At 41.4% G+C, this 71,507-nt stretch overlaps 5 protein-coding genes across 7 annotated transcripts in view; 2 read left to right on the top strand and 3 right to left on the bottom strand.

The window, feature by feature from the left end:
• The window catches only part of gprc6a (G protein-coupled receptor, class C, group 6, member A), a 12,155-nt gene extending 7,248 nt beyond the window's left edge, over positions 1-4,907 (bottom strand). Inside the window, exons 1-3 of the mRNA XM_052066550.1 lie at positions 4,613-4,907; positions 2,026-2,320; positions 657-1,460 (exon numbers count right to left, since the gene is read on the bottom strand). Coding sequence (XP_051922510.1) covers positions 657-1,460; positions 2,026-2,320; positions 4,613-4,812 — 1,299 coding nt within the window. The 5' untranslated portion in view covers positions 4,813-4,907. The remainder of the gene's footprint in view (positions 1-656; positions 1,461-2,025; positions 2,321-4,612) is intronic.
• Positions 4,908-7,153: 2,246 nt separating this feature from the next.
• On the top strand, positions 7,154-9,934 carry cnih4 (cornichon family AMPA receptor auxiliary protein 4). Its single transcript, XM_052066604.1, has 5 exons — positions 7,154-7,235; positions 7,614-7,682; positions 8,062-8,174; positions 8,770-8,910; positions 9,004-9,934. Exons 1-5 carry the CDS (start codon positions 7,167-7,169, stop codon positions 9,029-9,031), a joined length of 420 nt encoding a protein of 139 aa, XP_051922564.1. The 5' UTR covers positions 7,154-7,166; the 3' UTR covers positions 9,032-9,934.
• A 5,356-nt stretch (positions 9,935-15,290) lies between these two features.
• On the bottom strand, positions 15,291-32,964 carry wdr26a (WD repeat domain 26a). 2 transcript variants are annotated; one of them, XM_052066562.1, is made up of 14 exons: positions 32,275-32,964; positions 30,167-30,266; positions 30,004-30,060; positions 28,658-28,794; positions 25,072-25,169; positions 24,092-24,272; positions 22,750-22,888; positions 22,494-22,634; positions 22,173-22,292; positions 20,733-20,878; positions 19,107-19,185; positions 18,879-19,008; positions 18,540-18,734; positions 15,291-17,259 (listed from the first exon to the last, which is right to left on the bottom strand). In XM_052066562.1, exons 1-14 carry the CDS (start codon positions 32,568-32,570, stop codon positions 17,237-17,239), a joined length of 1,842 nt encoding a protein of 613 aa, XP_051922522.1. In that variant the 5' UTR covers positions 32,571-32,964; the 3' UTR covers positions 15,291-17,236. The 2 variants fall into 2 exon arrangements, with proteins under 2 accessions (XP_051922522.1, XP_051922523.1); XM_052066563.1 differs by having other exon boundaries at positions 24,092-24,248; positions 32,275-32,961.
• A 1,599-nt stretch (positions 32,965-34,563) lies between these two features.
• On the bottom strand, positions 34,564-62,773 carry adcy3a (adenylate cyclase 3a). 2 transcript variants are annotated; one of them, XM_052066548.1, is made up of 22 exons: positions 62,533-62,773; positions 60,682-61,875; positions 57,032-57,181; positions 55,346-55,476; positions 53,829-53,940; positions 53,295-53,422; positions 52,841-52,999; positions 50,924-51,089; positions 50,318-50,437; positions 49,408-49,550; positions 47,689-47,850; positions 47,371-47,458; positions 45,391-45,507; positions 44,976-45,259; positions 44,742-44,823; positions 42,879-43,037; positions 42,587-42,733; positions 41,414-41,527; positions 41,190-41,316; positions 39,887-40,011; positions 36,203-38,403; positions 34,564-36,159 (listed from the first exon to the last, which is right to left on the bottom strand). In XM_052066548.1, exons 2-21 carry the CDS (start codon positions 61,354-61,356, stop codon positions 38,224-38,226), a joined length of 3,369 nt encoding a protein of 1,122 aa, XP_051922508.1. In that variant the 5' UTR covers positions 61,357-61,875; positions 62,533-62,773; the 3' UTR covers positions 34,564-36,159; positions 36,203-38,223. The 2 variants fall into 2 exon arrangements, with proteins under 2 accessions (XP_051922508.1, XP_051922509.1); XM_052066549.1 differs by having other exon boundaries at positions 41,190-41,313.
• Positions 62,774-68,879: 6,106 nt separating this feature from the next.
• The window catches only part of preb (prolactin regulatory element binding), a 5,872-nt gene continuing 3,244 nt past the window's right edge, over positions 68,880-71,507 (top strand). Inside the window, exons 1-4 of the mRNA XM_052066587.1 lie at positions 68,880-69,047; positions 70,532-70,719; positions 70,799-70,997; positions 71,194-71,438. Of these exons, the coding sequence (XP_051922547.1) occupies positions 70,585-70,719; positions 70,799-70,997; positions 71,194-71,438 (579 nt within the window). The 5' untranslated portion in view covers positions 68,880-69,047; positions 70,532-70,584. The remainder of the gene's footprint in view (positions 69,048-70,531; positions 70,720-70,798; positions 70,998-71,193; positions 71,439-71,507) is intronic.

The raw sequence follows: 71,507 nt of genomic DNA, 5'->3' as shown, positions 1-71,507 counted from the left end.
TGGCTGTATTTCATGTTGGCTTTTCCTTGTGGCAATACAATTTTGTCCAGTCATCCATTTTCTACTTATGCTGTTTAAATTCATGGGGGGGTGGGTCACTTTCAGGCACATTTTAAGAAAGCGTATGGTGAATGAAGTTTCCCTTCATATTTGTGTGTGTGTGTTTAACCATCAAAATGAAATGGCATACACCAGTTAAAATGGTTTTTGTTTTTTGTTTTCAATGTGGATGTGAGCCACATACACTGCTGGTGTTATCAGTGAACTAATCAAATTCCTTGTGCGTCACAGATTTAGATGTGGTTAACCGGGAAATAGAGTACCATCATACCGAGAGGTTTGCCTAAGTCTAATGCCAACAATAAATAACCCACTTCATCTCTTCCTCTAAGTGCACATCTCAAAAACATTTCAAGTATTTGAATCTCTTTCAATGTTTTAGCTTTCACGTTGTATTTCTTTCACTTTACAATTGATTTCCTGTTTCCTTTGGGCTTACCCCAAGCCACCTCTTCTGGAAATTGATTCATTGTTTACTCAATGACAATGTTGTTACCTAGCAGCTGTTCTCCACCACCATTTTAGCATTAGATTCAAAGGTGTGTATGCGGTTGTTCTTCAATATTACTTCGGTAAGTGGGTAATATTGACTGTACCTCCCAGGGTTGCAGGTTGCCGGGAGTTTTGCAATCTCTGCTCCTGCAGAGAGAAGCTATAGCTTGAGCTACGGCGGCCAAAGCCAATTCGACACTCGAGACCGTGGCCGGGTTCATGTTTTCTCTGATGGTCTTCACCGCTTGAGATGGCAGCACAGCGTTTCCGGAAGGGTCGCTGGTATTCGTCAGCCTGGTGAATTCTTGCAGCAAGGTGTCGCTCGATGTGTTGTTGGAGCCGGTCGCCTCCAGCCTGTCCAGGTACTCGTTGAAGGATGAAGCTTTGTTGGTTTTGAAGTTGAAGCCCACGACCTGTCCTATATCCGCGAGGCTGAGGTCTCCTTGCACGTAGCTCGCCATGGACCAGCTGTCACTGGCCAACCACACTCTCCTCATGGACTCCATGCTTTGCCCTTTTCTCAGAACCTCATTCCTCATTTCCTGGTAAATGTCTTTCATGTGAGACGACTTTGAAAAGGACACAATGACCTGCGCCTTCGGATTTTGATAGATGGTTTGGACGGCCATTCTGAAAGCGTAGTTTAAGTCCTCAGCCGTACCGGTGTTCGGAAGGATGCATTTGAATGCCAGACAGATTCCGCTTTTCGCGGCTTGATCGGCAAAGTGCTCAAGTGCCGAGCGACCGTAATCACCATCCGTGATGACCATTCCCACCCAGTTCCAACCGTGGTGCTTGATGATTTGGATCATGGCGGCTATCTGGTGCTGATCATTAGGAACCGTCCTCATGAAGCTGGGGAAGCGGAGCTTGTCACTCAGAATCACGGCTGTTGATGAATAACTGATCTACAGGCATAAAGGGCATTGTTTGTTATCATCGGGAAAGGGAACGGGTTGAACATGAAAAGAAGATGAGGAGAATTAGTTATGACAAAGACTGCTGTAACAGAGCCTCGATTTAACCACCACTCTTTTTTTTTTTTTGTATTGGGCAATGCATAACTATGGTTGCATAAAGGTCAATTGTGGAATACAAAGATCGGCCGGAATAAAAATATTAGAGGAATGTTTTCAAATCTACAGTATATGTTGATTATTATTGTTGTAGTATTTGGTGATTTTTTTTTTAAATGCACTTTATCACACCGAGGGGTCGTCAGAAGCATTTGCATTTCTTTTCCAATACGGCAAATTCAATACAATTAAATGGTCTTTGTTATGGTCTTGTAAAAGAGCAGCGCTGATGCTGTTCAACGGATTAAACAAAATTCGTTTTGTAGAGAAGCTGTGCATGGACAAAGATAGAGGCCACTAGGTTTTTGTGAAAATCAAGATAAATTGAAATCATGGAACTGTCCGCCTCGAGATAGAAATAAATCTAAATCAAACTGAGTAAAAACTCCAAACTTACTTGAGGAATCATGTCAAGGGCTAGATGCCTGGCAACAACAATCGACATTTCAGAAAAGGACGAGCCCAAAATGGCCACAACTGGTTGATCACATGGAGAGCTCGCGTGTCCTGTTCCACACTTGGTCTGCTCAATGAAGTCAGCTGTGGCTCTCAGACCCATGCTGACATCTCTGCAGGAGTCATGGACCCGGTAGCCCAGGGTGATGTCCAGATCCATCAGGAAAGGAGATTTATTCATCAAATCAATTGCATTCATCATAGCCAGCAATAGTACAATGTCCCCCACTGATAACCTGCGTTAAAAAAAAAAAAATAATAATAATTAATACAACACTATGCACTCTTGCACATTCACCCAAATGCATTTTTCTCCACTGGGCCCTGTACATTTGCACATTAACAAAATGGTATTACGATGGTGCAAAAAGACGTGGAAAGATTAATTGTGAGGCCCATTGATAAGCATTTCAAACATTCACAATGTGTCACGACTGACTAAACTATCCAAAGCGCAATTTTCAGGGTCCTTTTTTTCAGATGATCTAGTTGTGAATTGTGTATATCCATTCATCCATTTTCTGATCCGCTTATCCTCACAAGGGTCGCGGGCATGCTGGAGCCTATTCTAGTTGTCTTCGGGCAGTAGCCAATCGCAGGGCACACACAGATGAACAAACATCTGCACTCAGTCTCATACCTAAGGACTACTTTGAGGGATCAATTATTGTACCTTGCATGTTTTTGGGATGTGGGAGGAAACCGGAGTACCCGGAGAAAACCCACGCAGGCTCGGGGAGAACATGCAAACTCCACACAGGAAGGCCGGCGCCAGAATTGAACCCTGCACCTCTGCACTGTAAGGTCAACACGCTAACCACTGGCCCCACTGGGCCGCCCGAATTGTGTAGATACAGATTTTAAATAGTAGTCAACAATTGTATGAAGCCTGGAGACCTTACAGACCTCAGTGATTTCTGTGTTTTCTCCCTGGTGATGTTTTCCCGGACCTTCACTACAACCACCTTCACTTCCTTCTTGTTTGTGGGTCTTGCTGCCTTTACTCACGGTAGGTAAAAAAAGATGCTCTGTTGGATTGGGATCAGACCACTGACTTGGCCTTCAAAGAATACCGTTTTTTTTCCTTCAAAATGTCTTCATTTATTTCCAAGATTGACTGTTTGTCAGCATGAATGTTTGACACCTGATGTGGTATACGGTACTCTTTCTTCCCTTCACCATATTTTTCTATTCGCATCTGCATGTCACTTACGAGAGACCAAGTGGAAACAGGAAGACACAAGCCACAAACAAACATATAATTTGAGGTTGTTGCAGTTAGAGGCTTGGCACCCTCTGATGATGATGACGATACTCGGAAGGTGGTGATTGATTCTCAGTTATTGACAGCAAATTATTTTCATCTATTATAATTAATTATACATAATATTCAAAACAAATATATATTTAGAAAGATGTCAGTGGTTTTCGTACTATTGAGTCTGAAAAAGCTAATGTAAAAATTACATAATAAATGCTATTTTGGGGGAAATCTATTGACTGTCCATCAGGACTGACACTCTGTACTGTATGCTTATGTCAAATCTGTTGTGTGGGGTAGATCGTGGCCGCTCATCAAAAATGTGTCAACCTCATGTCATTCGTGTTAGCAATGAAAACATTCGAGTCCAGTGACGTTTTTTGTTTCATGTCCAATTCTTGCTTTCCTCATCTTTCACTGAGCATCTATTCCTGGAGTCTGGCTTCAAAACGTTTGCGCTCACAAGAAGGCCGACACATTCAAACTTGCCATCAACAAATAATTTGTTGACTCAGAAAACATATTGTTGTTGAGGGTCTAAATGCATTTATCTATTGGATAGACACAGTTTATATCTATGCACGGACAATCACAACATTACGACCACGTAAACATGATAATGAGACCCATTATCATGGGAATAAATAATGTGATTTTAAAAAAGAACAGATGACATGAGAAAGCTGCACCAAGTGTCTCGCCTTTAGAAATCTTTTTTTTTAAAAAGTTCGTTTTTGATTGACAGTCACTGAGGTATTATGTTAACAAAAGGTTCATACTTGTAGTTTTAGGAAACAGCGGTGTACAACTGTGCTGTATCATATTGAACGATGTACCATATTTTGGTTAACTCAATTAGTTGAGCAAATCGGGATCATTAGTAGCAGTTAAGTGAACATTATAATCTACTGATGAACTATTGCACTATATCTGAGTTATTTTAAACATCGCATTACAGTAGTAGTAATAGCTGTAGGTCAGAGGACACATCAGTGATGGAATAAGTGTGTCTTGGTTTCCCTTTTATTTAGTATCGACCACAAAAAATGGCATCTGAGCCCATGCGGACATCAACTTTACATATAAATGCAGTATGTAAGTAACTTGAAACCTACTTGGAAAACAAATTCAACAAAACAACTAAAAAGGATATCAGAATGAATCAGAATTAACATTCAGAGATCAGAGACACTAGAGCATATGTCATAAGTCACATGGTGTGGAAAAACATTGTTACGCATTAGATTTACACGGAGGTCCAACTTACCGTACACACTTGTGAGACTGGGGAGCAAAGGAACTGTTATATCTGTCAACACCTCGATGGAGGGGGAACATTCCTCCAATGATAAAATGTCCTCTGGCTGTAACTTCTGGTGCTTTAGTATAATATTCCAAGGCCACATTACTCAAAATAATACAACAAACGTTGACGTACAAATAAAGTACAGCTGAAATCTGTGCCATAATTGTGGCCTCTATTTCCCTCCCTTCTCTCACCGGCTCATCTGCACCTCTTTACCTCAGGCAAAGTGATGCATTTCTATTTAAGCATCATTGCTGGGGCCAAGAAAACCACTCCTCTGGCTTTGTCATTCTCAAATCTCTGATCTCATTACCTCTCCGTTGGCCCTGCCCACTCTTATGTGACAGCCAAGTGACTCAATGTTGCAGGAACATATTTCTTGTTGTGCATAAAACATATCTTCTCCAGGTGATTAGAGGGCACAGTGGTTTAGTCTATGGATGGAAGTAGCACAACACGTTAAACATGCTTTAAAAACTCAATAAAATGCAGGATTTCATTTATGATATTGTTTCAGAAACATGGTGAAGTACATGTGAAACTCAAATGCAGTGCATTTTTCCATGACAAAAAAAAAAAAGAAATTGGGGAGATCGAAGCCACACACCATGTACACGGAAAGCGCTAACCGATTACCATATTGTGTGCTCGATTAGTGCAGGCACACTGCTACTGAATGTGTAAGAACTATGCATCGTGTTTACAGTGACTCACTCTTCTTCGGCGTAGATTCCGTGCGGGGAGGGAATGGCCCCAAGCCTGAACGGCTGCTATGTGTCTTGCTAGCTAATTAAGAGACGTTAACGCTGGGGGTTGAGTGTCCTTCGTGCCCAACACATTCTCAGATATGAAAGCACGGCACTATTAAACCAGTGACCGGCATTGTGTATAATTGCTATCATAAAAACCGCTACACTCTCATTCAAGAAAGAAGCACAAAATGGCGGCATGAAATTTGCGCTTGGAACATCCCACAGGTGAACAGGCAAACTGGGAACAGGTGGGTGCCATGATTGGATGTAAAATTTGAATTGCTCAGTCATTCACAAGCAAAGATGGGATGAGATTCAGCTCTTTGTGAACAGTTGTGTGAGAAAATAGTTGAACAGTTTAGGATATATGAATTTCGGAATTAGGTTCAGAGAAGCTGGACAAATCATGACATACAAGCGGCAAGGCCAAAAACCAACATTGAGTGCCCGTGACCTTCGAACCCTCATGCAGCACTGCTTCAAAAACTGACATCAGTGTGTAAAGGATGTAACTACATGGGCTCAGGAACACTTCAGATGACCAATGTCAGTAAATACAGTTCGGCGCTACGTCCGTAAGTTCAACTTAAAACTCTGCTCTGCAAAGCAACAGCCAGAAACAATCCCTGCTTCTCTGGTCCCAAGATCATATAAGATGGACTAATGCAAAGTGGAAAGTCCCTCCCACGCCCTCCAGCCCGCCCTGACAGCACTTGGTAGCTCCTTCAGCCAGAGACTGTTACACCCGCGCTGCAAGAAGGAGAGATACCGACGCTCGTTCCTACCGACTGCTGTCAGGCTGATGAATAAAAAATAACAATCATAATAATAATAGTAATTAAATGATGTGAAGGAAAATTGTAAATAGTACTGCGATTTATCCATTTTGTGTTCATATTGCATTTAATTGAAAGATGTTTGTTGTTTTTTTCTCTTTCTTCTTTCTACATACATTCTTGCTGCTGGAGGCTGTAAATTTCCCCAGTGTGGGACGAATAAAGGATATCTTATCTTAAAGAGTTATGTGGTCTGACGAGGGCAAATTTCAAATTGATTTTGGGAATTGTGGACATTGTGTCTTCCAAAGAAGAAAAGAACCATCCAAACCGTTTTGTAGTTCAAAAGCCAGGATCTATGATGGTATGGGGCTGTTAATGCTGAAAGGTACATGCAGGTCTTGGAGAAGCATATGCTGCTGCCAAGCAATGTCTTTTTCATGCCCCCTCCCCGGTTGGGCTGAACCATCCTGCTATTGGGGAGACTCTGACTTTTTGGGATAGTTAAATTGAATAGCTCAATGAATAATACATCCATCCATTTTGAACACCGCTTATCCTTAAAAGGGTCACATGGAGTTGCTGGTGCCTATCGCAGCTGACTTCGTGCGGACGGCAGACTCCACCCTGAACCAGTCGCAGGGCACATATAGAGAAAAACGACCATCCACACCCATATCCACACCGTCAACGAGTGGGAAACAATCCCACTCTGCCCGCACACAAGTCCAACGAGTGTACCACTACACTATCAGCGACTGACTGAATATGCACTTAATTTTATGAACATATATTTTTTTCTGAAATATCTAAAATATTTTTGCATGGATGCTACTGTATAATATATTTTTCTCACGTACCCCCTGGAGTGACTTCACGTACCCCATTGAAGAACTAATGCTCCAGTCGATTGTAGAGTTCTGGAAAGATGCCACCCCCAGCCGCAAGGTGGCAGTATATTGTCCTGCCCCAATCATAACACAAAAGATGGACGCCGCCGTGTTTATTTTGTCACTGATCGACTGTTGTGCACTGATTTTCCTCGCTGTCTATTTTGTATCCTTTGCTGTGTATTTTTTCTTGTTTGTACGGAGAGCCTGTTTGTAGAAGGTTGTACTAAGTTTGAAACGTTTGTGACTTTTGTCTTTTAAATCGTCAAATTGGTGAAAAACCGAACTACCATGTTAACACATTAGCCATGTTGCTATCATTTCCGAGGCAGTGTTCCTCGCAAACGCAACAGAAACATAATGGCAGTCATTAGTCAGTTGGACAGTAATTTGTTTCCATTGGACGGGCTACGCTCAAGCCAAAGTACATTTACGCTGATTTTATGATAATTTAACGTAGTTGTCGGGTACTAGTAATAGGAGTGTCTTACTCGTCTGTACTTGTTGTTTATATTGTTTTGCACTACCTTGACTTAAAGGTCAGATTATTACCTTGTCGGATTTAGAATGTGACTACATCAACGCCAGAGCATGTTGCTCCAAACTCAATAAAGTAAGTCTGCATTGTTTCGTTTGGGACAAACTTCGTGTACTAGTACCATTATGTGCAGTCCATGTTTTACAAATCAACAAGGATCAATTTGTGTACAGTACCTCAAGCGGCATTAATTTTTAACGTCTTTGATTTCTGTCAAGTTTCATACACTGTACATAGTGGGTGTGTTATAATTAAACAAAACAGTGACTATGAACACGCACCGATTTGCCTCATACTTAGCATACTCAGAATTTTAGCATGTGCAGTGTCAATGAGCACAATTCAGTAGTGACTGCTTGATTGTTTTTAATGGTCATGGTTTTGTTTACTTTGACTTAATATGGGCCAGCATCCTTATGTTATCCTCACTGTGTTTGGGATGTTGTGTTTTCAGTGGGTAATACCAGAGATGGTTGGCCAGTGTCTGTCCACTGTGCTGATGCTGGTCTCTACACACTGGTTCATCTTCTTCCTCAACCTTCCCGTAGCAGCCTGGGACATTTATAGGTAAACAAGTTTCTTATTTTTTCATGATTGGAGCTGCTAGATTTGGAACAAAAATCATTGATCATGATTTAGGCCATTTTATATCACGATAACGCTATGCCATGGTATATCTTCAGCAATTGTATTAAAAAAACAAAACAAAAAACATATTAAGACTGCTTACCTTTTCTCATTTTATTTTGAAGTGACATCAAGCAGATCTGTATCAAATGAGAAATGCATCCAGTAGAGATGCTTTACAAAATTATCAAATGCAAACAGAAGCACAGTCGGCAAAATATTTTATTTTTAACTGATTGTGCGGACTGCAAAACTCAGGACTGTATCGTGCCAACAAATCACATTATTATATCAATTCTATTCTTGTTTTCTTTTTTGTTTGCTGGTTACCCTTGAGATGTATGTAATAGGAAACAAGTACCTTGTTCTGCAAAGCAATACTCTCCTAAATAAAAACCCAAATTATTAAATAAGTCTTACACGCTGACCATAGACTGACGTGTTTAAATAATCTATGTTTATATCATCTTTCTTTATATAACTTGATATAACTCAGTCGCCACATGGTGAAATTAAAAAACTGTTTTCGGTGCAGATACGTGAAGGTCCCGATGGGCAACATGGGCGTCTTTGACCCCACTGAGATCCACAACCGGGGGCAGCTCAAATCACACATGAAGGAGGCCATGATCAAACTGGGATACCACCTGCTTTGCTTCTTCATTTATTTGTACAGGTAGAGGACCACACAACACAATGGCATGTTGAAAATGAGTCCCCATGTTGCCTTACATTATTAACTCATATGGTCGGCCTCTGTTTTTAATAGCATGATTCTGGCTCTGATCAACGACTGAGGCCGCATGCTTGCAGCGGGACCTCCGCCGTCCTTCCTCACGCTCCTGGATTTAACCTTTCCCTCCTCCCATCATGTGCTGGATGCCTCAAATCGTTCCAAACTGCTCTCCTGACAAGTTGAATCGTGTGCCAAAGGCATACTCTTTCGAAAAAAATGCGTAGCATCTGATACAAAGGTATCAGAGCCCCCCCCCCGCCTCCCATAAAAAAAGTTCAAATTACTTCAGATCAATTGTAATGAAATTGTGCAAGGGAAAGCAACAAACTGTGTGAATAAAATAACTTGACAAGATCCTTAACTGTACCTATCCTGATGCAGGTGTACAGTGGATTCTTCAAATATTTTGACTTTGTTCTGTTAGAAAGTCATATTAAAGCTAGGGGTGTTCTTTTGCACTGAATCTGTAATGAGCACCCTACAGTCACTGTTTTACAAAAAAGAAAAAGGTGAGTGCAGATAAGTTAAGTGTGCACAAGTTGAACATTGTCTATTCACTCACACTTTGAAATCCCCGGCTCATATTTGAACATGATGCTCATCAGACATCCAGTCTGGTTTCATTGTGTTAAATAAACACACGTTGTTCTGCCTGAACAATGACTTTGTGTTCACGCTAAATCAAACATTCCTCCATTTAAAGGTTTCCGCCATCTTGTGCGTTTTTTGGTTCTCATTAGGATGCTGCATTTGTGCAGTCACCTCTATTTTGAAAGACTGCAGTATGTTTTGAAATGACTCCAATGAGAGGCACGTGTTCACTTCTGTCCTCAGTATATTAACTGACAAGACTGCTGGTGAGCTTAATGCCTACTTCTCACTTGTCTGAAGCAGTGTTATTTTTTTCTTGATCATTTGAGTTTCATAAATAAAACAGAGTACAGACAATGTGTCTTCTTATGTACATCCTGTTAAATTGTCATTAGTTTCCTCTGTGAATAAATGAGATGACCTTTTAGAAGCACAAAATTATATATATATATATATATATATATATATATATATATATATAACGACCATGTATAGTAAGGCATTTTTGGCCGAAAAAAAAAATGACCATGTATAGCACATTTCCTCTTATGTCATCAGCCATCTAAGTCACAACAGGATTTTTGCGTTTTTGCCCCAACAAACCGACCATGTATCGTAAGGCATTTTTAGCCGAAAAAAACGACCATGTGTAGTAAGGCGTTTTTCAACGAAAAAACGACCATGAATAGTAAGGCGTTTTAACAAAAAAAAAAACCGACCATGTATAGTAAAGAGTTATATATATATATATATATATATATATATATATATATATATATATATATATAATGAGGCGGCCCGGTAGTCCAGTGGTTAGCACGTCGGCTTCACAGTGCAGAGGTACCGGGTTCTATTCCAGCTCCGGCCTCCCTGTGTGGAGTTTGCATGTTCTCCCTGGGCCTGCGTGGGTTTTCTCCGGGTGCTCCGGTTTCCTCCCACATTCCGAAAATATGCATGGCAGGCTGATTGAACACTCTAAATTGTCCCTAGGTGTGAGTGTGAGCGTGGATGGTTGTTCGTCTATGTGTGCCCTGCGATTGGCTGGCAACCGATTCAGGGTGTCCCCCGCCTACTGCCCGGAGACAGCTGGGATGGGCTCCAGCACCCCCCGCGACCCTAGTGAGGATCAAGCGGTACGGATATATATAATGTTCACGGTACCGAAAAATAATTATAAAAGTCACCGCACTTGAATTGACTGTGTGATCCACCCGATTTCACTGCACCTGTATGTGTGTTTGTGATGTGGTGTGGTGTCTGAGTGTTTCTTCTAATTTACTTTCGTTTTGTTTTGTGTTCAGTGTTGGGGGCGGGGGGGGGGGGGGGGGGTATTGCGAAGGGGACGACACAACAGATGACCATGTATAGTAGGGTGTTTTTAGCCGAAAAAAACGACCATGTATAGTAAGGCGTTTTTGGCCGAAAAAAAAAATGACCATGTATAGCACATTTCCTCTTATGTCATCAGCCATCTAAGTCACAACAGGATTTTTGCGTTTTTGCCCCAAAAAACCGACCATGTATCGTAAGGCATTTTTAGCCGAAAAAAACGACCATGTGTAGTAAGGCGTTTTTCAACGAAAAAACGACCATGAATAGTAAGGCGTTTTAACAAAAAAAAAACCGACCATGTATAGTAAAGAGTTTTTAGCCCCCAAAAAACGACCATGTAAAGTAAGGCATTTTTAGCCCCCCAAAAACGACCAGGCATTTTTGGCAGAAAAAAAAACGACCGTGTTTTGCAAGGCATTTTTATCATGGTCATTTTTTGGGGGCTAAAAATGCCTTGCAATACATGGTCGTTTTTTTGGGTTAAAAATGCCTTTCTATACATGGTCGTTTTTTGGGGTTAAAAATGCCTTTCTATACATGGTCATTTTTTGGGGCTAAAAACGCCTTACTATACATGGTCATTTTTTCGGCTAAAAACGCCTTACTATACATGGTCGGGTTATTTTTCGGCTAAAAACGCTTTACTATACATGGTCATTTTTTTTCGGCTAAAAACACCTTACTATACATTGTCGGGTTTTTTCGGCTAAGAACACCGTGCTATACATTGTCATTTTTTTTCGGCTAAAATCGCCTTACTATACATGGTCGGGTTTTTTTCAGCCAAAAATGCCTTACTATACATGGTCGTTTTTTGGGGGCTAAAAACGCCTTACTATACATGGTCGTTTTTTTTTCGGCCTATAATGCCTCGCGATACATGGTCGTTTTTGACGCCAAAAATTCCTTACTATACATGGTCGTTTTTTGGGGCAAAAAATGCCTGAATATACATGGTCTTTTTTTTCAGCTAAAAACGGCTAACTATACATGGTCATTTTTTTTCGGCCAAAAACGCCTTAGTATACATGGTAGTTTTGGCGGGGGCTAAAAATACCATACTATACATGGTCGTTTTTTTGGGGGCTAAAAACGCCTTACTATATATACATGGTCGTTTTTTTCGGCCAAAAACGCCTTACTATACATGGTAGTTTTTTTCGGCTAAAAACGTCGTTGTATACATGGTCGTTTATTTTTTTTGGGGCTAAAAACGCCTTACTATACATGGTCGGTTTTTGGGGGGCTAAAAATGCCTTACTATACATGGTCGGTTTTTGGGGGGCTAAAAATGCCTTACTATACATGGTCGTTTTTTGGGGGCTAAAAACGCCTTACTATACATGGTCGTTTTTTTTTCGGCCAAAAATGCCTTACTATACATGGTCTTTTTTTTTTTGGTGCTAAAAATGCCTTACTATACATGGTCGTTTTTTTTCGGCCTATAATGCCTCGCGATACATGGTCGTTTTTGACGCCAAAAATTCCTTACTATACATGGTCGTTTTTTGGGGCAAAAAATGCCTGACTATACATGGTCTTTTTTTTCAGCTAAAAACGGCTAACTATACATGGTCATTTTTTTTCGGCCAAAAACGCCTTAGTATACATGGTAGTTTTGGCGGGGGCTAAAAATACCATACTATACATGGTCGTTTTTTTGGGGGCTAAAAACGCCTTACTATATATACATGGTCGTTTTTTTCGGCCAAAAACGCCTTACTATACATGGTAGTTTTTTTCGGCTAAAAACGTCGTTGTGTACATGGTCGATTATTTTTTTGGGGGCTAAAAACGCCTTACTATACATGGTCGGTTTTTGGGGGGCTAAAAATGCCTTACTATACATGGTCGTTTTTTTTCGTCTAAAAACGCCGTACTACACATGGTCTTTTTTTCCGGCTAAAAACGCCTTACTCTACATGGTCGTTTGTTTTTGGTTAAAACGCCTTACGCATTCATGGTCGTTTTTTTCGGCGAAAAAAGCCTTAGTATATATGGTAGTTTTGGCGGGGGCTAAAAATACCATACTATACATGGTCGTTTTTTTGGGGGCTAAAAACGCCTTACTATATATACATGGTCGTTTTTTTCGGCCAAAAACGCCTTACTATACATGGTAGTTTTTTTCGGCTAAAAACGTCGTTGTATACATGGTCGTTTATTTTTTTGGGGGCTAAAAACGCCTTACTATACATGGTCGGTTTTTGGGGGGCTAAAAATGCCTTACTATACATGGTCGTTTTTTGGGGGCTAAAAACGCCTTACTATACATGGTCGTTTTTTTTTCGGCCAAAAATGCCTTACTATACATGGTCGTTTTTTTTTTGGTGCTAAAAATGCCTTACTATACATGGTCGTTTTTTTTCGGCCTATAATGCCTCGCGATACATGGTCGTTTTTGACGCCAAAAATTCCTTACTATACATGGTCGTTTTTTGGGGCAAAAAATGCCTGACTATACATGGTCTTTTTTTTCAGCTAAAAACGGCTAACTATACATGGTCATTTTTTTTCGGCCAAAAACGCCTTAGTATACATGGTAGTTTTGGCGGGGGCTAAAAATACCATACTATACATGGTCGTTTTTTTGGGGGCTAAAAACGCCTTACTATACAGTATATACATGGTCGTTTTTTTCGGCCAAAAACGCCTTACTATACATGGTAGTTTTTTTCGGCTAAAAACGTCGTTGTATACATGGTCGTTTATTTTTTTTGGGGCTAAAAACGCCTTACTATACATGGTCGGTTTTTGGGGGGCTAAAAATGCCTTACTATACATGGTCGTTTTTTTTCGTCTAAAAACGCCGTACTACACATGGTCTTTTTTTCCGGCTAAAAACGCCTTACTCTACATGGTCGTTTGTTTTTGGTTAAAACGCCTTACGCATTCATGGTCGTTTTTTTCGGCGAAAAAAGCCTTACTATACGCTTTTTTTTTTCTGTTTTTTTTTGTGTGGTTAAAACGCCTTAATATTCATGGTCGTTTTTTTCGTCGAAAAATGCCTTACTACACATGGTGGGGTTTTTTTCGTCTAAAAACGCTTCCCTGTACACGGTCGGTTTTTTGGGGGGCTAAAAACACTACTCTACATGGTCTTTTTTTTCGTCTAAAAACGACTCATCGTTCACTTCAAAGAGCCGAAATTCTCAGGCCTGCTCCTGAATTATTTAAATTTGTGTAACATTTGTTTATAATTGTTTTTATATGTTGTTGTTTGTGTTATTATCATACGCAATTGAATAAGTAGACCATTTCGAAATTCGAAATGTGGGACTCTCTCAAAGCATAACGGGACTCATACTTTTCTGATCAGCGAGTCCCTGGGACTCGCTGCCGGTAAACTGTAAAATTATCACTGCAGAGATTACCTCTTTTTCTGCACTCAGTGATTGACTTCTATGCAGTCATTTCTCAACTTGTCTTCCGTGCCATGTCATGCCTGTTGAGTGTTGATTTACTTCACATTAAGAAACTACTGCACTAAAACATTATTTCATAAACGTATATCATATGCTTTTTTGTTTTTCTCAGTATAAATAACACGTACCCTGACTGTTCTACTCTTTGAATAAAAACACTTCATTCAAGCGTTAGGGAGTGCAAGGGGTTATGATGGAGGGGTGTTGCAAATCATGAAGACCTGCCAAGTGGTATGATAGCATTGTTTTAAACATGTCCTCGGCTAGGCCTCAGCTTCAAAATCAGTCCTTGGTCCCTGGCCTTGGAGGCAAGTCCTTGGCCTTGGCCTCGGGTTGCCGGTCCTTGCACACAACACTGGTCCACTGGGTCTTGTACACTGCCTTATACTACAACAGTAGGCCTAATATTTTTTTACAGATTTAGAATTATACGGAGGACAATCAGTATTGTGCTTCGAGATTTAAATTTTGGGTGAGTTGATTTTTGTGAAAATTCTTGCTTTAAATGATGGTTTGCTCAGCGGATCTGTGGTTTTCTTGATTGGTAGTATTTATGCAAGAGATTCCAGGGACATAAAAAAAGTGGTTATTTTGTTGGGTGCTGCGAACGCTTTGGCTTTGGGTTAAGATAGTGGATCTTTTGTACATGCATTGGAAAGCGTATTTTTACAAATGAAATAGAGTATATTAAGGCATGCATTTTGTCCATACTTAAAAACTGATTTTTGTCACATATCTGCTTGGGAAGTGTGTGGTCCAATGTGTGGCCACCCAGGAGCAAGGATGAAAAATTGTGGACATCTCCAGGATTAAAGTTGCCCATTCCTGATTTCCATGGTTGGAGTGCCCATTTGCAGTTTAAAGCACCTTCCTATAGATTTTGTAAGTATCCGACATTTGAGCAGACATCTCAAGCCTCAGCTTACTTTGAAATGATGGGACCGCTTTTAACTTCTAAAACTGGACGAGGAATTTTAAAACCCTGACTCTTTATTTAAAATTTGTATACAGAACAATTACAGAACAGTACAATCACTTTTGAATAACACGCATCTGGCAGAAACTACCTGCAAGCAAAGGAAGTTCCTACTTTTCGTTATTTTACAGCAAGAGAAGCCTGAACCACAGAATCAAAAGAAACCATAGCAGAAGAAGAGACTTGCTCACCACAGCTGTGACTGACCGAAGTGTGTGTGTGTTAAGTGATGATGAGGATGATGTTTACACAGAAACAGGGTTCCCGTAATCGAGGCAAGTCTTCAATGGCTTAACAGTTTTTCCTTTTTACCAAGCCATTTATAAAAGCATTTTAAAAACCTTACGCTACGATGGTGAAATGAAACTGTTGTGAATTGTACATCCCAAATTGTTGATTTTCCAGTGCAATCTGTTGTCAATATAAGACAGTCTTGTATCTCATGGGAAAGGCTCTCGGAAACATTTTTGACATGGTGGGGGACGTCAAATAAAAATGCAGGAACCCTGTGGCATAATTTGTATCCTGTCTTTCTACACAGCCTCATCAAACATGCCATAACACAAATATACAGCACACACAACATCAAAAAACAGATTTTTACTTGAGTCTATGAAAGGAAACACTTTGTACAAGTTGGTGAGAATCTTTTTTTTTTTTTTTTTTACAGCGTGGAAAGTAAGTAAGTAGCTCATTGTAAAACAACCTCAGTAGCGATGTGTACAAATTTAAACTGCCGGTCTCGCAATCTGAAATATACGTTCACGATCAACACATCACGTGCATACCTGAATTCCGACACCCTCTGGGCGACGGGTGCATTAGGTGACATTCCTGACCGCACACAGATAAGACGTAAATCCATCTCACCGCCAGAAATACTAACTAAAAGTACCGGCATTGAAAGTAGCTTACAACAGCTGTATGAAAGAAGATTAACAACGCCAATGTTTTAGGAGATTATTTTTGCGGCTTTATTTTAACTCACGATGTGATATTTGTGAATGTTTTTTTGGGGGATGAATTACAACTTTTCTTGCTTTTTTAGGTAAGACACAAGATGGGAAAAAAAATCTAACTTTCAAGAGACAGACACGGTTGTGTTTTGACATCCTAATATTTAGCTTTGGCTAAAAGAAAGTAAAAAAAAAAGCAGGAGGTCTAATTTAAAATGTTTAACTCAATTTATAATGAGGAAAAAAGAAACAAAGAAAGTTGCAACTAAACAAAACTATACTAAAACAGGCAACAACCAAACGAGAATTTGTGTACTGTATAAAAGCAACTATTAAAGCCATAATAAACGAAGGAATCTACACTGACGATGCCAATGTATCACCTACCACAAGTTAGTTACTCAATGTCTGACGAGATGGAGGACATAATGTAAGTGGACCATCAATCATGACATTTTTTGTGAAATCTTGTGCAACATGCTCATTGAAGATTCTTCTGTCTACGCACGTCAGCAACAAAGTGGAAGGTAAACAAAACCATAAAATCTCTTCTGTACTTTTAAAATTACAATATACCGTAGAAGATCATTCATTACATCCATTGTGTTCCTGCAGGTAAAATCTCAAAATGTTATGGTGAAGAAAGGAAGCAAACAACACACACACTCAGACACGCACATACACGCACGCGCACACACACCCCCTCTACCATGAGCTGTTTTGCCACTTAATAAATTATGTCTCTGATAATAAATAAAGAGAAGGTGGGTGGATCCAGTCAGGCGAAGGTGTGTCAGATGACGGACTTCCAGGTGTGGTCTCAAGAAGTCGATGGGACCTCCCGATACACAGCCACCGCTGCTTCAGCCGCCGGGGTGCAGCTGTTCGCCGATCAAAACTCTTCCTTGCTCCATCCCAGTCAAGTGTCACCAGAGTCATTTAGTGCTCGTCGTGTTCACAGCGACATCGGCAGCGGTCGCACGTCATCAGCTGTCCATGCTGCAACAATCTGACAGGACGACAGCACACGTTCACCTCGACAACTGCTCTCTTTACAACTGACCCAGGCGTGCTTCTAATCACGGCTATTCCGATGGATATAGCTACTGTTGGTTGTGCTGTCATCTCCTCACCATCCATGTAACAAGTATGTGACACGTCTTTCTATTCAATCCCCTGTGGTTGGTGGCAGCAGCGGACCGATATCGTTGAGTTGCAGTACACATGAGAATATCTCTGTTGTTGTGCACATTGCTCTCTCATATCTCCCTCCGTTGCTTAACCCTTATATTCGGCGGTCGCTGTCTAATCATCTGCTGTTTCACCATCTCGATTTGCACCAGCCGAGGCAGACAGGAAGTAGATACGATGTATCTCAGCAAAGTTCCAGCACTGGTGTCACAACATATTTACTTAAAATGCAAACTACATTCAGAGTAAGAGTTTTCCCCTTCAGCGGTCTGACCCTGTCCGCAGCGAAGTCCTTTCATATACATATCCTCGGTGTCAAATTGACAAGCAATGAGCAGAATGAGCGATGATGAGACCAATGATTGCTTGCTCGAGTCATCAGCAGTGAGGAGTCACGCATCTTCGAGCACAACCGGGAAATCAAACGCCAGCGCCGATGATGTGAGATTCTGACATTGTCAATGCCAAAGAAAGAAGTCTTTCTTTCTAGATAATGCCCAAAGTCATGTTACGGATATTTGACATGAGGGGTTGTCATCCATTGAGTAGGCTTTCCACGATCAGGATTTTGGAGCATGACTCCAAAATCAAGTTTAAAAAAAAAAAACAATCACTGATAACCAACCCAATCAGTTGATGGACCAATCTTTGAAATCTATTTAAACATCTTTTAATTACTGTACAGTCAAAGTCGAATTGAGAGTTCCTGCTAGCATGTCCACAAAGAGATCTTGTGGCGTTCAGTGTGTGACGATTGAGAGTTCTGGCAGGGCAAATGGTGGGTGCTTTCTCATGACAACACGCCATAGTCACAAAGCTCTGAGCAGCGGACAGTTCCCGGCCAAGAAGAACATTCCTGTGCTGGACCAACTTCCCGCTCACCCACTAGAAAGAATTGTGGAGCGTGACAGTTGTTTGACATGTTAATTCGCAGGTTAACTCCTGGCCTGTGGGAGGCCACATAAAGACATTACAAATACAAATTACAAATGGCCGGTGTCATTATTTATTCTTGAGATTGTTGTGGCCTGGTGGACCCACCCCCCACCCCCAGACTTGTAAAAGTCTCCTAGTTAAGGCCAGAGTAGACTTTCTTACCGTTGAGTCCGTCTGCATCTTGGACCTCCAGAAAGGGGGCTGGTCCCCAGATTCGGATGGTTCCGTCATCGGAGGCGCTTGCCAGGAGACCAGGCAGGACGGGGTTCCAGCTTACACAGTTGACTGTGCGCGTGTGTCCAGTCAGCTCTGCGATGGGCAATTCGCTGCGCCTGTGCCAGATGTAAACTTTGTGGTCTGTGAAAGGACAGCTCTTGTCAGTTGGCACCAGGCGCTAGTTGGATATTGGTGGACAGTAATGCTGTCAGAAATTCTGGAACATCCTGATGATGAAACACAAAAGACACCAAACAAAGATTTCAATCAAAGCTGATGTCTTGCCTTCACTGCCACTTGCAATGAAGTCCTCATTGTGGCCTCCAAAGCAGGAGTGAATGGTGTAGAAGCCCTGTGTCACTCCTTGGTACTTCCTCACCAGCACCCGATCCTGCAGGTCCCAGAGGTGCACTCCCTGCCAACACAGTCGAAATCACATTACAGAGAAGCGTTGAGCTCAAGTGGGAGCTTGAGCTTCACAACTTTTATGGCGTTAAGTGAACAGCCACTGACCTGGGTAGCAACGTTGAGCAGAGCTAACCTTCCATTCTTGGAGACTGTGAAGGACATTATTGGATGGTCCTCCTGGACTCTGAAAGAAACCATCAACCAAAGTCAGACTTTGGACTCCTTCAAATTACGTCTGTCAAATGAAAAAAAACCTCTCATTCTTCTATTGGCAGATATTATTAATATTATTTTTTGATTGCAAGAAGTTAGCAATTTGATGTGTGTCCCTTCTTGTCCCTCAGTTGCATATATACTGTATATATACACTGTATATAAAATTCCTCGTCTCACCCCCTCTCGGGTGGTGTCCGTCCCTCATTCAGCTTGGGTCCTCTACCAGAGGCCATGATGTTTGAGGGTTCTGCGCAGTATCCTTGCTGTTCCCAGCACTGCACATTTCTGGACTGAGATGTCCGATGCAACCACTCATCTAGTTTGGGGGTCACTGCCCCGAGTGCTGCGACCACCACAGGCACGACTGTCACCTTGACCTTCCAGGCTCTCTCCAGCTCCTCTCTGAGCCCTTGGTATTTCTCGTGTTCCTTCTTTCTGATGTTTCCATCACTTGGGACCGCTACATCCACTACAACGGCTTTCCTCTGCCCTTTATCTATTATCACGATATCCGGTTGGTTCGCCATTACCATCTTGTCAGTCTTGATCTGGAAGTCCCACAGGATCTTCACTCTGTCATTCCCCACCACCTTCGGAGGGGTTTCCAGTCCTTACTCCGCACAGATGTTTCGGTAGACTATGCCAATCACCTGGTTATGGCGTTCCATGTAGGGTTTCCCTGCCAGCATCTTACACCCTGCAGTTATGTGTTGGATCGTCTCAGGTGCCTCTTTGCACAATCTACACCGTGGGTCTTGTCTGGTGTGGTCTATCTGGGCCTCAATGGCTCTGGTGCTCAGGGCCTGCTCCTGAGCAGCCACGATGAGTGCCTCTGTGCTGTCCTTCAGGCCAGCCCTCTCTAGAACTCTGATAGGACTTCTTGAGATCGGCCACTTCAGTTATGGTCCGGTGGTACGTCCCGTGTAGGGGCTTGTCCTCCCATGATGGTCCCTCTTCCAGCACCTCATCTTCTGTTCCCCATTGTCTGAGACATTCTCTGAGTACATCATCCGTTGGAGCCTTCTCCTCGATGTATTCATGGAGCTTGGATGTTTCATCCTGGACAGTGGCTCTCACACTCACTAGGCCTCGTTCTTTTTGACTTGCGTACAGTCTCAGGGTGCTGGATTTGGGATGGAACCCTCCATGCATGGTTAGGAGCTTTCGGGTCTTAACGCCAATGGTCTGAATCTCTTCCTTTGGCCAACTTATTTTTCCTGCAGGGTATCTGATCACTGGCAGGGCATAGATGTTTATTGCCCGTGCCTTATTCTTGCCATTGAGCTGGCTTCTTAGAACTTGCATCACACGCTGGAGGTATTTGGTCGTAGCCGCTTTCCTTGTTGCCAGTTTGAAGTATATATACATACACACATACACACACACGCACACACAAAAACGGACAAAGTGGGAAAACTCCAGAAGAATGCAGCTGTGTGAATTTGTCACAGTCATACCTCAGCGGCTGAAACGAGCTTTATGTGCACTAAGTGCTGCTTTGCGTGACTGACATACATGCTTCTGTCCGTCAGGTCCTCAAAGTTGTAGCCACGAATGCGCTGGTGGGTGTCAGAAGCAAGGACGGTGCGTCCATCTCCCAAACACCACAGGCACTGCACACGAATGCCTTCCCATGAGTCCAGAAGGTTTCCATCCAAGTCCTGTTCAAAAGACACATCATGAAAAATTATCAAGAGAATGGAAATCAAATCCTAACAGGCCACAACAACATGAGACATTCGATACTCAGTATGACTGGAGTAACATGAATAAGATGACATATTTAATTTGACAATAACCTGAAGCAGAAATTCCCTCCATCTGACTTCACTTCTCTCTCATGGAATGATTTTCCTAATTCTACCCGCAAGACCACTCGCTTTCTCAATCACTCTCAAACTATCATTTTCGCTGTTCTTGAGCTAATACAGTACTTGGGCCAGGTTCAGAACCATCGCTTAGTTCTGCAAAAGAGTGCTACAGTCCTAAATCATCTCTTGTAGGTCAGTGCTTCTGCATCTGGTGCATCAATGAGCTTGAAATAAAACTTATGTGTCTGTGAAAAAAAATAAACGTATGTCCATTTTTGTCTTTTTTGGGGGGGGGGGGATAAAGACATGAAATGTAATATTTTGAGTCTTTCCCTAATTTCTGCGGAGCTTTAAAATCCACAGCAAATGCCGCACTAGTGGTTTCCTTCAGTGACTATCAAAATATATTACAGACCGGTGGTTCTTAACCTGGGTTCGGTGAATCGGTCACAGGGCTTCGACAAAGCCTCCACTATACAAATAAAAAGACTTGCGTCTTGAATTGGGATTTACTTTTTTCTGTTTTTAATAAATGCATTTTTAAATGTCTTGAATTTGTAAAAAAACAAAAAAAAACAAATCACTTTTATTTTTCGCGAAAGAATGGTTCGGTAAATGCGCATATGAACTGGTTGGGTTCGGTACCTCGAACAAGGTTAAGAACCACTGCTCTAGACATTTTGATCCCATGACCCAAAAAAGACCCAATAAAGAACATTTTCCCAACCCTTTCGTTGTCACACACATTTGTACACTGAATCGGGTGCTGAATATAGTTTTTTAAGGATATTTGGAGTAGCTACAGTGCCCCCAAGGGAGGTCGTTTGGTAAACCATTCAGGTGTTGCAACAAGCTAGTTACATAGGGGAGATTATGATTTGTCACTGTCAATCATAATAAAATGCATACTGTCAAATTGACAGTATGCATTTTATTTAAAAAACAAAAAACATGACAACTACAAAATAACTCGGAACGTTTTTCCTTCTTTTTTTTTTTTAAATATATGTGTTAGTATGAGCAATCAGGACAGCTTGATTATTAACCTCAGTGATTAACCGTTTACCACTGTTCAGCAGTGAAATTGCATTGTTTGTGTGAGCTGTAAATGCGTATTTGTGAGTGTGCTGTGAAAGATACTCACACATTGGTAGAACTGGCCTCTCTGCCCACCAGTGATGAAGCGTTTGCCATCTGGATTCCACGCCACGCTAGTGAGACTATCTTCATGAGATTGACTCATCTTTGTTCGTAACTCCCCCGTCTAAACAAGCAGAGAGGGAACACGTTGCACTAAATTTCAGTCCCTTCATCGGAGGTTGATATAATGTCACCCACCGACTTTATCTCATAAACGTGAGTGAACATTCACATTTTTGTAAATAACACACACCCAGGTGGACAACATTGTTTGCACAGCTGGTCACATGCTGATGTAGTTGCAAATGGGCTAAGATGAATTTACCTGTACATTCCACAGCCATAACTCAGAGCAATCGTCAGGACCACATGCTATCAGGTAGGCATCATCAGGGCTCCATGCCAAGTAAGAAACTCCATACGCATGACCCTCCAGAGTCTTCATTAACTTCACCTGCCTTGTTTCCTATTAAAACAAAACGAAAAAAAACACACACACACAAAGTTCCAGCTCCAAAGTTCCAACTTATCCCAAATTGACGACATACAGTAGCATGATGACAAGTTAAACAAAATATTACCGTGTCAACATGCCATATAATAACAGTAGTGTCTTTAGAGCCAGTTGCCAGTTTTGTGCCATCATTGGAGAACTTGCAGAACCAGACTTCATTGCAGTGTTCGGTAAGTATTTGCTGGGTGTAGCAGGGAAACTGTTTCCTAAAAACAGCAACATACAATTATTGCACAAAACCATTTTACATTTAATTCATATCAATCATATACAGTATTTCAAAATAAAATGTGTCATTGAAATGGTGATATTTACACTCAAAAGGCTTTGCGACCCTTTGGAAAAAATATCTTGATGACGATACAGCGCATTTTATTTCACAATAACGATATATCACAGTATTTTTTCTGTTATTCTATTTTAAAAAATTACAGCACATTATTAATAGGGAAATGAAACTTCAAATTTGCTTCATGAATCAGTTTTTTTTTACTCTTCTAGATGGAACTGTTGGTTTAAATGTGGGGGATTAAGAAATGACAAGTCATTGTAGTTTCAGCCCAAAGTTGAACTTCTAGGCCACTCCTCCTGGCTAACGTATGGGACACCGGACCATTCCTTGTTTAGCTGTGTACCGAGTGTAATTTTCTCTCCAGACACTTACAGAATTGTCTGTTATTTTGCTTTAATGCAGTTCCAGCGATACCTCTGCGAAGTGAACTCCATCTCCCAAGCACTTAATTAGTTTTTTCACAATCGATAACATTACATTAGCTTAGCAAATAGCATGGCTTCTCTGGTCTTTCCTCTGATAATTTCCATTTTCTGATCCGCTTATCCAATCCCAGCTGTCTTCGGGCAGTCGGTGGGGAACACCCTGAACTGGTTGCCAGCCAATTGCAGGGCACACATAGACAAACAAACATTCACACTCACACCTAGGGACAATTTAGAGTGTTCCATTTACCTGCCAAGCATGTTTTTGGAATGTGGGAGGAAACCAGAGTACCCGGAGGAAACCAACGCAGGCACGAGGAGAACATGCAAACTGGCAGTTTATTTTTCCCCAAAACAGTCGTATTCGTTATTTGCATTCACCCATCTCGTGATTTCTGAATTTTCATTGACTCTTAGATTTAAATGTGCACTTTGGATCAGTAACATAGGATGACTATATATGTTTCACTTCCTCATATTAATGTTCAGTCCGCCACAAATCACGCTTCTCTGCCAATCTTATAATTATGCGGTTCGCTGCAGATGACAAAATGAAAAAAAAAATAAAAAATCACAAACTCACTTCCATCGCCGTCAAATTACATATCAAATCGCCAAGCTCTACCAAAAACTGTCAATAACTTTTAATAACAAGTAGCTCAGAAAGACTTTTTATACACTGTGTGGATTACCGGCTGCAGCCGTGGTCGAGCAGCAAGGAGACAGAGTCCAGTCCACTGTCCAGCTTAGTATTGTGGTAGAGGCAGCGCTCCCGCTGTAGTTCCACTGCTTGTTTTAGCAGAGTCTGCAGCCTGCGAGGAGGCAGCATCACTGACGGAGGCAGGTAGGCTGCACACACGCAGAAAGACCACACTGCATTATAAACAGTATCAGTCTTTGCTAAAACAACTTTTCATAAATTGACAAGATACATTTATTTACTTCTGCCAGTCAACAATCACACATGGAGAGGGGTTAAAGTGAAATGCATGAAACATTGATGGATTTTATTTCCGCAAAGGAAGAAACAATTCGGTCTTGGTTTCTGTCCGGTTGGAAGTGAACAGAGAACAGTTTATTTTTGTCATGACAGTCCAACTACAGTGAAACAACAGACAGATACCACATTGAAGGGAAGCTCATATACTGTTCTAGTAAGTGACACAATGAATAGTCTTGCTACTAAACTGTACAGTGACTGTCACTGTCAATCTTGTGGAAATGGTAAAATACAAATGGGGGGAAAAACAAATCTGCTTGGACATGTTATTTTTAAGGCAAATACAAGAACAAAGAATCAGACATGCAACTACGACTAACTGAAATAATAGGATGCATTCTATGAAAAATTATAACGGTGTTAAAAGTAGATTTCAGCGGTTTTGAACTCCCTTAAGCGATGCACCACACTGAATTACTGTGAAGACGAACAATGTTGACTTAAATGAATTCATAGAAAATCCTTTTCCTCTGAAATGTGTAAGCATGTCATCAATTGTATCAGGCAACATAATCACCCAAACAAAATGTTGATTACACCAGAAACAAAAAGTAAAATGTAGAAAAGGAGCTGCAGTATTTCAGCAAAGGCATGATAAGTACAAGGATCAGTCACTGTAGAATGTGCCATTCACTGTGTGCACTTGGTGTGGATGAGTCAGGTTGTACTCACTCTGGAGTTTGTCCAGCAGCTTTGTTCGGGATACAGTGCCTTTGCCTTCCCAGTCCGCTTTGGCTCGCAGGTCCTCTGCGTGACTGCACATCAGGTACCTTCAAATCACACAATCAACTTCCTTAACAAGTGTCAAAGACAATGAGTTGATATGACTGTTGCGAAAATCGAACCCTCCCCCACCCATTTCAAAATAATTCTCAATGTCGTGCCGTTGGTAAAATCTTTTTTGGTGCCTCCTCCATCAGCAATTTACAAACACCAGGAAATGAAAGATTACTACTATTAACAGTGTAGAAGGTACACCTGTGACTCAATTCAAAATCTAAAATAACATACTGACTTTACACAGATCTGATTAGCTGGATCGCATCGGTCAGTATTTTGCATTTTATGCGCATTTTTTGATCAGACGTCATGTCTTTAATCTGCTTATAGATCAATGATATTATTGAGCAGATCTGCAAACTAAAACATCACAGGTGAAATTTTGCAAATGCTGATTATGACCATGCAATGCACATCACAAGTATCCACTTTTTAAATTGCTTCAATTATATATATATATATATATATATATATATATATATATATATATATATATATATATATATATATATAGGGCGGCCCGGTAGTCCAGTGGTTAGCACATCGGCTTCACAGTGCAGAGGTATCGGGTTCGATTCCTGTGTGGAGTTTGCATGTTCTCCCCCGGGCCTGCGTGGGTTTTCTCCGGGTGCTCCGGTTTCCTCCCACATTCCAAAAACATGCGTGGCAGGCTGATTGAACACTCTAAATTGTCCCTTGGTGTGAGTGTGAGCGCGGATGGTTGTTCGTCTCTGTGGGCCCTGTGATTGGCTGGCAACCGATTCAGGGTGTCCCCCGCCTACTGCCCGATGACAGCTGGGATAGGCTCCAGCACCCCCCGCGACCCTAGTGAGGATCAAGCGGTTCGGAAGATGAATGAATTAATGAATATATATATATGCGCATGCATTTAATGTGAAGACCTTGATTCATAACACTTTCACTGCCTTCAAAGATTTATACGCCAAGACGCGTTCATCGATACCTTATAAGGCTGCCGTACAATGGCAGTGTCCTACTTCCCTTCCTTCTGCCACACAAGTTTGACTCGTTTGGCAACACAAACATGTCTTATATTCAAATCACACTATTTTTTCATCTTCTATTTTATTTCCTTGAGGCATTCCAAAGATTGCTATACATGGGCAAAAATGCTCAAGAATACTTCAACTGATGCTTAGTAAACAGTACCCAAGATCACTTTAATTGTTTCAACTTGCCAAAAGATCACAGACGGAAACTAGCCAACGGCTATAATCTGGCCTATTTAAATGTAAATGCTCATTCATATACACTGTCCCCTTTCAAAAATAAAATAAAAAATTAAATCTTTTAAATGTGCAGTCAACAAACTATTTAAACAGACATTTGGCTCCATATCGCAATCAGATATAATGTTTATTTTTATTTTTTTTAAACTCGCTGATCAGCAATCTGTGACCGGCTTCCAAAATTCTGGTCATCAATAAGCCTAATATGAAGTTACATTATTCTATTGACGAAAAAACGCTGGTGACTCCATGGCCCAGTGGCTCACCCACATCATTAACCATGTGTGGGTGGCAGAACAGCCCCCCACAGACTGGACCCGAGGCATCATCCTGCCATTCTGGAAGCGGAAAGGCGACAAGCAACTCTGCAACAACTACAGAGGCATCTCACTGCTCTCCATACCAGCAAAACTGTTCACCCGGATCCTTCTCACCCGCGCCCTTCCCGCCATTCGAAGCCATCGCTGCCCCCAACAAGCGGCTTCATGCCCAACCGGTCCACCATAGATCACATCTCAGCAGTTAGACTCATTGTTGAGAAGGTTAGAGAGTTTCGGAAGGACCAACATCTTTTTATAGCCTTCATAGATCTCAAAGATGCCTTTGATACAGTCGACCACCTCTCCCTTTGGAACATTCTGAAATACCTTGGAGTGCCACCCAAAATAACCACATTGTTCCAGCGACTCTACAACAACTCAGAGAGCTGTGTTCGTGTGAATGGGAAGGACTCAGAGTGGTTCCCCATTAACAGCGGGGTCAGACAGGGCTGCGTGGCCGCTCCTGATCTATTTAACTGTGTCATTGACCACCTTATGATCCGAGTCCGGGAGCAAGTCTCAGGCGTGTCGCTCGGCAACTTCCACCTGACCGACCTTGAATACGCTGATGACACCACCCTGTTCAGCAACTCCCTCCAACACCTCAGCAGTGCCCTCTCCATATACCAAACAGAAGCAGCAAAGCTGGGCCTCCAAGTAAGCTGGCAGAAAACCAAACTTATGTATATCGGTGACGGACCCAACCCCTCCCCCCTGATCTTTGGCACAGACGAAGTGCAATTTGTCAACTCCATCATCTACCTGGGCTCCACTATTACCAGCAGCGGCGATCTCAAGCCAGAGATTGACCGCAGACGCGCCCTCGCGGCCGCGACAATGCAGTCACTGTGGCGGCCCCTCTGGCGCCACCACTCAGTGTCCCAAAAGACCAAGATACGCATTTATAACGCAGCAGTTCTTCCCATCCTCCTGTATGGTGCAGAATCCTGGCCATTAAACAAGACCCAGGCCAAGAGGATCGACGGCTTTGACAGCAGGTCACTAAGAACCATCTTGAACATCAGCTGGCACCTCCATGTTTCCAACTCAGACCTCCGAAAACATACCCTTCAGCCCCCTGCATCCCGACTGGCCGCTCAGAGGCGCATCCGTTGGCTTGGTCATCTCCTCCGATTACCCCCGGAACACCCAACTCGTGCCATCTTCGCATTTGATCCAGCGACAGCCGGCTGGAAAAGGCCACGCGGCAGACCCCACACCAGATGGCTTGTGTCATCAGAGAAGATCTCAAACACCAGGGCCTTACCCTGGAGGATGCAGCGGACCTGGCCCATGACCGTGGTCATTGGCGGACCCTGGTGAAGCTGATCGGCTCTACGCACTGCGACGACCCAGCCGAATGAGACTGGGCCCCCGCGTCGCAAGAGCATTATTATTATTATTATTATTGACGAAAAATATCAAATAATCATGTAATAAAAATTGCACAATTGATCTAAGATGAGATAATCAATCCTTTGATAGTATATTACCTATTAATGAAAGTGAAGGATTATTTCTCCAGACGTTTGAAGCCAAAATGTCAATCGGTTCTGACCGCTATGTATAGGCCATTGCGTTACATATGAATGTTAGCATTACATATAACAATACAATAACAATAACAACAAGTTGTTATATATTTACAGTAAAATGAACTTGTTTTTTTCCCCCCAGATTTTTTGACAGCCCCTAAAGGTCACGGCGCCCTAAGCATCTGCCTATGTTGCCTAATGGATGAAGCGGTCCTGGTAAGAACCTTTATATTCATTCAAGTAAAGGGAAAAAAAAAACACAATTATACTCTTTCAACCAAAACAGGGGATTGGAAAAAAATAGAAAGGCAACACAAAATATACATTTTTCAAATGTATCGGATTACTGATGTGAAGGATTCGGTATACTGACCCGCTCAAAATGTGAATGCGCTCTGTGTTGTACTTGAGAGGCGTGAGTTCGGCTCTGAGAACCTGCAGAGCCTCCAAGACTTTACCATCCTCGAGATACTCCAAATACTTCTGCTGCAGCAGGAGGAACTTCATGCGCTGCACAGTTCAATGTTCAGACAGCAAAGAAAAAAATGGCAATGTGAATCCCACATGATATGTATTGCACATTATACACTCTAACCAAGCAATTCATGGATGATCAACACTGACAGTAAAACCCTCTAGATAAGTTCGACAATACAAAACATCTGCCACAAGAACGTTGATAAAGCTCAAAGCAGAGACGAAAAAGAGTCACAGTCAAAAACGTTTCCGGCGGGTATGGTGTTAAAATCCCAACTCGAACAGGGTGTTTGGATATCAGAGCATGTTGGAAAGAGAGGGGAATTTAAGAGGGATGTCCCGATCCGATCACGTGATCGGAAATTGGGGCCGATCACGTGATTTTCAGCTGATCCTGTATCAGGTGAAAACACACACACATTTTTCTTTTTTAGTAGTGATGCAGTTGCACACACCCACAGACACGTCTCCTCCGCTGCTCACAGATCTCTTGCAGGCAGAGACAGAGCGATGAGTTTGTCTTCAAAGCTTGTTTAGAGGGAGAAGAAAGCGAAAAGATACTTCTTTTGAGAGTGTTACAAAAAGCAACTGGCACTGATTTGGTGTCATGGTCCATACACATTGATGTATGTATATTTCGATATTTATTTGAGAAAAATCAGGGGCATTTTCTTTTTTTTAAATTCATTGCCGAGGTTTTGGAGATCGGGACTTTGTATCAACAGACACTTAAAACCAAAAACTAATAATCGTGACATCCCAAGAATTTAAGGCTTGGACCTGTTTCCAAATGGAACAGCCTGATTATAATCTGCATTCTGTGAGCCGCCATGGTAATCATAGCAAATCATGATCAATTGAGTAGTAATTGATGTGCTACAAAAAAATATATTGTTAAGGGCCAAGGGCCCAAGATCTCTGACTGTGAAGCGGTCAGAGATCAGAATGGGAACCGCGTGCCTGGAACATGTCAAACCTCAACACTACAAATAAATAGGTGCTACTTTGTGCCTCAAAGTCTGCAAATGAGCAAGTTAACGAGCTAAAGTGCATTAGCCCCGCTAATATAATTGGTGGGTTCATGGTGCGCATACAGACAATTTTGCTAATCTGGAGCCCATCTGATTGACCCGTTATGGAGCTCAAAACACTCCACATACTCAATCTGATGTCAAGTCCTTCATTCACGAATATTCATAACCGTAAAAGAGTTTAGATGTGCTGTCAGTCGGAGGTACTCACCACTATAGCAGTAGGAGAATGCATCAGTGCCTTCAGCTCATTTAGATCACTCTCCGCCTAAATTAGGAAGGTTAAGCAAATTCATTTATTTATTTCAAACGACAAATAAAATCATATAGTATAGTATAGTAATATGGCAGAGCAGTAAATAATTTGGTTCAACCTTGTCCCACTCTCCTTCCATGACATGATTGCGAAACTTTGTGGCAGAGGGATGCTCCAGCCTGCACCCAGATTCTTGCATGAGGAGGTCCACCGTCTGACTGTTAACAATAGACGTCACAGAGGACAAAATCAATTCACATCATTGACCTGTTAGTACACCCACTCTCATGACATGTGACTTTTTGTGATGTGTGTGTGGCTACCGCACGCGCGCACGCACACACACACGCACACGTTTTTATTTAAGTCTCACTGTATGTCCGTATGGAAGAAGGAAGGTCGAATAGTAAATTTGGAATTTTTACTTTTTTTTAATCTTACAATTTGGCAAATACTTCCATCCATCCATTTTCTAATCCACTTATCCTCACAAGAGTCGCGGGTGCGCTGGAGCCTATCCCAGCAGTCTTCCGGCAGTAGGCGGGGTATGCCCTGAACTGGTTGCCAGCCAATGGCAGGGCACACGTAGACAAACAATCGTTCGTGCTCACACTCACACCTAGAGACAATTTAGAGTGCTCCATTAGCCTGCCATGCATGTTTTTGGAATGTGGGAGGAACCTGGAGTACGCGGAGAAAACCTCCGCAGGCACAGGCAGAACATGCAAACTGCACACAGGAAGGCCCTGCACGTCTGCACTGTGACACCGACGTGCTATCCAGCTGCCTACAAATATTTCATCTATTAAAAAAAAGAAAAAAAAGAGCTGATACAAAAATTAATAAAAAACAGACTACAACAAAAGCATTGTCAAAATATAAAAGCTTAAAAAACATCTGCTCTAAAAACGAATTGAATTAAAAAAAGTCAAAATGAAAAACGTTTACAATCCTACTACAGTGGTAGAGAAGGGAGCTAAAATCATTCAATTCATTTACCCAGTTTTCTTAAGCAGTCTGCCTTGGTCAAATTACATGTCAGTGTTTGTTTAAGAGTGGTGCAATCAGATATTGTTTCAGGTTTTGCCACCTGGCAGTACATGACAATACGGTGAAAAGATCTACAGTATCATAAAATCTTACCCAATTCTAATACAAGGGAAGCTCAACTAAGTTCCAAGTTATTTCAGAAAGACAGGGCCATCTAGTCGATTGTCTGTCAAAAAAGGCTCAGAAGAAACAAACATGTGCCATTCATCTTTTCGATGACGTTCTGTATGCTGATGGAGTTTACCGCACGTGGCGGGAGTCCACTGTATAGAAACGTTTATTGTAGCATCTATTTTTATCGTCATCTTCATTACCATATTTGGCATGAGAGTAATCCAAAAGTAATTACAATTATTAAAGTTACATTACTATACGATAGTAATTGTATTGTATTGCTCAATAATGTTTACAGCTAACTGGTAATTGTATGACAATACATTTTAAAAGTAACCCTCCCAACCCTGATGATCTTTATAAATTCAAATAGTGAAGAGAGAACTATTGAAATTGGTTCTCTTTGGCCATCATGTATATGGAATGGTGCAAATAAACATGCATGTTGTAACACACAAAAACAAGACTTATTTTAAGTAACATTGTTGATATTCCAGATTTTTTTTCTTTCGTGTGCCCTCAATGTACGTCCTCTGTATGTAGGTGTATTATGAGGTGAGTGAGATCGATGCTGTAAAACCATATCTGGGTTTCCTGATCTGACCTGCACTATTTCTTCCTATGTTCTCGTTATTTTATTATATTGCTTTGTTGTCTATATGGAAATGATCACGTTTCCTACTAACTAGGGTGATTATACTGCACAATGCGTCTGTGCTCCAGAAGTCAAGGTAGTCAGTCACTCATCATGCAAGCGGTCGTTGTGGTCGGCCAACAGACTTTAGTTTCAACAGCGTGGTCCATGTCCCGACTTCATGTGACACGAAGCTATTCATTGAAAACAAGGTTAAAATACGTATTCCGATGCCTCACTTGTTATATGTTCGGAATTCAACGTTTGACGGCGCTGTTATCCCATAACTGACGTTCGTAGCGCATTGTCGTCATAGAAGACAGAACTGACAGAATTTTTCCCCCAAAATAGTTGCAAAATTTGACATCTGCCACCACCCGCGCGTCCCGTATTGATGCACATTGTAAAGTCCACTCCAGTTCACTTACTTGAGACCCAAATCGTGTAAATGTTGCCCAATGAGCCTGATGACGTCTTCCTCAGACTGAGACAAGCGCTTCTTTTTCTTGACGCCACAGTTGATGTCGCCCGAGCTGTTGTTGATGTTGTTGGACGCGGGCTGGGCTGACACTCCGTTGTTGTTACTCACTGGGTTTCCATTGTTGGTGGCTGACACAAGTCCATTGGAGTGAGCTGCCCCAGCGTCGGACGAGTCGCCGTTCGGGGTACCGTTTCGGCTGGACACTTCAGGGTCTCGGTCCGGCACTGCCCCGTTAGCCTGCATGTTAGCACACTTTGTATGGCGAGTACAAAAAAAAGGACGACAGTCGCAGTGGGACAACGCAGGGGCAATGAAACCACCGGCAAAGCCGCCGACAGGCCCACTGACCCAGATGCAGCCCCCAACTGTCTCGTTCCCTCGCGGCCGAATCTGCTGTTCGATACGCAGCAATTGCTGCGACAAAAAAGACGAACACTTCGACTCGGAGGACCAAAAGACGAAGGCGGCAATTATTCCTACCGCCACATTTTGCGAGATTTCGGAATATTTGGCGCTGTCATATAGCGCTTCGGTCGCGTTGAAGTTACTGGTTATTACGGCTTGTTATTGTTGCTTCCAGACAGCTGCAGCCCTGTTATGGACTTACGCAGTGACGTCAGCGGAAATTCCTTCATGTCTTTTTGTACGTGCGGCGTCACCGCTAGGGGCGCACACGTGCCTTATCCCTCCATGTCCATTATCCGAACCACCACCAATTACAGCATCACCCTGGATGCAAGTGCAACCAGAGGGCAGTTCAAGGAGAGTCAGAACCATAGAAAAAGAGTCGATGTGGGACAGTTAGAACAGATAACTAACTAATCCTTATTTCGGGTTAAGTTTCAAACAATCACTCCTACAGCTATTGGGCCCATTTGTTACCCTGTTTCATGGTTCAGGTACACATTATTCCAGCCTGAAAGGCATTACACGAGGCTGCTGAAAAACTGTAAAATTTATTTCAAAATTGTGCTACTGGTCTATAAAGCCATGGTTTGGGTTCTGAATACATTAAAGAAATGCTGATTTAACATGAACCCAGTAGGGCTCTGAGATCGGCAGACTTGGGTCAATTAGTGGAGCCAAGAGCTCAAAGTAAACATGGCGAAGCAGCACTTAGCTGTAATGCTCAAAGTAAACATGGCGAAGCAGCACTTAGCTGTAATGCTGCATGCAAATATAAAGCCAAGTTAAAACATTCATTCTTTTACTTTTAAATGATTTACCAGTTTTTTATTTTTTACATTTCTGTTAGTGTTCAAATGCCATCCGTGTACACTCTGTAAGATACTTTTGTTTTCTCTGCTTTACTTCTGAATGTCATTTGCTGTTGTGTTTTAAATGCTTTTAGGTGCCGTCTTTGCTTGTGTGAAGCACACTGAATTGCATTTGCATTGTTTATGAAATGTGCTACACAAATAAAGCTGCCTTGCCTTTTGTCCTCGCAGGTAAGAATTCAGCGCACTATGTAGAATGACTATGTTGTACTGCCATGTTTACCATGATTGCCTTCCAACACTGTATAACATTTTAGAGTAATTGAAAAAGCTTTACTTACTAGTAAGGCAACTACATGTTACTAGTGAGGCAAAATTGCACAGAATTTTATATATAAAATAAATCTGCACAATAGCACACTTCTGGTCCTACAAATACTGCTACTGGTCACTTTAAAATGGTTCAATGATTTTCTGCACCAACTGTACAACTGTTATAGTATTGTATTGTACCACTGATCACTTTAGGTCTGCTTGATACTTTGCACATTGTCTCACAGTTGTCACTGGGTGGTACCACTGCACTACGGTTTACTTACATTACAAAATGTCCTTCCATACGTACTTTTTCCATACTTATTTATCATGTCCTTGTTTATGATTATACTAATGCAGCATGTTATATCGGAGACAAATTCCTTGTGTATTCTACATACTTGGCCAATAAAGATGATTCTGATTCTAAAACTCCACGCCACCAGTACTACCAGTGACAAAATGCTACTAGTTTACATGAAGTGCTTTACTAGGACTGTTGTGCTATCATCATGCAGATGTCAACTAGCGCAGTTTTACATAGTAGTGACATGTAGTCCTTACTATAGTGAGGACAAAGAATATAGGCCTACCAGTAGACGGACTTTAAGGAAGAGATCAGGGTGTTGTTCGAATATAATATGTTGCTGATTTCAGAAGAAAATGGTTATAAAAATGGCAGGTTCACATTAAAAAAAAAAGAAAAAAATCAACTCACTTTATTATGACAACTGAAATGAACAAGGTAACATTGACTTATAAGTATTTAAAGTGAAAAGCATTCTCGGCATCAAATGTTCATAACTGATACAGTAGACCTCTACAATATAAATCAAGTGGGAAACAGCGGTGGGCTCATTGTCGTCAAGTCAAGAGTCAATGACAGTAAATTGGGGCATTGAGGGGTACTAGAACCACTTGGAGAAATCTATGCAGTCTTTTGGTGCTATTCGATGGATTTGTAGTGCTTTAGTAACATAATATATGGAATTAACATATTATTTAAAGTGCTATCTTGTTCCCTCAATGCTTTGAAAATACAAACAAGGAAACACTCTCAAATCCATGTTTTGGCTTTAACAACTAATAATTTCATGAGAATTGGCACTTTCACATGAGTGTACAAAAATGTCCCAGGTGTTTGCAATTCATTCATCTCACCCATAAATACTGTTTTGACTCTTATGTACAACAGCATCTTGTTTTTTTAATGGAGCACAATTTTACATTATATTATAAAAATATGACTTAAAGGGGAAGGTATGACTTATCCTTTTCTTAAAAGAGCATGTCAAGGTTTTCAGAGGAAACTATTGCACTTTGATCCCGTTCTACAGCAGAGGTTTCCTAAACACACTGAATCAAAACCGACGTAATGTTTACTAATTCTCCTGTGTGTCCCGACTGCCACCTTGTACATCTAAAATGGCAACTTTATGCAGAAGGATGCTGTCATCTCTGCCAACACCTGAAAACAATGCATGCGCTGCTGACTCGACTGTTCTATTTAAAGGTGCTGAAATGATCACATTTTCCAACAAATTTGACCAGAAATGGACAAACTGACATGAAATGGTTCTGCAACAATTCCATGATGTTAAAAGTGGTCAAGGTAACAGGACTTAGAACTTTTGCTTCATTTAAAGAAGCAATACAACTGGACTGGTGGTTTGAATATCCTACGTAACGGTACTGGTTTTGCATTAAATCATCCCAAAAAGACGATTTCATGCAAAAAATATATATATTTGCAGTACTGTACTTTGCATGAAACCCACTTGTTTACTTGAATGGTTGTCAAATCTTGGGTGGTCCCATTGTAGTGTGAAATTCCTAATCACAAAATAAAACATGGAAATGTAATTGTGACAGAACATCTCAATAAATTAAACATGACAGAAACTACACACATTCTTTTAAAGAGGACGCGGAGAGGAACATTTCAACAAAAATGGCATTGTGTGTACAATTCATGTTTTTTTTTGTATACAATTTTGACCTGAGAAGTAACTAAAGCTGTCAAATTTATGTATGGAATTTTAAAGCAGATTAATGGCACAAACAAATTTAAAGACTCAAGTAAAGTGCAGGTACCTCAAAATTGTACCCTTGTTAGTATAATTCCATGACCTTCCATCACCGGTTAGTTTCCCAGTTGTTGAAACTTTCAAGTAGTGTAGTTATTTTCATCACTGGTCAAAACCAAAAGGAAACGGAGGCTAGCCAACTCTTTAGGATAGATGAGATCCCATTTCCACCAGTTATTTACTTGAGTGCAAGCACAACATCAGCAGTCACCCCTGCCCCATATAATAAAATAAACCGGGGGGGAGAGAGAGAAACACATTCACTTGACTTATTTTGTCCCTCCTCTGAACGAAATTCTTGTCCATTTCCTTGCCCTGGTGTTAAAGGAAAGACATTGTACGGCTGCATGGCTCTTATTTCTTACATCCCCAAAATGACAAGGATGTTCGTCCCATTCAAAAAAAAAAAAGTTCGAGGATCTAAAACCAGATGTGATCAATTGGCAGACTGCAGGCCTTTCTATGTGGAGCCAAATTTTGATGAATACTTTGATTTATTTAACGAGGTCGACTTAGCTTGTCTAATTTAATTCTGCACAGCTTTCTGGTATTTTTTTATGATCATCAAGTGTACTGCATACATAGCAGAAATGTTGTGTGCACGATATCTCCTCCAATGTTACAACTCTGCCAATCAAATGGCTTAGTCAGAGTGGCTTTGTGAGTGCTGCAAGTGGTTTTTCAGTGAGGTAGGAGAGGGGCGAGGATAACTGGAAACAGATAATAGGACACTTCAAAACAAGTTTTGCTAAGATTATTTCAAATGGTTTATGTATTATTGTTGAAAAAATATTTTAAGAAGAACAAATGCAGCAACTCCGATTATACTCACATGCAAAACTTTGTCTAAGTTTCTTTCATATTTACTGTATTTGGTTAATTTTCTAGCCTGTTTTAAGCATTTTCGGGTGTATACATTTGAGAAAAGTTATTGTCCTTTTGTTCAGTGTGAAAAATCACTGAATGCAATTTCCTGAACTGGACCTTTTTAAATCGAGGACCCCTGATATGAACAAAAAGAGGTCAAACAAATAGCCTAAGGCCTCACATATCAGCAATAAGTTGAACTTGCAAAGAAAGAATGAAAAAAAAAAAACCTCAAGTCATTGTAATCATAATTCATAATAATAATGTACCGGTAGTTAGATTTTTGGCTAAAAGTTTGGTTAGACAGCCTAGTCTACATCTGATATTGCTGGGCCGACAGTTTCAGAAGCTCACTGTGTATAATAATATTATCACCAAATCTCTCGAACAATAAACTAAAAAAAAAAAACAACGCCGTCGCAATAAACTGCCATTCTCCTTTAAAAGCACAGTCAATAGACAGGAATAGTGGACTTGAGATAGTGGAATCCTTCATCTAAAATTTGGTGATCACATCTGTGATAGGCACTTCTATCTACCAACAATGAGTAAAACAAACAGTACAGTATCTGCTCTGTGTCTCTGTCCAAAAATATGCACAGTTTTACCTATTATTCATGTTGATGGCCCAGGCCAGCAGTTTAAGTGTGCTTTCGAGATCTCATGAACAGACGGGAGAGGACAGGACAGTACGGACTCAACTAACCTATTGCCCGGCCAAGAGCACGGGGAACCAATACATTGACTGAGGAAATCCAGCAATGCAGATACACACACACACGCACACAAACACCTATGAACGCCCCCGCTCCACAGGACAGCTCGCTTCCGGTCAAATTTTTGGGGATTGCAAATATTGATAGTTGGATGTTGATGTCACAGTGTGATTCAAGTCTGCTGTTTGTTTTTCAAAAACACACTTTTCTCCCATTCTTTTCTGTCTGCAAATTCCATCACCATGACCTTAATTATGTACTCTTTGGAATGAAGTGTCACATGTTTATACGACTGGAACATAATTATGTGTTATGTTACACTTTCACAAAGAACTCCAACCGGGCGGTATCCCCCCTCACAAACGATTCAACGATGGCACTGAATTACAAGTACATTCACTAGTGGCATTAAAAAAGGGAATTGCTTCCCATAGAGGTGAAAACATCGTCAGTAAAGAGCGGCTTGTTGACACAGACGGCTGTTTGTGCATGTCCGCGGTAATTAATTGGAGCTGTCAACCTTGTCTTCAGCAGAGCCTGCAAAAAGATGTGGCTACGCAGAGATGTGGAGGCAGTGTCGAAGGATTATGAGGGCATTTCATGGTTTCAAGGCAAATGACTTTGCATTCAAAAGTTCTTTGCACAACCTCTCTGAATTTAGCATACATGTGCTGTTATTCTTTTATGTTTGGGCTTAGCTGTCCACAACTTGATGTGGAAGAGTGACAGAGGAGCCATTCAGAAAGGAACCTTGTTTGTCCCTTCCCTTGAGAAAATAAGTGAGTAGCTCCCCCTTTCCCTTCACAAAGATAGGCCCCCTCCTCACAAAGCGGAAGCCATACTCTTTGAGAATGTTGTAGCAATCCTCCACCACCTGGGGGAACACACACACAACAGAATACAATTATCCAGATTTAGCTGCAGCGCTACATACTCTTAGCACACGTTAGTTTTCCCAAATATTATTGTTAAAACCACAACCTCCTAAAATTGATTCTATTAATATTTTCCATCATAAAGATAACATGATTTTTTTCCCCTTCTTAAATATCTACCCCTCACTATTGAATACTTTTAGAAGCCCCCAAGCCAGCAATTGCAGCCTCAGCCCTTTCCACAATGATGTTACAAGCCTAGCATGTCTTTTTCTGAGTAGTTTCTTCCATTTGTCTTTGCGGATCTTGTCAATCTTCATCAGATTGGATGAGGAAGTTGAATCTCAGCCAATTTCAGATTCTTCCGGAAATGTTGCATCAAGTCTGATCTCTGGCTGGGGCACTCAAGGACATTCACAGACTCCTCAATATGAGCACATTTGTTCCGTTGAAGGGTGAACTTTTGACCCGCGTCTGAGGTCCACAGCGCTCTGAAGTGTACATTGCTGTATCATTCTCGCTCTCACGTCTGACTTTCAGCTGATGGAAAAACATCCTCAGAGAATGGTGCTGCCACCATCATGCTTAATTGCAGGTATGGTGTTGGCAAAGAGATGAATGCTGTCATTAAACTTGCCTTTAGACATTAAACTTGGCATTCAGGTCAGAGTTTAATGATTGGCTGCATCAGACCAGATGAGGCACATTTTGGCAAACTTCAAGTATGTAATCATGTGCCCCTCCCCTTCTCCTGTGATCGATCAATGCACTTACAAAGAGTCCTAACTGGTTCCAAAGTTCTTCTACTTTGAAAAGATGGAGCCCATCGTGTTTGCTGTGGTGTCATCTATGCCATAGATTTATTATTTTTTTAACCTTTGCCCAGATCTGTGTTTTGAGCAATGTAATCTCTCACAATGACCAGACAATTCCTTCAAAGGAAAAGTGAAGCCCAACATTTTCTTGACAAGAATATGTTTTATGCAGTCAGACTAGACTAAATATGGCCTTTTGATTGATTTGGGGGATATGAGTTCAGTAGTAAAATCCACCTATTTTTGTCCACCTCAGGGGGCGGCCATTATGCCACTTGCTGTCAGCTGAAAACGACATCACAGTTGCTCAGGGCTCAGCTCATGACCAATCCTGGCTCAGCTTCAGAAAACGGGTCAGGGGTGTAAAAAGGATACATTGGAGGACAATTTTTGGTGTCACAGAAAAGTGCTACATTTACAGGGTTCGTTGAAACAACCCAAGTGCAGGGAATCATTTTTCGTTGTTTGCTTTGCTTTGATTCTATTCTTCTCGTCTGCGAGTTGATTTAAATCTGACAGAGTGCTTAGAGTGCTGGTTAGGAAAATATTAGGTTTTCTTCAAATGTAGGTTACTCTGTAGTTGCAAAGCTGTACACCCTAAAGCTAAATTCAGTAACATGTGAGAGAGTATGTGTTCTTGACAATAAGGTACAAACTTTTACGATACCTGAATGTTTCCCATCACCCCCGTGGACTCCATACGACTGGCAACGTTCACTGTGTTTCCCCAGATGTCGTAGTGAGGTTTGCGGGCACCAATCACACCTGCTAAAACTGCTCCTTTATTCAGACCTGATGGAGGCCATGGATGAAAACAAAGAAGCAAAAATATATATATATATACTGTATATTAGGTATTGCATATTACAAGTGACTGAGAATCATACTTTTATCAATGTATATTTTCCTTTCTTCCTTTTCATTTCGTTCCGGGTTTCATTCATCAGTACAGAACTGAAACCAATGTTGATTCGTGTACCATATTTGTATTTGGGTCGCAGCCTTTTTTGTTTTGTTTTGTTTATTGTACATTGCACTATTTAATGAAAGGACTGCAGAGATATGGTAATACATTCAAAGAATATATTTGGGAGTGAGATAACTCAACCGTACATTAACAATGCATGGGAAATTAGACTTCATAAATGGTCATTTAAAGGATACCATTCAAGTCCCGTATCACTCTGGAATTCCTGAAGAACCCCTAAAAGGGTGACGTGCCAGATGGTTTATTTCACGCTTCCTGTGTGGAATTTGCATGTTCTCCCTGTGGGTTTTGTGGGTCTCCCTGCGCGGGTTCTCTCCGGGTAATCCGGTTTCCTCCCACATCCCAAAAACATGCATGGCAGGCTAATGGAACACTGAAAATTGTTCTGAGGTGTGAGTGTGAGCACGGATGCTTGTTTGTCTATGTGCGCCCTGCGATTGGCTGGCAATCAGTTCTGGGTGTACCTACTGCTCGAAGACAGCTGGGAAAGGCTCCAGCACACCCGTGACCTTTGTGAGGATAAAGCGGATGATAAATTTATAAAATCTGCTGGAAGTCCACTGATAGATTTGTGATTACAAATCAGACAATGTTTCTATGCCAAATTAGTACGTTCATGTCATGCCAATGTTTCTCATATAAGTTTTTTTTTTTTTATATACTGTATTATAATATTACAGTGAACCCCCACTACTAGTGAGGGATCGGGACCGGCCTATGAATAGTGCATTGGAGGGAAAAAAGAAAATAAATAACCCAAATAAATAGTCCCCAAAACACAGATGATTCAATATACATTTTCACTGGAAAACACAGGAAAAAATTTGGGGGATCACCCGCTAAAACCATAATATACCACCACAAAATGAAAAATATTGAGAAAAAAAGGTCATTTGCGGATACCAAACGGCGAGTATTCTGGGGTCCACTATATAATCTAATACAAACCACATATGAAAGCAGCTAAACTGTGAAGACGTACCGATTCGTAGCATGAAGTTGTTGAAGGATTGGTAGTTTATGTTCATGAGTGTGACCTTCATGGCCAGCGCAAAGTCCGCCAGGTCGGCCAGGTGCTGCCAGCGCTCTTTGTCGGACTGCTCCTCCTTCTACCGAACAATGTCCGAATTAGTATGAATATATTTTTTTGTGGTAAGTTGATCAGTGACACAGAAAAACACAACAATGTCGAGTGACCATACTGACCTTGGTACAGGCGTACCCATTGTTGACGTCAGGAGTAACACCTGACGCGGCCATGTAGGTGCTTCCGATGGTCTTGATTTTTGTGATGTAGCGAAACTGAGGCTCATCCAGTAACTGTAATGGATTTTTTTGTGCCTTAATAAATTAAACTGGCATTTGGAAACTTCATTTTGTATTTCCTTGGGTAGTCTCTGTGTGATATTAAAAATGGTTTGATGAACCGAAACCTTTGTATGCGATAAATATGCAAAGAACACAGAAATGAGGAAGGGGCAAATGCTATTTCACAGCACTGTACATTAAACACAGATACTTGTACCCAAATCACGATAAGAGTATACTTTGTACCCCAATTTAAATTCATTCTATGACCCGAAGCGAGAACCATTTATTTTCCTTTTTGAAGTCGCATGACCAGTACAGAAAGCATTACCCACAATTTGTGAAGGAACTGGGATTGCGAATTGCGAATTTAAGGGACATTAATGTGTAAAACAAAGAGCTGAGGTGAGAATATGTGAAGGGTTCATTTCCAGTCCATACGCTCCAAATCCTCTAACAATATTACATGGGTGGGCAAACTACGGCCCGCGGGCCGGATCCGGGCCTTTGGTCTTTTTAATCCGGCCCACCAAAGATTGGTGCACAATTAACTTTTGATTGCATTCATTTCCTTTGGAATTGTAATGACAGGTATTTCAACACCAGGTGGCACAGTTACTTCAAGTTGCAGAGCACAGGGAGGGAGGGGAAGACGAAAAAAGAGGGAGAAAGTAATGACCATGGAAGGGAAAGTGATATGTATCCGATTAAACGAAGCGGGTAACAAAGTACGAAACATTCAGGAGACGCCTGGAGTCAGAAAGACTCAAATCTACGAGACATTGAAAAACAAGGAAGCGATCCCAGCTGTCTTTGGGCAGTAGGCGGGGACACCCCGACTCGGTTGCCAGCCAATCGCAGGGCACACAGAGACAAACAAACATTTGCGCTCACATTCACACTCCACACAGGAAGGCCGGAGCCAGAAACGAACCCTGCACCTGTGCGCTGTGAGGCCAATGTGCTAACCAGTCGGCCACCCTGTCGGCTGTCGAAATGTTGTTGTCGTTTATTCCCTACAGTGTCAAACAAGTAATGCACAAGAGGAAAACCTTTGGTAAACCAACTTACACTGTCAAAGTCTGAGATGATCTCGTTGAGGAAGCGTAAGCATTCAATGCCACCATTGTTGATGCTCTCCTCTGTGTAGAAGTCGGAGAAGTTTGGGATGGACGCAAACATGACTCCGATCTCATCATACGACTGACTGTACAACTCCTAGAACACAGCAAGTTAACAGGAGATTGAGAATGTTGGTAATGATCCATATCTGCATGACCCAATAAATCATGTACTGTACAAGCAGAGTGAAGGACCATTTGAGGGGCGGGGGGTGAAGAGCACAGTAATCTGTTGATGTCACCTCATCTCTTTTCTTGGAGCCCAGGAAGTGTCGAGCAACATGTTCAGGAAGCATGTTGGTCACCAAGGCTTCATTCCATCGTCTCATCTCATACACCTTCTCTTTTTGCTCATGAACCTCAAGCTTCCACAGGAATAGTGTGCGAGCAAGCTTCTCCACCTTCAGGGTAACAACAGCTCATCATCACAAGCTTTGTCAACATAGAGACCAAAATTCTCATGATATTAGAAAAACTTGTTATATAATACTGTATGGCAGGGATTCCCCAACCTTCTTTGACCAAAAATCTACTTTTTAATCAACAAACCTCCCGCGACCGACCTGCTAACCGCACGAGCTCGCATCGCTCGTTCATGCATACGCTGTGATGAGCAACGGCCATAATGGCCTCTAACATGAACAAAACAAAAAAATAAAGTAGATTCAAGAGTTTCTGAGTTTGTGAAAAGGAACTCACTGCCTACCTTACTAGAGACCTGACGCAGAGGCAGAAACTATCGTATGTATGTGTATAGTTTTAAAAAGCTTTTCATGGCGCTCCAGATTCCCATTCTTTGCCAGTGCCATCGGTGAATTGTACATGCAATGGGGAATTAAAAAAAATATATTATATATATATACAGTTGATATTGCAACAGCTGTGATCGCAAGCTGCAATTGCAGACTGCTGACCGCGAACAACTTCTGGCACCGTTGGTTAAAGTGGAGCTGCTTTTTTCTTGTATACAGTATACTGTATATATATATATTTTTTTAAATAGTTTTTGTGAGAAAGTGAAATTGATCGGATGCTTAGGGTGCAGTGTACACGAACAAAAAATTATATAATGTTAATCACACCCACACAGATACACAAATGTTTCTTTTTTCCTATTTCGTTTTTCCAGCCCTCGTGGTCAACTTGGGACCAGTCCATGGGCTACCGGTCGATCGCGACGGACGTATTGGACATCATTGTTGTATTGGCATACATTTGCCTAAAAATATTACTGGTACTGCGATTCCTTCGTGGATGAATATAAGATATGACTATTTAAAGGTTCTTACGTGTCAAATTACACAACGGCTGAGAGTACAAAGACATTCGTTAGAAGTAAAGCTTTTATTCGAGAGGAATCCTTAAGATAGTTACTAGTTAGTAGAGATGTAACGATATCCAAACGTCACAATGTGATATCATGACATGAACCTCAGAATGTTGTGTTTTTGGACATTACAGCAGTGACAATGAAATAGGGGGTGGCGTTTTATTGTCAATTGCTCTGATTGTCTCAGCGTCGAAAAAAAATCAGAATCTTTTGAGTTCACAATGCCGTGGTTGGCTGATAACACAACTAATACTTAACATTGAGGCACTTTCGTGCTAATGCACACACACATTGTGAATCAAGTAAATTTGCAGAGGAAGCCAGTGCTCCCCTTCATCTGACGATTAGTGTGGGTCTTAAACATAAGTGGCCAAACCAGGCGTAATTCAAATTAAACTGCACTAATAAAACTAATCCCCAGAAGGTGCTGGAACCGCACAAATGGAGAATAACCTGGCCTATTTAACAGATGTGGTACTTTTAATCTTGTGGCATGACTGCGATGATAATGTGCCAATAACAAGATTCTGATATCGCACTATTGCTGTGATCGTTACATCCACGTACCAGTTTGCATGTCTGCCCTAACACGGTTCTGTAACTGACAACCAGTAGGGTAGTTTATGTATTGTACACATACAAATGAAATTGCACATGAAAAGGAACACAAATGCACACGCAAATACACAGTGAGCTCGTTAGCTCGACGGATATTTGTCAATAGACATTCACAGACAAGACAGACATTTATAGTAAGTAAGCAATATTAACTTACATGTCGGGAGAAATAATAAAAGCTGACCATCATAGTGAAGATCATAATTGTCATGGTCAATTTGGATGGCACTAAGTATGACCTAGGAAGAAGAACAATGATATCCAAATATTAAAAGTTACAAAAATCAATATTACATAAAATGTGTGGGAATGTTTAGGGACAAGTTTGATGAGCAAAGAAATCAAAACATAACCGGTACTAAAAATCTATGCATGAGCTTTTTTTCCTCACCTGTAATCATGAAAGCGGGCTATGTCATAGCGGTCAAAGATGTCCCTCCAGCTGTATATATTAACGACACCAGTAGCCACTGTGATAAGCAGCATCAGTGTGAGTTTGACCATGTGACTAACTTGAACCAGCATGGTGGTGGCCATCAGTGCGAGTACAGCAATGTAGCTGTAATATTTGGGGTTGTTCAGACAACCTTCAGGGCTCGACAAGATGGAGGATAAGGATGGCGGGGATGCCACCGAGGTGCTGACTGACAAAGGACCTTGAGGCAGACAACTCAGCTAGAAGATGGAGAGAAATGAGTAATGAGCTCAGTAACTATCCATCTCAAATCAGTGCCTCCTATTATTAACTTGCAGCTCGACAGCTCTCCACTCAGATATAGCTTTTGCGGATATTGCACAAAGCTTACCATGTCAACAATGTCAGCCATGGTAAGTATGAAGATGGCTGCCATGGCCCAGGTGTTACGAGCCCAGCGAGTGTGGTCAATCCAAGTTGAGAAACCAACAAGCTTCTTTGGAAAAACCTTGCCAAAAGAAAAAAACAATGTCTTTATATGAAATAGAAATGCAGGGATGAATGAAAATGCCAGAAATGAACATTCTCTCATTGAATATTGTTGGCTGAAAATGGCCCAAAAGTGCACTTTGAGTTTTCAGATGAAAGATTTTTGTCATTCAAAAAACGTGGCCGAAACAGGGGTGTTGCGATAACGCAAGCAAAAATTCCCCGCAGCCCCGGCAGTCAGCTATCGGACCAGATCAAGAAGGCTGCATCGCCAATGAAGAGCTCTGCGGTGGCCTGGGTTCAACTTTTTTTTTTTAAAGGTTTTAGGGTAGTGTAATTTATTTCATTGTTTTGGTTTTCTGCCTTGGTCCGCACTATTTATATCCGACAAGGAAGACTGTGGTGACTAACAAGCTAGTATTGTTGCCCAATCTTCTGAATCAATTCTGCCAATAAAATGTTAAACTTAAACTCAGTCCTCTGAATAGAGAAACATTGCTGTCACACACACAAAAAAAGCCTCATTGTCACTACCTTTTCATTATCATTATTACATGTTAGCCCGTGTAAGTAATGTGCTTACTTCACATTATGATCTAGTTAAAACAAGCAAACAAACAAAAAACTCCCCCCAAACAATTAACTGTTGCAATACGAATACATTCTGGTACATTCGCTGAGTTGTGTAATTCCTGCAAGGCACTTATGCTCATGACATTGCAATGTGTTGTAATCTTGATCCTGATAGAGGAACCTGGAAAATTATTAACATCGACTCATCTTTATTCTCAACTCAGCACAGTCATTTATTGACTGTGCTGTGAATTGGGCAGGCGATCAATTCTGCTGGATCAAATGCATTTGAATTTCCATGGTGAAGCAGTCTGAATCTAAAGTAGTGGGCACGCGACCACATTGAAGCATTCATTTAAGTAAATATTTAAACAAGTCATGCCTTTATCAAATATTAACATCTGTCTTCATACAATATACCAAAAGGTAAACAGGCCCATATGGCTTGGCCTTACTGCTAAAAACCTCTGAGAGAGGATCGATCCCAGCTTGGAGCTTTATTTTCCAACAATCAATAGGTACATCCACTCACCCTAATCTGCAATAATAATAATAATAATGATTAAAGACCATGCGTTACCATCTATATATATATTGCGCGTCGTCCTGCATGCGGTCTGTCCTTCCGTCTGTCCCTTTTCAAAACGTACCTACTTCACCGCGCCACTGCGCGCCGCCACTGCGCCGCTCAGGCAGTGGCTCACTACGATCGCGCGGGCAACTTAGCGAAAAAATGTTGTCTACCCACAAGCATTGCAATAAAATTGTTAGTTATTTAGTAGAGCTAAACATCTCTTTATTTTCGCGATAAGCAATGAAGATGAACAAAAAGTTGAACCAAGCAACAACACTTTTGTCGGCCGAAGGCCCACCTTACCAGCCTTCCGCAGGAACTAGCTGAGGAGCCGCCCGGAGGGCGGCGAACCAGCTACTCTTAACATAATTCTGGTTTCTTTTGCTTATGTTTGTGGGACCCTCGACAATTTCTCAAGGGGCAAAGGAAAAACACAGATGATCCTGTGAACACACCATATACTGCGTTTGCCATATTTATTTTATGCAAATTAAATGATTGCATGAAAACGACTAGAGCCTTTTGTCTTTTTGTTGTTTCGCACAGAAGGCAGCGAAGGCAGGGTGTGCAGTATAGCATTAGATTTTATTTTATGAATAGATCAGGGATGAGCAACTTAAATAATGGAGGGGCCCACAAATATTAATCAGTGATATTGGAGGGGCGACACACTACAGGTTATGACAACTTGACAAAATGATCCTCAAATCAAATCATAAAACTCTTTCGACTAACCCTGGGAAAGATGGCGGCCATTGAACAGATTGTCAGGATGAGGAGTAGAACTTCCCCCACTGCAAAAGTTATGTAATTTGCAATCAACCTGTTAAAAAGACAAAAATCTTGTTAGTTAGCGGTCAACAAGCAAGAATAAAGTGGAAGATTCAGACAATTTAAATTTCCAATAAAGTTCAATAATTCAACCCCAAACAACACAACTCAAAAAGTGAGTGCTGTGGTAATCAGTAAATGCATGTTGTTTCTATTCCGCGTTTTTTGCATAATTGATGGGAAATGTTTTTGTATCTGAACCCACTGGCCTCGAGAACTAACCTGGGATCAATGAGGGCCTCCATGGCAGCAGTGAAGAGCAGAACCATGCAGGAGCAGCAGAAAGCAGCTCCACTCTGCTTCTCCTTCTCCACCGAGTAGCGAGTCTCCAAGTCGGGGTCAACAAACCTCAGGGAGAGACGGTTTGTGTGTTTCCCCTTCAAACTGAGGGGGAAAAGAGGACCTCAATACTCACATCAAACATTTCATTCTGAAACATCGTAGCTACAAATGGGAAAATCTCCTTTTCGCAAGCTTTTCTACATCAAAACTTTTAAAAAAAAATACCTCTGAAACTTGAAGTGCTAGAAAAGACGAAAGCCATTTTAAAATCAGTACCAAAAAACATTCAGGGACACAAAAAGCCATCCCCCATTTAAATTTGTTGACCAGTGTAATTAACAGCAGCACATACAATAAAAGACATCTTTATTTATATCACGCTTTCGCACATCATTGACTCATTATTTATGTATAGTGATTTAGATTACATCAGGCAGCAATGTACTAGGCTATTTAACTATGCATTCATTGTCCGAACCGCTGTGTCCTCACTAGGGTCACTGGAGCCTATCCCAGCTGTCTTCGGGCAGTAGGCGGGGGACACCCTGAATCGGTCGCCAGCCGATTGCAGGGCATACAGAGACAAACAACCATCCACGCCCACACTCACACCCAGGGACAATTTAGAGTGGTCAATCAGCCTGCCATGCATATTTTGGGAATATGGGAGGAAACCGGAGTACCCGGAGAAAACCCACGCAAACTCCACACAGGGAGAGCGGAGCTGGAATTGAACCCGGTACCTCTGCACTGTGAAGTCGACGTGCTAACCACTGGACTACCGGGCCGCCCGCTATATAACTACAACTCTTCAAAATGGCTATCAAGTGCAATTACATCATTTCACAGAATTCTCCTCATTATTTTTATTGGTCAGAGTTATTGCGATTTCATTTTATTAAATACCCCACTGACCAGGGATAGTCAACATGAGGCTCTTTCATCCTTCTCTCATGGCTCTTTGTGCCTTTGCTGTGACACAGGAGCAAAAATCACATTAACCCGTAAAGTCATTATTCTAACGGGCTATTACTTCCCAAATACGTATTTGATATTGTTAAGTGAAATAGTCCTCGCTCCACTTTTCAAAGTTTTCATTACATGCAGAAATACAATTTTGATTTCTCTGTAGCAGTTAACTCATCTCATAAATGTAAACCACGATAGTTTTTATACATAAAAAGGGGTGGAGTCCAAATGGCTCTTTTCCTATTTAAGGTTACTATCCCCTGCCATTGACCAGTGAAATCATTGAGATAGTCAGGCAGAGTCACATCGAAAGTGCCCCTGGACATAACAGAGTCCGATGGATGGGAACACAATTTCACAATTCACTCTGCACGAAATATAAAATACATATTGACCGAAAGTCAACTGGAATAGGCTGCAAACCGAATGAGGACAGGTGGTACAGAATTAAATGGACGGATGTTGCAAATAAATGAAAACATCTGCTAGATTGGATTATTCTTTACACCCCTAATGCTGTTCAGTTTTGGCATCTTATTTTTGAAAGCATTAACATATTTTCATTAAGTGCTCTATTGAATTAGGCAACTACCGTAATAAACTTTTTGGTGGGGTCTAAAAGTAAAACTCTTTTTTTTCCATTGTATTTTTGCTTAGGATCCTAAGCTAACAGAAAAAAATTAGACTCACGCTTGGACAGTTTCTCGCTCCAAAAGAGCTTCATTTAGCAGTTTGTTGAGCTCCTGTTCGTTCTCTTGGGCATCAATCACCCTTTCAGCCAGATCTCGCAGCCGTAGCCTTCGGCGAGGATTTGGGAAAGAGGGGTTGACAACCTGCGGGTCACAAAATTGCTGTCATTATCAAGGTCATGTCATTGTTCTTTCTAACACATCGCTGAAGAAGAAAGAAAAAAAAGTTCAAGACAAAATCTGAACAATCTGATCATGCCACCAAAGTTAGCAGAATTCCAGATTACATGTTTTTCGATTAATCCAAATTTGGATTTTTACAACAACACTCTAAATAGGTTTTTATCATCTTTTTTATTTTCTTTTTAATTAAAGTCTTTGTAAAGTATTTGAGAGTTCAGAAAACCCCGTGAATCCATCTTGTCCCGAGACCGCTGATTTGCACTGAGCCGCACCGCTGGCAGTGCGGACAAATTACAGAGCAACTTCTTTGGGGGTGGGATATGCGGCTGTGATGAAAATTTTCTCGGTTGGCAATCGGTTTGATTCAAAAATCAACTTGTGTTATTTTAAGACACCTTTGATCCACTACCACACAACGCCATTAAGCCATCTGTGCCAATTGAGATAACAGAGAACTCAGCTGGTCAAACTAGACATGTCGGTGATTTTTACCCATTGCAGCGATTGGTAAAAACAAAAGTTGGGTAGGCACAAATGGCCATATCACCCAAACTGCGCAAAGTACGACTGAATGTCCCGCCGTTTTCGAGGAGATTGTATTGGAGCAGTCCCACTGTGGAGAACCTCTTTGAGTGATTCACGTATCAATATGGCTCTTGCCACTAATGATGTTTGTTTTGTAAAACGGTGTCATCTGAAGTCGGATCTGAGAGATTATGACTGTTTACCCTGGTGTCCAGTTCTTCAGGTTCTTCTGGTGTGGTGCAGGCTGTGTTCACGCTACCATTACACTCTGTGGTGTTGATCAGCAGAGGGGAGTTTCCATTGGATGAAGTTACAGATAATTTCTAATTGGAAACAGGTAAAAAAAATAGAATGAACACTTAATTGTAGGTGAACAGTTAGTTTTGTGTAAAATAGTAGTCAGCCGATGTAATGAAACATACCTCGGCAATAAAGCACACTTGTCAGTCACATGTTCCAGTACTTTGGCTGACATGACAAATAAATAGATTAAAAAAAAACTTCTAAACTTTGTCTGAGATAAAAAATTAAATACCTGGAAACAAAAACCAAAAGGCCGATATCTCCTTACATACAGTACAGTATTTATTTGATTCCAAACTCAAATGGTTTCAGTCTACAGTGGAAATAAAATGGAATTGGCCTCACTTATTCTTTGGGAGTGGGGTCCCTGGATAGGTACGCGCGTGTGTGTGTGCGTGTGCGTGTGTGTGTGTGTGTGTGTGTGTGTGTGTGTGTGTGTGTGTGTGTGTGTGTGTGTGTGTGTGTGTGTGTGTGTGTGTGTGTGTGTGTGTGCAGTTTCTACTCACAACACTGTTGATGCCGTTTTTTCCCACGGGTCCTTTGGAAACAACTACCAGGTAGGTCTCGAGTCCTCTCTCCCTCAGGTAGTCACAGCGCTCACCTCCATTCCCTGGCTCAACTTCAAACTCCCCATGAAGACACTCCATGGTGGTCTGTGAGATGTGGACACGACTAATCCACACCAAAAGAAGGGGGCCCGGGGGAATCGTTTTTATTTTTGTTTCCGGCAACAGCAAAAGCAACACAGTCACTGTCGTATTCCAACAATAACAAAACAACCAAATTGGTAACAAAAGTCATTTGCGTCAATATTGCGTCAGCATTCTTGCTGCTGGAGGCTGTAAATTTCCCCAGTGTGGGACAAATAAAGGATATCTTATCTTATCTTACGGAGGGGAATAGGTCAGAGGTCAGGCAATTCAGGTGGGGGTGGGTATCTTAAAGGACAGCCATTACAGTTGATTGTTGCACTTATGAACCACTGTGAAAAGGAGAGCACTGCTCCCTAGGTAGAGAACCAGGTAGACATGCACGCACTCCTGAATCATAACCAGCCACCACTCAGGGTTTGCGTGGCTCGCCCTGTGCCGAAGTTATACTTAAGGTTCTGAACTATGATAAGAATCCTACCACACCTCTTTGTAGAGAACTTGAGCACACCTAATGCTGTATGTTTACCAAAATAGCAATTCAAATATGAAGCCTTGCCAGGGCCATAGAATCGTGTTCCAATCGCAAGCGCTTAATTTTCTCCCACTCCATTGGAATGAAATGTGCATTCGTGAGAACTTGATACACAACACCAAAAAATAAGACCACGTCAATAAAAGAGAGGAAAAAATGATGATTCTGACAAAAAAAAATGGAAAGAGTCAGCAATCTAGGGAATGATTTGATGGGGTGTGCACATATAGTAGATCAGGGATGGGCAACTTCAAGTGGACCATTTATATTTTATCTTTTGACCACCACAGGTACAACTTTAATGCTGGGGGGCACAGTATTTCATCAGTGCTACAGCGGGGCCACATAAGACCACACACTTCTTAACCAGATGTATGACAAATGTTAATTTACTGTAATAGGGAGAAAATACACACTCTTAATATACTGCATTTCATTTTTGATCAGACACTTTTCAATACATGTACAAAACATCCACTAAACTAACCCAACAAGAAAAGGCTTGAAGCAAACAACAACAAAAACCCCACTATTTTTTTCCCGATGCATAATTAAAGTAATGGCACAAAACTGTTGAAGAAGAACCCAATATTTAGTACAAGAATTGCTTTTGTAAGTCAACTCACTCATTTTTTACAATAGGAGGGACTGTTTTTTTCCATGCATATCATTTCAAATCCGCAAAAAAATATATATTAGGCCTACTCATGTTGTAGTACAGTATAGGGCAGTATAAGACTTAGTGTAAGTGCAACTAAGACATGTCTGTCATCTAGTATCGAATAGTAATACTACAAATTTAAAACTACAGTGGACCCCTGCACATTCGCAATTCGACACCTGTGGATTTGCATATGTTTTCACATTTTGGATTTATCCCGGTTTTGCTGTGAATTTTCCTCCATTCTCCCATTGTTCATGGAGAACGTTTTTGAATGTTTATCAGCTCATCGGCTGCCCGCCAGCTGCCCATCCCTGCAATAGATGGCTCCAGTAATAGTACAACCTGTTAATATGTTGACAGAATGAAAATCCTGGTCTGGGGAAACAATATTGACTCTTATGTATTTGGCTTGGTGGCTGAGTTCGGAAAGCACATACTGATGCAATTCATTTTCACAAATCTATAGAAAGTTGTATAGGATGGCACAAATCGAGGCGTGTTAGGCCTAGTTAGACGCCTGTTGTCTTCAGAGTGCTATTCAATATTTTAAAAAGCAACCACAGCGTGTTCTTACCCTGGTATCCCTCCAGCCTCCATCTTGTTGGCTACAGTGACATCAGTGGACCACACGTCATATTGCCATCGTTTCTGACCAAGCACTCCCCCCAAGACTGTGCCGCTGTGCACTCCCACACGCATGTCAACATCTGTTTGGGTTTTCTCACGTACATACCTAGTGTTTGTTTACAGATACATGGAATCAAATGAATGCATTGTTAAAAATACTGTCACCGCACCAGCATCCGGGGCAAGAAATAAAACAAATAATCACACACGCACAGGCACTCATGCAGAAAGATCCCTCAACTAATGCACTTTCTTTCACGGCCACACACAACAAAAATCTATGTGAGTCTGTCTGAGTGATCAATTTTCCATTGAGCATGTGACAGACCAGCGCGCTTCACAAGCGAATGCTGTGATTGCCTTCTGGGAATTTGAAATACACAGCTCGACTGTACACTCACGAGATGGCCTCAACCATGGCGAGGCCCATCATGATGGAACAGGCAGCATGGTCCTCCCTGTAGTCTGGCAGCCCGCAAATACAGTAGTAACAGTCTCCGAGGATCTTGATTCTCAGCTGGTGATATTTCTGAAAAGGTGGTTATGGTTTTAGTCAGAGCAAGGATATACTTTATCTTGCATGAGTTTAAACTACTGATGTTTATTTTTAAAGTGCAAATTTGTGTTGGCTAACTATCCAGTTCAACTCTGATTACTTTTACTGATAGCAAACATGTATAATTGGTGCAATTAGAAAGAAATAAAACTCACGGGATTAGCTTTATTCTCATTGAAAAAAAATGCCCACAGCTTTAAGAAACCTAATACAGTGGTAAAAGTAACAGCAGAATATTGTACAAATATGCTAAATCCCATAAACTAAATGTTGTTAGTTATCCGCATCACAAATCTATACTGTACATAAATTATCTCCCGATTGTCAAAAAGAATGTAAATGCACGTGTATAACCGGATTGCTTAATACTAAGACTCACTGCAGCTAGTTTGTCAAACCGAGCAAAGAGTTCATTGAGCAGTTTGACCAGCTCCTGAGCGCTGCATGATGATGACAGCTGGGTAAAGCCCACAATGTCTGCAAACAAAATACTGCACAACAAGACATCGAGACAAAGCAATGCATTAGTACAATAACACATTCATTTGAAGGGTGATGACTACTGTAGACGTCAATGAACCATGCAGTAGTTGTCAAAATCTACAATACAGCTTGAAGGAGGGGAAGTAAAATTCTTGGCACATTTACGTAACCTCAAACATATTTTGTGTTTTTCAAGATGAATTGGCCTGAATATAAGACGGTGTTTTTTGCAGTGAAATAAAACTAAAAAAGTGGGGGTCGTCTTATATTCAGGGTCTGGACATTATACACATTCACGATGCTAGATGACGCCAGATATCATTGAAGCGAATGTTGAACTTGACTCCCCTGGCCAAAGTGAAACCCTGTCACGAAGAATAAAAATAAAAATAGCGGTAGCACGAGTAAGAAAAATAAAAAATAGCGGTAAGAAAGAAAAGAAACTAATGGAAGAGATATCAGAAAATGGAGACACGTAGCGACAATCTGGAGAAAAGTGGGTCGAAGATCGGCCAGGTTAGCAGCTGAGGAGAAGTTAACATGTAATTTAGATTTCATAAACCAGAAGCCATTCATTTACGAATGTGATTGCACTTTAGTTTACATATTTAAATGTTCAGATATTAAGGTTGAATGAGGCAAAAATAATATGCTTTTTCTCTCAAATATATTGTTAGAATCATTTGTTTCAGATGTACTGTAATTATTTTCTGTATAAAAATTAATTTGGTGTTCAAAAAGTTTTTTTCAAACTTGACTCTTCAAAAAGAGGGGGTCGTCTTATAATCAGGGCCGTCTTATATTCGGGTCAACACGGTACAGTGATCCCTCGCTATTTCGCGGTTCGTTTAGCGCGGCTTCGGTGCATCGCAGATTTTTTCAAACATTCATAAATTTTTTTTATGAAGTCCGCAAAAATCTGTGTCTAAGTGTTGTTTACTATGCGTGCTAGTGTGTGGCACTCTGCTCAAGCGCGGAAGGTCCACGAGCAGTGTGTGTGCGTGCACATGGACTAGCAGGTGAGTGTACAGGTATGTGTGTTGCTGAGAGAAAGAGAGAGAGAGAGTGAGAGAGAGAGAGAGAGAAAGACTTATAAGAACAAAAATAGGTCTCTCCATCTTTAATTATCCAAACAACCTTAATTGACGAATAATAAACAGTCTTGCGCCACGCCTGCGGATCCGATCGCTGGCCAGTGTGTGTGTGTGTGTGTGTTTGTGTGTGTTTGTGTGTGTCTGTGTGTGTTAGTGCGCTCTGCTCAAGTGCAAAGGCTCACGTGGGGCAATTTTTAAAAAATATATATGTTAATTGGTCGCTACTTCGCGGATTTTCGTTTATCCCAGGTGGTTTTGGTCCCCATTAACCGCGTTAAACGAGGGATTACTGTATATTGAATATTAGTTGCTACATTACCTGACATTTTCATGTCTGTACATGTACATGGTGTTAAACTGTTGCATCTCTTTCTGACTGGGCTCCTTTTTCATGTCCTGCAGCATCTCGTCAGCTATGTGTTTGGGAAGGATGGACAGCAGCAGGCGTTCCTGGAGAAGAAACAAGCCATGAACTCTCCTTCAGAGGAAGCACAGAGCATCAATTGTGATTGAAATAAACAGTGCTGGCACATCAGATCAACATTTTGATCATGATTTGGGAATGAAAGAATCAACTCGTCAGAGAACAATCTGATTGATAAAGATGTGCATCCTAATTTCTAAAAGAATAGGTTACTCAGATGAAGAAACGACTTAAATATTGAATCTTTGGTTGAAGTTGGTTGCCCCCCCCGCCCCCTCCAACAATGCATACATGTTATAGCAGGCCGGAGGATTTCATGGTAACCATCGTTTCCAGTATTCTAATGTAGTTTGTAGTTTGTTTGTTGCTGACAACAATCCCAAAACTTTTCTAGCACACCTCACGCCGTGCTGTTTGTTGCACCGATGCACAATTGTGCACGCATAAGCACAACTGAAGTACAGGGGGAGTAAGGGAGGCACATAAAGGGTTACGTGGGGGCGCTTTTAATATGAATCCAAATTTCACAGTGTGGCGGATAAGAAACAATTAACTGATCGGGTTGACTTTGTAATTGCACGTACAGTATATCATCTTGGGCGGCTAATTGTCATGGTAACAGACAGTACAACATACTCCACACTTGATTGGTTGGTGGCACTCATCTGCCAGCAGCCTTAGCATCCCATTCTGAAGATGATGTACTGTAATTAAGTCTGATTAAAATTGAGAGAACGAGATCCCTCTAAATGTCTCGAGTCTCAGTCAGGGTCATTTTCAGGCTCAAGTTGTATTTCGAAGCATTCTGACAGACATTGCAAAATTTAATGTGTCATCAACATGACATGGAGGATCTTGGTTAGTGAGCACATTCTTGATTGAAATAAACAATTAACCACAGTCCCGAGTTTGTTTTTTCATTTTTCACTGCAACCAACTACAACAAAATACAAGGAACAATACTGAACATTCACAAGCCTTACAAATCAAGCCAATGATTGTGCTGTTGGTTGAAACCAGTAATTTATTTATTAATGATTACCAGCAAATTAATCTTTGCTGTGTTCGACTGGAAAAAAATGGTCAGATTTTGCGGTATATGCTATATTCATGATGCCATATGAGTACAATAAAAGTGTTAAACAACATGTTTTGATCCATTTATTTTATTGAATAAACCTGGCGTACACAGCTGTTGATGTAACGTTCATTGATAATGCATAGTTTTCAAACATTTACCTTTTAAATATTATTCTTTTGAGTATCAGAATTGTTGATGATGAATATCAGTCAAAATAGAAAAGTGGTTTCCCATGATGAATGTTTACGGAACCCAAAATTTGTTACAGTGGTTTCCCATCGGGTAATCTAACGGAACCGTTAATTTCTGAAATCCTCAGGCCTCAAGCCAAGAGATGGCAGCTGAGATGTCCACGTCTTGTGAGCAACGCATTACTTCCTAGAAGCGTCAGCAACATCAAAAAGGCTACAAATGCCTTTTGAATGTTCACTACTTGAAGTTAAAGTAGTTGACATAAAGCTGTCTTTAAACGCAGACATATTGTATTTTTGACCTCTGACCTGTTGCTGGCTTTGCTCCTCCAGGTTGAGTTTGACCTCGAGCGATTGTCTTGCCTCAAGAAAAGCCTTTCTGTGCTTCCGGTCTGCCATGTAGTATGACATGACGCCCACGGTGATGGCACAAACATAGATCACAATGTTGGCCAGGAGCTGAAAAAAAAACCCCAAAACAACAACAAGGACACAGTTTGCTGAATGGTTTTTGGTAACACGCTTCTGACAAAAGTATATTGACAGGCCGTCGAACCAGCCGCTTGTTTTATTTCCATTATCATGATTGGCCAACGGCATATTCTAAAAATAACACAGCCCTCATTGAACATACAACTTGATGATTGCACTGTACTTGTTGCTTTGAGTTTGCCTTATTCAAGTCAAAGAATTACACCCAAAGAAAAGGCCCAAATTTAGAATAAGCGCTTATCTCAGGTCAAATGTTTCTAACATGAAAATAAAATTCTATTTTTACGATACACAAATACATTTGGCAATAATCGGTGCAAGTCGTTCCATGACTGCCTTCCCAGGGGATCCTTTATAGCTACATGCAAAAAAATTTGAAAAGAATGTATCTGTTGTTTAGCACGAATTAAACCCGAATTGCTCCTTGGAAAAACCATCGCCAGAAGGGTCAGAAAAAAAAAAGAAGTCGTTCAATATACTGACCAAAATCGCTAAATTTGCAACTGTGATTAATTGAGCTGCTCTGTGCCTGCAGCCATGTTGTCAGTGCAAGCAGAACACATCGAGGGGAAGCTCTCGGAACTTCAGAAGTAGATGGGGAAAAAAAATTTAACTCACAAAAATTTAACTGATGAATTGCCCAGCCCCGCATACCGGGCAATCGAGTACCGCAACACCTGTTCACACTGACGTTTAAACGCCACCCGCCCCCCAAAAAATAACACATTCACTCGTGTGAGAAGCAAAGCATTGAAATATTTTGCAGTTGTTCTTAGATATTTGTGAAATGCAACTAAACACAGAACACAGAATCAATGTTTTTTGAGGTGACTTTAAAATATGAGGACAGTAATTAGAGGATGAAAGGTGCCTAGTAATAGAGAAATATTTAGACCTTCAGCAGTTCAGAAAGAGAGCGCAAGAAACAATCCAGGGATATTCGTGTTAATTTTATTTCATTACAAAGACAAAAAAGCAGAGGTTTTTCCTGAAAATGTCAAATTTGACAAGGAGCAGGTAGAAGGATCAATGTGATAATGATTTTGTGACAGGGAATATTCAATTTTCACATACTTCCATTCAAAATTGGGTTTATAATATACAGTATATACTATTACTGTGAATGGATTCAATATTGTGCCATGATTTAAATTTATGTACAATGAACATGTACCGTATTTTACAAAACATAAGGCACACTTAAAATCCTTTAATTTTCTCAAAAATCGACAGTGCGACCTATGTATGGACGAATTTGAGCTTTTCGGTTTGTCATCTTTCATTCAAATTCCTTCCTATTCCATTCGCATTGTCATTCTCATCCAAATCTAATCCCCCCGCAGGCATCGATGTGTTTTCGTCACACAGGAACTACGACTGCTACTGTCTTCGAGGAAGATGGAAATTCCGACTTTTCCGACCTACAACCAGGAAAAGTGCACTGGAACGCCCCTTTGAACTGGGTGGTCCGAGTTACGTCAGATTCGTCCGAACCGGCTTCAATCTGATGTTACTCAACAATGGCGACCTAGACATGGAGATGCTGACCGTGAATGGAATAAAATAATTTTCAAGGTTATAATCATATATGAATCTATCATTATTTATTGTTAATTTAGTTATTCAAAATAACGTGAAATTTTGGTTAAATGAATCAAATGTTTTGAATATAAGATATTCCTTTATTTATATAAATAAAGCATATTTTGAAGAGTGTTTGATAGAGGTCAAAATAGGTTGTGATGAACGAAAACAACAAACAATTTATCGGCATCATACATCTTTGTCGTTTACGAATGCTTTCAGGTCGGAATTGGGACAATCCAACTTTGTTGGATTGCCTTTGTTGAATTCTGCATTATTCACGTTTCTGTGTCAAAGAACATGGGAATTGTAGTCCTATTAGGTGGTAAGCTCTGACGCAAGTTGAGCTTTTCTGGCAGCATATTTCCACTGTCACAATGTGGGACCAGGCTGGCGCAAGGTAAACGACACAGCCGGTGTTTTCACTTGCAATAGCTGCCGAGACTGAGCAAAAAAGGTTGGATAATGGTGAATGCATTGAGTCGTTTGCAGGTGTTAAAGTGACAATCGAGAAAGACTTTTGCAACAATGGGAAAAGCTTCAAAATTCATTCTGTATTTTTTAAAATTCTTTTGCCATGCAGACTGTTAGCATATTATTTTTTTCTGCCAAATATCGGCAACAAGCTGAAAACATGCATGTGAAGAACTCACGTTATAAGTACTCCAACGAGCACAAGTACATATTTAAACATTAATCAGCTTTATGATTTTGCCACGCATTTCACTGCAATGCAATGTGTTTATTTACTATGCAAAGCTCTTTTTCAAAGGGTTGCCTGTGTTGAGCCACAATGGCAGTAAAACAGGACTAAAAATATATCTGCAACATTTGTTTGCCATGTCCTTATTTGCATGATCAGCTCGGACTGGTTTTCATTTTGTTCTGCCCAGTTTGTGCAGTGAAACAAACAAACAAAAAAGTACAGTGACGCTCGCTGTTGTACTATGAATTCTTTTAAAGTGGAGAAAAGTAGGCACAGAGTAGTATCATCTCATTTTACTTTTCATTGATGGCGTTGCAAATAAAATGGTGATTGTCACATTTACCTAATCAAGGACAGTTGGTTTAATCGTGGCAGGGGAATCCTTTTTCCCTACTTGTTGCATTTTTTTTTTTTTGGATGCACTCTGTGGGTCTACCTTATAAATATCAACAAAAACCTATGATTTTGAACTTGTGATTTTGCCAAAGTTTGTTAGAGACTTGGTCTTCTGTTTTAAAAATAAAGTATTCTAGTTGAAAATATACATATTGTATCTTTTTAAAGGTCTTGTTGATATTTCAATAAAAGTAATACATAAATGAATAATTATCATTCAGAAGACAATAAAATGTGTGATAAGTTATTTCTTGAACTGGCTAGTTCACTGATGGTGATATCAAGTCAACATTGCTGAGAAGTCAGAGTGATTGTGAAGTTAAAACATTTCTAAAGCTACAGTATACAAGAGAATGCTCATAAAGTATCCATAATATTACCAAAGGCCAAAGTAATGACGTCAACATGTTTTTTGTTTGTTACTAACCTATTGTAAATAGAAGCCGGACATGTACAACCACATATACTGTAGGTATTTCAAAATTGTGTATTTGTGCCATTTGTGCCCTGATTTTTTTTAAGCACACACAATGACATCCCGATTGTTGTATTTCAACTCATTCCATTGTGGTGGTGCATTCGCAAAAGCTCTTACTCCACTAACTGTACAGAATACGCAGTGGACATAAAAGATACTTTACACCAACACAACTGTCTTACCCTTTGAGTTTAAATATCCCTGTTTTATGTATTTTTTTGTTTACCAATCATTCAAAAAATATTGCTCAGAGTATTCCAAGAGTAGCATGATTTATATTTTTCTTCCCTTGTCAAGTCTCACCTGTCTGCCAAGTGCTGCTCCCTGGATCTCCTCCTGTTGCTGCTGGGCGATGGTGACACCCAGAACCAGGGTGTGAACCCCGCAGGTGACAGTCGTGATGAGCACGATGGGGGTCAACCTCAAAGGCAGTGTCAGGAAAAAGGAGAAGCAGAAGAAAGCCTGCCAGCCCACTGTGTCGCTGGCCTGGTGAAAGTGGGCATAATTCAAACCCAGGTAGCAGAATATTTGAGCCGCTATCAGCACCCAAAGGGCGTAGGGCACCACCCGCCTGGAGATGCGATCTGGCAGCAGTCCGAAGCGGCACAGCAGGTAGAGGAGGATGTCTGCTAGCAGCCCCACAGACGCCACCAGGACAGGTGCCAGCTTGTCACTGGTGTAGACCACAGCACACATGACAATGATGTAGCTGTCGAAGAGAGCCGCGAACACAACCAGCACCAGTAAAGTTTCGTGTCTTTGACGCCTGAAGTAGGTCTGGTAGAGGTTCTCCAGGGACTCTGGTGCAAAGGTGAGGCGCATAAAACGAGGTAGGCAAAGGCAGCAACCTGAGCTCCTCACCGTGACCTCGTGTGTTCGCCCAACAGCCTGCCCAGGGTCAGAGGGAAGAGTCACGGAACAGTCTGCGGAATACTCAGCAGAGTACTCGGGCTCTGAGAACGCTCGATTCCGAGGCATAGTGGACGTTAAGCGTTGGAGCTTCCTGTCTGCTCTGTTGTCTCCTCTTCAACTTGAGACCCGATGGTTTTCACACAGACGCTGATCAAGTTATCGAATGCTTCACCAGCTCGCCCCTCCTTCCGCTCTGAATCCACACGTGTGTATGAAATCCCTTCCGTGTGTTGATTGTCTTGTAGGACTGACACTAGAGACACATCCGCTTACATCACTGCGTTTGCGGTCACTCCATCGAACGCTGTCGTTTGGCTCAGTCCTGTGTCCTATCCACAAACTGGGCACGCCTCCTCAGCAACATGATCCAGAGATTGTCCTTTTTTTCTCATTCAGCATCAGCAACATGACTGCTTCACGGTCTCATTTCCATTGAGGCTCTCCACAGTAATGCACACAGTCTGAGGGGTTGAATTGAAGTTGACATCCCTTAGGCAAATGTTTGCATGAGCTCCCGTTGCCATCATTCCACTGGCATGGACAGTATTTTGCATGTCGGCCTCCCAGTGTCATAATTCACATCTCCTGAATGAAGGGCAAGACAGGGGAAATTCACAATTAAACACTGCAACTTGTCACGATCATCAGGATTGCTATGGATGCGTGATCTATGTATGATCATGATGGCTCCTCTGTCATGACGAGTCAAACTGTGAAAGAGGTTGTTGCTGGATATGTATCGATACAACTATGAACATTTTTGTTTGGTCAATATTTGCCGGATTTTCGGCTCTGTACTGACGGCAAAACAGAAGAGTAAAGCATTGGTCGCTTTTGTTATCATTCGAAGTCCAGGCCCTGTGCTGTGGGCCTACCTGACTGACTGACCGACTACATGTTGCGTGGAGCCACGGACAGTTCATAAAAACACTTCCACTTTCTTAGCGTTGTTCAAACATTGAGCATCGCCGCAATAATCTGCATCCAACTGACCTTAATCAAGTCTTACAACGGACGGAATCTATCTTTGCCGTATAGAAATCCTATTTCCATTGATGTTTTAGCATTTGGGAGACTAAGAATGCATTGACTATTTGTCTGAGATGGCAATGTTTCCGTTGCGCTTTGCTGTCCAGAGTTAGTATTTTAGTAAGATAATTTTAATTCCTTTGTAACGCGAGAAACTGATATCTTGGGTCCATTCTCCCAGATGTGCAATTGTTCACTGATGCATTCACCTACCTTAACGTAGAACCTGATTTCGTGGGCTATAGTTATTCCTGAAATACAGACGCGGTGGTCATTTGCGGGAATCACACTTACTTAGATATGTTGAGCCCCAGTTTGCAGAGGATAAAGAAGTAAAGTAGAAAAAGTAGCCTCGACATGAATTCATTTGCTGTGTCCGTGCGTGTTTTCCCCTGCTTGGGTGTTTTCCGCAGACTACACAGCTTTGTCATGAATTGTAAACACCACGAAGACAATTTCCGGTCCTTCGTGGTGAAATAAATGTGTCTTAACCCAAATTTAGGAAGACATAAATGACACATTAAAGAATTTAATTCAGTGATAACGATACATGTGTGTAAAATGGTGAAAAGTAATCATACTATTCGACTGTTTTAGAATTGTTACCTAAAGAAAACGTTTGATATTCAGGTGATTTGGTGGAGTGGTGGTTCGTGAGAAGTGTAACTATGCGAATTTTCTTTTTTCCTTTTTTTAATAGGTTACAGTCCAGAACCTAAAATAAAATCCAACCATACAATTATCATAACCATAATTAAAGCAAAAGCCATGAAACAAATTCATCCAGAATCAAAATTGATCCCGTAATTGATTCTTTTGAGTATTTTTCGGAAAGGAAATTGAAACGCCTGTCATCTATTTGATAACAAAGATAGCTCTTGTTTTGAAGGAAAAGCTACTTCACTTCCAGAATAATTCTGCATTTTCTTTGAAACTTTACACTCTCCACATTTTCTTTTCGGTACCCCGCCCCTGTAACAAATTACCGAAGGGCTATTCTGTATCTCCCCCACCCCTTTAAAAAAAAAAATCTGTGTGTGTGTGTGTGTATATATATATGTTTTGGTATATATATATAACATATATATATATATATATATATATATATATATATATATATATATATATATATATATATATATATATATATAAATGTTTTGGTCTCTCTCTTTCTCTCTCTCTCTCTCTCTCTCTATATATATATATATATAAATAATACATTTTATTTGTGGACGCCTTTCTAGAAACTCAAGGACACCTTACAACAAGCAGTTAAAATCACGAATAAATGTTAAAAACAACATCAAATAAGATAAAAAAAAACAAGATAAATAAATAAATAAATAAATAAATAAATAAATAAATAAATAAATAAAAATAATGGCTTTATTATTTTATTCATTCATTCATTCATCTTCCGAGCCGCTTGATCCTCACTAGGGTCGCGGGGGGTGCTGGAGCCTATCCCAGCTGTCTTCGGGCAGTAGGCGGGGGACACCCCGAATCGGTTGCCAGCCAATCGCAGGGCACACAGCTATATATATATATATATATATATATATATATATATATATATATATATATATATATATATATATATATATATATATATATATATAATAAAAATTTAAAAAAATCCTCATCTCACCCTTCGGGTGGTGTCCTTCCCTCATTCAGCTCGGGTCCTCTACCAGAGGCCAGGAAGCTTGAGGGTTCTGCGCAGTATCCTTGCTGTTCCCAGCACTGCACATTTCTGGACTGAGATGTCCGATGTTGTTCCCGGGATCTGTTGCAACCACTCATCTAGTTTGGGGGTCACTGCCCCGAGTGCTCCGACCACCACAGGCACGACTGTCACCTTTACCTTCCAGGCTCTCTCCAGCTCCTCTCTGAGCCCTTGGTATTTCTCGAGTTTCTCGTGTTCCTTCTTTCTGATGTTTCCATCACTTGGGACCGCTACATCCACTACAACGGCTTTCCTCTGCCATTTATCTATGATCACGATATCTGGTTGGTTCGCCATTACCATCTTGTCAGTCTGGATCTGGAAGTCCCAGAGGATCTTCCCTCTGTCATTCTCCACCACCTTTGGAGGCGTTTCCCATTTTGACCTTGGGGTTTCCAGTCCATACTCCGCACAGATGTTTCGGTAGACTATGCCAGCCACCTGGTTATGGCGTTCCATGTAGGCTTTCCCTGCCAGCATCTTACACCCTGCAGTTATGTGTTGGATCGTCTCAGGTGCCTCTTTGCACAACCTACACCTTGGGTCTTGTCTGGTGTGGTATATCTGGGCCTCGATGGCTCTGGTGCTCAAGGCCTGCTCCTGAGCAGCCAGGATGAGTGCCTCTGTGCTGTCTTTCAGGCCAGCCCTCTCTAGCCACTGATAGGACTTCTTGAGATCAGCCACTTCAGTTATGGTCCGGTGGTACATCCCGTGTAGGGGCTTGTCCTCCCATGATGGTCCCTCTTCCAGCGCCTCATCTTCTGTTCCCCATTGTCTGAGACATTCTCTGAGTATGTCATCCGTTGGAGCCTTCTCCTTGATGTATTCATGGAGCTTGGATGTTTCATCCTGGACAGTGGCTCTCACACTCACTAGTCCCCGGCCTCCATCCTTTCGGCTTGCGTACAGTCTCAGGGTGCTGGATTTGGGATGGAACCCCCCATGCATGGTTAGGAGCTTTCGGGTCTTAACATCCGTGGTCTGAATCTCTTCCTTTGGCCACCTTATTATTCCTGCAGGGTATCTGATCACTGGCAGGGCATAGCTGTTTATTGCCTGGGTCTTATTCTTGCCATTGAGCTGGCTTCTTAGGACTTGCCTCACTCGCTGGAGGTATTTGGCCGTAGCCGCTTTCCTTGTTGCCAGTTTGAGGTTGCCATTGGCTTGTGGTATACCAAGGTACTTGTAGCTGTCCTCAATGTCTGCTATTGTTCCTTCAGGGAGTGAGACCCCTTCAGTGCGGACTACCTTTCCTCTCTTAGTCACCATCCGACTGCATTTCTCAAGCCCGAATGACATCCCGATGTCGCTGCTGTAGATCCTGGTTGTGTGGATCAGGGAATCTATGTCCCTTTCGCTCTTAGCATACAGCTTTATGTCATCCATGTAGAGGAGGTGACTGATTGTAGCTCCATTTCTGAGGCGGTATCCATAGCCTGTCTTGGTGATTACTTGGCTTAGGGGTTTCAGTCCTATGCAGAACAGCAGTGGAGATAGTGCATCACCTTGATATATGCCACATTTGATGGACACTTGGGTAAGTGGCTTGCCATTGGCTTCAAGTGTGGTTTTCCACATCCTCATCAAGTTCGCAACGAAGGCTCTGAGGGTCCTGTTCACCTTATACAACTCCAAGCATTCAGTGATCCATGTATGTGGCATCGAGTCATAGGCTTTCTTGTAATCAATCCAGGCTGTGCACAGGTTGGTACGTCGGGACCTGCAGTCTTGTGTGACTGTTCTGTCAACCAGGAGCTGATGTTTGGCTCCTCTGGTATCTCTACCAATGCCCTTCTGTGCTTCGCTCATGTATTGATCCATGTGTCCACTTTTCTTAGCCGCAATGATGCCTGACATGAGCTTCCATGTTGTGGAGAGACAGGTTATTGGCCGATAGTTGGATGGGGCTGCACCCTTTGAGGGATCCGTCATGATCAGGATGGTTCGCCCTTCGGTTAGCCATTCTGGGTGAGTCCCATCCCTCAGCAGCTGGTTCATTTGTACTGCTAGGCGCTCATGGAGTGCTGTGAGTTTCTTTAGCCAGTAGGTGTGGACCATGTCCGGGCCTGGTGCTGTCCAGTTCTTCATATCTGAGACTCTTTCCTGTATGTCTGCCACTGTTATGGTAACCGGGTTCTGTTCTGGGAGGTTGCTGTGCTCCTCTCTCAGGGTCACCAGCCAATGTGCACTGCTGTTATGTGCAACCTCCTTCTCCCATATGCCTTTCCAGTACCTTTCAGTTTCCAGTCTTGGTGGGTCAGCTCTGTTGTTAGGACCCTGCCACTGAGCGTACACTTTCGCAGGTTGTGTTGCGAACAGCCTGTTTATTCGTCTGGCCTCATTCTCTTTCGTGTACCGCTTTAGGCGACTGGACAAGGCTTGGAGCCTTTGTTTGGCAGTTTCGAGCGCTTCAGGTATGGTCATCTGGATGTACCTCTCGGGTATCGGCCTTTTCATCACACCTCTCTGGGCCTCCGTCAATTGACTCACATCTTTCCGGGCCGCCTTGATCTTAGCTTCCAACCGTCTTTTCCATGGTGGGTAACGTATCTCATGGCTTCCATGGTTTCTCTTATAGCCCAGAGTCACCAGGATCACTGATGCTGAAGCGTATATCAGCTCATTGGTTTCTGTGATCGTTACGGTAGGGATCGCCCTCAGTGCTGCATTCACACTTTCTATGAGACTTTCAGATGGTACTTCACATAGCCGTTGTAATCGGTTTCTAGGTTGCCCAGCTTTCATTCTCGCCATGATCTTAGCTTTCAGGTCAGTTGCTGCCTCGCTCAGCATTTCATTCATTGGGGCTGGCCACCCAATCTCATCATCTGCATTGATTGGTGCTTGCCTCCCAATCTCTTCTATGACCTCCTCCTCTGATCTGGCAGCCTGGGGCCCTTCACCATGGAACCTGCGTTGTACCTCGTCAATCTCAAGTTGTGACAGCAGTTGCCGTTTGTGGATGTTGGAACACTGAGCTACTAGTTGTTTCGTGGTCAACCGTGACTGTGGGTTTCGAAGTAACCATTTAGCCCACATTCTCTGCATGTAACCCCTCTGACTAGGGTTGCTTGAGTAGTAGCATTCCAACAGAACCATGTTATCGCATCTCGGCCATCTCCGCTTTGTTCATTTTTCATCAAGGTGCTCTGGTTCCCCAGCACCTAACGCAGACCTTGTTTGGCCAGGCGACGTCTGAGCCGGCATATCGTTCATTTTATTGTCTCTCATCATTGTATGAGGTAGGCATTAGCGTGAAGGATCTTGCTCAAGGACCCACACTGGATGATGTTATGTGCTCATTTTTTGCCCCAAGTGGGATTCAAACCACCGTCTCCCGTATGCCAAAACCGATGCCTTACCAACTGAGCTATCCAGCTCAGCTATATATATATATAGCTATTTATATATCTAGATAGATAGATAGATAGATAGATAGATAGATAGATAGATAGATAGATAGATAGATAGATAGATAGATAGATAGATAGATAGATAGATAGATAGATAGATAGATAGATAGATAGATAGATAGATAGATAGATAGATAGATAGATAGATAGATAGATAGATAGATAGATAGATAGATAGATAGATAGATAGATAGATAGATAGATAGATAGATAGATAGATAGATAGATAGATAGATAGATAGGACACAGCAGTTGTTTTATATCTATTTCTCTATCTATCTATCTATCTATTTATCTCTCTCTCTCTATCTATGTATAGAGAGATATATGGCTTGGTGATCCAGTGGTTAATTCTTCAACCTCATAGTGCTGAGGTACCGGATTCAATTCCAGATCCGGCCTCCCTGTGTGGCGTTTGCATGTTCGCGGTTCTGCATTGGGTTTTCTCCTGGAACTCCGGTTTCCTCCCACATTCCAAAAAAAAATGCATGGCAGGCTGATTGAACATTCTAAATTGTCCCAAGGTGTGAGTGTGAGGATGGTTGTTCATCTCTGTGTACCCTGTGATTGGCTGGCAACTGGTTCAGGGGACACCCCCCCCCCCCCCCCCCATCTACTGCCCGATAAATATGTGTGTGTGAGTGTGTGTGTGTCAGTCAAGATGCTTGATTGTGTCATGAATCTGACAGGACTGACATGATATCAAATGAACAAATCATACTGAGAGCAGTTGATTCTGACTAATCAAATGCAGATTCACATTGCTAGACGGCCTGTGCCTATTCATTTTTCCTCTGAACCCCCGTGCTTACCATCATCATTAAACACGTTGTTGGCCATCTATTCTCCGATAAGTGCAATCTGATAACAACCTTATTTCAGAGTATTCCTTACCGTTAGTGATATCAAATCTTGATTTTATAATATCCGTGGAATGTTGGACATAAACTGCATTAGAAGTGTAGTCTACAGGCAATTTAGTGTATTTAAATGTATTTTAATGCATCATAAATGAGTAATGCACCTAAAACATTTTGCACAAACTTAACATTAATCAACTGTAATGTAATTGCAACTGCAATGGTGTAGCCAAGATTGATTATATTTTGGATGACATCGTACCCAGGTTTGTCTTTCTAAGTAGTTGTATTCCACTCTCGTTATTTTTTTAAGGATTAGCCTCTTTATTGCACACATCCAAGGTAAACAAGTATGGAGTTTCATCCATCCCACTAATTCTTCTCATTACTATTTAAAATTTTCTATCACCAGAGGCTATAATTCGGGGCATGCAATGCAAATGACAGTTCCTTTTCAAAATGATACACTATTTGTAGGTGTTAAAAAAATACGAGCAGTTTTGTGGTAACGTCATGGCACAGTTTACGTCGATGGTGGTTGCCGACGTGTTCGGGAAGTAGATGTGAGCTGTCCGAACGTGTCGTCACTTCGCGTTGCATCACGGACGCGTCGGCCATTTTACACATCACAAGACTTTAATCGAAGCTGGTAATAATGAAATAATCGGCCGTAGCACTTTGTAACTCAAATGAAATGCCTTCATGAGGGTTACGGAACCATTTGCACAGGTAGGCGACCTCAAATGTAATAATCAAACGTGACGGTATACTGGCAGCGAGTCGTGCTAACTTGCCTTTAGCTATTGAACGAGAATGCACACTTGGTGGCATGTAACAGTTCACTCACTCATCTTAAAATAATGCTTCCAAGTTAAGTGTTGTGCTTGTTTGTACATCACTACACGTCGACGCATTAATTACTCTAATTTGCTGCCATTTCAGCAATTAGCTGTTTAGTGTTTAAATTGAATGGATCTTTTGATTAGGAATTAAGTAATCGGATAAATCTGACATGTAACACAGTGATATTCACATGAACTGTTTTTCTCTGATATTGCCATACATTCGAGGAGAACATTTTATTTTACAAGTAGAGACAGGTTATTTTGTGCAACCTCCTGGGTACATTTTTTTAAAACAGGTTGCATTTACTGGGTGAAAAAAAACTTAAAACAACCTAAAAACTATTGCAAATTAAGAAAAAAAAGAAAAAAATTAAGATAAATGAAGCGTTACAGGGGATACTGTTTATTGTGCGCTGGCGCTTTAAGAGAGGTGGAACCATTTTTGCTGACAAGGCAAACATCCTTGATAACTTGCAAACATTGACGTCACCTTTAGCATGTTTATTTCTAGATTTAGATTAAAAAACAAAAACAAAATACAATAACTGCACCAAATGAAAACTGAAAATAACTCACGTGTGAACAATCTTGTGCTGGTAACTTCAAACTTATAAAAATTAAAGGTAGTAATATGTATGTGTTGAATTAAAATGTCATCTAAAATAGCTGCCTCACTGCCAAGACCGCCACAACCATACGAGAGACTCTAATGGCTTGAGTCTTGATTAAACTGATCAAACCAGTAATTAAACACAGCAACCCCATATACAAACATATTCAAGTAACAGTAAGGTTAAAACAAGTAAAACGGGTTTTGTGGAGATATTGAGAAAGTCCTCACAGCGCCACAATATTATTTATAGATTTTTATGCGGATACACTATTCAGCGTTAATAAATGTGTTCGACACCATGAAGTAATGTTACCATAACATACAGTTCGACAACTTTCCTGCTTCAAGCTGTTTCCTGACGTGCAGCTCCATTACAACATTGGTAATGTTACACCACTGCATTAAGTCAATTGTGTCATTCTACTTTATGAAATAGGCATGTTATAAATAAAAACATGTCTCTTCCTCCGCCTGTGCAGAATGTTTCGTGGCCAGGTCAATCAATTTGAAGTAATGACAAAATGGGAGCTTTTGTCATTGTTTATTTTACTGTATTTTTTTTTTCAAGAGAGCAAAAAGATCAGGTGTTGCATTTTATTTCTATCATTTACCTAATTTCCTTTAATTTTTTTCCCAGACATTCCAAAGCTCAACATTCTGTAGGTGACACCTTTAAGCCTCAGCTCGCAGATAAAAAAGGCAGAGGTGGTGGGGGAAAAAAACTGAAACAAACCAATGCTCATGTTTTGCTACAGGTGGGCTTGAATGCAGAGCTTGTATGAAGAACTGAGTGAATTGTAGGCCAGCAATGGGCAAACGGAAGGTGCCAGATCTCTACAGAGCCCCCTTTCCCCTGTACTCCATAAAAGTCGACCCTAAAGCAGGACTAGTGGTGATAGCAGGAGGAGGGGGGCCTTCAAATACTGGCATCAAGAATAGTGTGGTAAGCACAGTGCAAAAGTTATGCATGAATGTCTATCAACTGACGTTTTGTGCCCAAGTGATTCCTGACTGTATTACAGCACTTCCTGGAGCTGCAGTTGGTTGGAGAAAGCCAGTACAGTGCCAGCCTGCTTCACTCACACGACACTGACACACGTGCCACCATGAATTTGGCGTTAGGCGATGGGGTGATAGCTGCAGGTCAAGATGGAACATGCTCTTTGATGAAAGTTGATGACTGCACACAGAAAAGTGAAGGCAAGGCTGCTGCTAATGATGGTATGCAGTGCGACTTTGACCTAAAACTCTACTTCTATCCCAGAGAGGGCGGAGGTCCATCGAAGAATTCTCAAAATCTTTGCCTGAAATATGTAAAGTCTCGGGACTATTCATTCATTATCCTGCAGCATGTATTATTTTTGTACGGATTTGTGCAAAATGCCTACATCCTGCAAAATCTGTGTCTTCTATCTAGAAAACAATGTGCAAAAAGGTAATGCCAGGCAACGAGGTGGGAAGAGAAACAAAGCTGAAACGGACGTGGCTGCTGTCTCTAGGTCTGATACGAAGGATGAGACAACACACATCTCTGTGACGGAACTGGCTGAACTGCAGTCAGATCTGAACCCTGTGGACCCACTCCAAAAGGTGGTCAGATTTAGTCATGACCTGAGCTTGCTCCTGACTGGAGGCACAGACGGACACATTAGAGTTTGGGAGGTAAGCATTACGATGTCGTCATCTATTCAGGATAACTTCAGGAGATATCGATTCTATCTATCCTATTAT

This window comes from Hippocampus zosterae, chromosome 5 (genome assembly GCF_025434085.1).
Source record: "Hippocampus zosterae strain Florida chromosome 5, ASM2543408v3, whole genome shotgun sequence".
NCBI classification, from domain to species: domain Eukaryota; kingdom Metazoa; phylum Chordata; class Actinopteri; order Syngnathiformes; family Syngnathidae; genus Hippocampus; species Hippocampus zosterae.
Note: the sequence above shows the minus strand (reverse complement) of the source record. Positions and strands in the feature narration are given on the sequence as shown.

Excerpts from the sequence above, each read along its gene's own strand:
- cnih4 (XM_052066604.1), top strand. The coding sequence starts at position 7,167 with ATGGACGCCGCCGTGTTTATTTTGTCACTGATCGACTGTTGTGCACTG. Across the intron at positions 7,683-8,061 it reads GTTGCTCCAAACTCAATAAA|TGGGTAATACCAGAGATGGT; the intron begins GTAAGTCTGCAT and ends TTGTGTTTTCAG. Across the intron at positions 8,911-9,003 it reads TTCTTCATTTATTTGTACAG|CATGATTCTGGCTCTGATCA; the intron begins GTAGAGGACCAC and ends TGTTTTTAATAG.
- wdr26a (XM_052066562.1), bottom strand. The coding sequence starts at position 32,570 with ATGCAGGCTAACGGGGCAGTGCCGGACCGAGACCCTGAAGTGTCCAGC. Across the intron at positions 30,267-32,274 it reads TTACACGATTTGGGTCTCAA|TCAGACGGTGGACCTCCTCA; the intron begins GTAAGTGAACTG and ends TATTGTTAACAG. Across the intron at positions 20,879-22,172 it reads GAGGCCAGTTCTACCAATGT|GACTTGGATGGAAACCTTCT; the intron begins GTGAGTATCTTT and ends TCTTTTGAACAG.
- adcy3a (XM_052066548.1), bottom strand. The coding sequence starts at position 61,356 with ATGCCTCGGAATCGAGCGTTCTCAGAGCCCGAGTACTCTGCTGAGTAT. Across the intron at positions 53,941-55,345 it reads TACAGACATGAAAATGTCAG|TATTTTGTTTGCAGACATTG; the intron begins GTAATGTAGCAA and ends CTTGTTGTGCAG. Across the intron at positions 45,508-47,370 it reads TGGCCGCCATCTTTCCCAGG|GTTTTTCCAAAGAAGCTTGT; the intron begins GTTAGTCGAAAG and ends TCTTTTGGCAAG.